The sequence below is a fragment of the Musca domestica genome, unplaced genomic scaffold (assembly GCF_030504385.1).
Source record: "Musca domestica strain aabys unplaced genomic scaffold, Musca_domestica.polishedcontigs.V.1.1 74, whole genome shotgun sequence".
NCBI classification, from domain to species: domain Eukaryota; kingdom Metazoa; phylum Arthropoda; class Insecta; order Diptera; family Muscidae; genus Musca; species Musca domestica.
This window is the reverse complement of record NW_026712391.1, coordinates 2,375,119-2,447,207: the sequence shown is the minus strand read 5'-3', so window position 1 is coordinate 2,447,207 and position 72,089 is coordinate 2,375,119. Positions and strand designations below refer to the sequence as shown.

The 72,089-nt window shown below is 36.1% G+C and overlaps 1 protein-coding gene across 1 annotated transcript; it reads left to right on the top strand.

Moving 5' to 3' along the window:
* The first annotated feature begins 15,045 nt into the window (after positions 1-15,045).
* LOC101890000 (fatty acyl-CoA reductase wat) lies at positions 15,046-47,521 on the top strand. Its single transcript, XM_059130414.1, has 11 exons — positions 15,046-15,131; positions 15,233-15,789; positions 22,015-22,143; positions 26,458-26,577; positions 26,648-26,746; positions 26,837-26,993; positions 35,891-36,080; positions 36,142-36,285; positions 42,217-42,336; positions 42,498-42,755; positions 47,056-47,521. Exons 1-11 carry the CDS (start codon positions 15,107-15,109, stop codon positions 47,165-47,167), a joined length of 1,911 nt encoding a protein of 636 aa, XP_058986397.1. The 5' UTR covers positions 15,046-15,106; the 3' UTR covers positions 47,168-47,521.
* The last annotated feature ends 24,568 nt before the right edge of the window (positions 47,522-72,089 follow it).

Sequence of the window (72,089 nt, the reverse complement as noted above, 5' to 3'; positions counted from 1 at the left end):
AATCTTAATTTATGTTCGTTAAAATAAAAAATCTCAAATGTGCTCTTAACAATTTGGTTTTGTTTTATTTCGGTCTTTACTCTACGACATTTGCTTTGAAGACAACAGACAAGATGGAAAACACAACCAGCATTGATAAAGCATTGCAGGGAGAGAGAAACACAATAATGGTCAATACAAAGAAACAAATTAAAGTTAGCCAAACAAAGATGTTTGCTTTCAAAGTAAAGATATTTTTTTTTCCTTTTTTCGAAAAATATCTGTATCTTAATTGCATGTGAATTGTTTTTTTAAACTGCGAAAGGAAATTGTGTTCTTGAGATTCAAACATATTGTTATTTTGATACATGTCGGATATGGCATTGCCGTTGAAAAAATGAATAATGATTTTTGTACGGAACTGCAAAAGGCATGTAAGTGCACCCATTTAGTTTATGTTTGTTTATTTTTGCATTCGAACCCAGTGACAACATGAAATTTTTTAATAATTACAGAAGAAATCCAGTAAATTATTAAAGTAGAGCTTATAATAGAAACTCATTTATTAACGTTTTGAAATTTTCATCGCAAAGTAGGCTTCCATCTATCGTGCCTCCGGCATAATAATACAAGTACTACTTTGGTGAAAGAAATGGTGAAGCCGGTCACCAAAGGGGCATTTTCGAACTTAAAAAAAAAAAAAAAAAAAAAAATTGAATTCTTGTGTCAATATATTATTTATTACTTATAATCTTAAGGGTGCTTCCCAAGAAGCCAGATAAACAAAGGAGCATGTTCTAATAATCCTATTTTTTTCAAAGCTTTTGTGGGCATTATGGCGATTGAGCGGTGTAACAAACTAGGCCAATTTCTCATTTTTGTATTGTATTTGATAGGATAGTTAGATATATTAAAACAAAAAAATCCAAGACAAGTTAAAAAGCAGTAAGTTCGGCCGGACTTAAATAGAATACCCTCCACCATTTGGAAGGAACTTGCATATTTTCAAAAAAAAAAAGTTAAAAAACAGTAAGTTCGGCCAGGCTGAACTTTGAATATCTTCCACCATTTGAAACTAATTTTGAAATTTTCAAAAAATAAAATCCTTAACAAATTCTGTTAAAATTTTTAAAATACCGAGTATAGCCGTTTTGGGGTCTAAACGACGTGGACCTACATAGGCATGGTTTATCATAAGCCATTACCATATTCAAATTCGAAACTTGAAATAAACGGTTAATAATGCAGCTAAAATCATCAAAATATCGTATATAAGGAGGTACCGTTATTTCGGAGCTGTGCGAAGACCTAGACCAGCATAGACAATTTTCTGTCACAGGTTGTAGCATCCATTATGAACTTCAAATACGACATCTCAAACAATTTCGGTGGGTATTGTACCTAAACTCGTCAAAATAACGGACATAGGGAGGTACTGATATATTGGGCCTATACGAGAACCTGGACCTGCATATACAATTTTCTGTCAAAGACTGTAGTATCCATTACGAACTTTAAATACCAAATATGAAACAATTCCGGTGAATAATATCGCTACAATCGTCAAACTACCAAATATAGGGAGGTACCGTTATATGGGGGCTATACGAAGACGTGGATCTACACAGAAAATTTTCTGTCCTAGGCTGTAGTATCCATTTCGAAATTCAAATACCAAATTTGAAACAATTCCGGTGAATAATGTCGCTAAAATAATCATGTTATGGTGGCCCACCCCATCACCATGGCCGGCGCTTGAGTTCTGGTGGCCAACCGAAGGTGCACATTTTCATGTGACCTCTTTGGAAAGTAAACACAATCATTTTGTTTGTTTACAAACTGCTGGATAACTCATCGGAGAAAACCAAATTCGGCAGTTCACCACTTTCGGCCAAGCGAAGCAACTCTTTAGCTCTTTTGAGTCTATTTTCTTTCTATTGTGGTGTAAGTTCTTGCACTTTTTGGAATTTCAAAGGCTTTACCCCGAGCTAATTTTTCAATTTTTGCCGAATGGAATATTGTGATATGTTCAGCTCACGAGCCATTTTTCGACCACTGCGTCGCGGGTTTCGATCAAGTCGCTTCTTTACTGTTCGAACCATTTCTGCTGATGTTGATGTTTTCTTCCGTCCACTTCCTTGACATCGGGCTAAGCTATCAGTATCACGGTAACGAGCGATGGTACGAGACACAAAAGATTAATTCACATTTAAATGCTGGAGTGCTCTAACGATAGCCACTTATGGTTTTCCAGCCAAATATAAAGAAATCACACTATCACGCTTGAATTCCATCACGAATTACTTTTTTTCTGGAAAATTCTCACGAGAATGCTTTTGTACTCTTGTAAACAATATAATAAGCTGTCATTGGAATAACTTAAACAGCTGTCGGACGAATGGCTTAGAAATGACAGCAGTCTGAAATTGGTTGCAGTTTTTTCATCCCATCCTATACACTACACTTATTGTTCAAATTTACAATTTAGCATTCCAGTAAACTTGGCTATTAGTGCTATTAAAGATAGTTGGTCTATTATAAAGGAACATACACATATACCAATGGATCTTTTTATTGACATTTTGACAACATGTATTAAGGACGCTAGATATTTCGCATATAAGGATAAGATATATGAACAACAAAAAGGCATGCCGATGGGCTCACCTATTTCACCAATCATTGCTGATATAATAATGGAGAAACTTCTTGACGAAACTATGAACAAATTGACTATCAAACCCAGATTCTTGACAAAATATGTGGACGACATATTTTGCATCGTAAAAAAGGAGGAAGTGGAAAATACACTTAAGACGCTGAATATGTACAACAAACAACTACGGTTTACGATGGAGAGTGAATTGAATAATCAGTTACCATATCTAGATAGCTTAGTACAAAGAGAAGGAAAAAAGTTGTTATTAGATTGGTACCAAAAGCCAACAGCCTCGGGTAGATTAATTAATTACCATTCAAAGCATCCGCGACGTATAATAATCAACACGGCCACAAACTTTATCCAAAGGGTCTTGAAAATAAGTGACAGAAAATTCCATGCAAAGAACAAAATCAAAATCATAAAGATTTTAAAAATGAATGACTTCCCTAGTAACATTGTTAATGAATTGATTAAACGCGCCGAGGGTAATAGAGCATACCAAAATACAAAATTAGTGGAAAAGACATATAAAAGATCTACATATATACCAGGGTTTTCGGAAAGATTTTCTTCATCAAACATGTACAACAGTGAGAAGTATCAATTGGCATTCAGAAGCAGTAACACCAACAATAATTTCTTTAGTAGAACTAAAACAAAAATTCCACACGAGGATAAATCTAACGTCGTTTATAAGATTAAATGTAATGGGGACGGGTCCAACGTATGTCAGAAGGCATATGTTGGGACAACAAAATCTAAATTAAAAACTCATATTAGCTCTCATAAATCGGACCAAAAGACAAAAACTAAACCCATAGAGCAAAAAACTGCCCTTGCTGCCCATTGCCAACAAGAAGGACATACGCCCAATTTCAAAGATGTCGACATCTTGGCACAAGAAAATAACTACAAACGTAGGTACATGTTAGAAATGCTACATATTATAAATGTACCTCCTAATAAACGAATGAACTACAAAACTGACACGGAACATTGTGCTCAAATTTATAGAAATGTCATCGAAAAGCATAAGAAAAATTAGTTGGAAAATTCGAGTAAAAAGGAAAGGATGGAAAAGCTGCATCAGAGAACTTAAAAACAGAAGAGTTAAAATCCAATGTAATTATCGTTATAGTGTTTTGTTTTATTTATTTATACTAAATGTTAATTGTTTTTTCAAGTCAAATCCCTGATGATGACTATCGAAGATAGTCGAAATATCGGACAAATAAATTAATATATAAAAAACAAATTCGTCTGTTTTTTAAATTCTGACCTCGAGCCAAACGAAAAACCAGAAGAAAATACAATTAGAACTATGAAATATTGGAAAGACCCCTCAGGTCCAAATCGATCGACTAAAATGGATTTCGTTTTTGAAATAATTCAACTCAACTCGAAAGAGAAAAATATCCACTATTCATCCATAAATGACCTTCGTTTTAATTAAAAAGCACAAATATGCTGTTCATTTTACCCTTTATATTATGCAGCCAAAATCCTAGGCTTTTTCCCTGCCCTAAGTTTTAACGTAATGCGAAAAGACTTGTCGGCGACTGTCAATTAAAGAATATATTCTGTTGTCATTAATTTCAGCATTTAAAAATGTTGCCATCATCTCCAACAACAATAGGTTACTATTCTTGGCCTAGCCCCATCTCTATTTCGTAGGAATCGGGAAAATTACGACCTGTAGCGTGAATACGTACAAACATAGTTAGATCGATTTAGTTAGACGAGATAGGAAGAAATATATATTTCATCGTGAGTCCCGGACCAACACTTCGAGGTGTTAACATTTTTTGGCCCAATAGTTTGATCCTTGAAATATTGGGGATATACTTCAATGTGGACCTATGATAACCCAATTTTGCATGGAGGTCCATTTTACAACTGAACGCATCCCATACCATAACATAGACTCCATTCCCAACCACTGGAAGTTAAAATGGCACCACTCATCCTTTTCTCCCAGCAACTCCCTACTAAGAACAGAACAAATTTATGCCACAAACTCCAAACCAGCATGATGCAACAAACTATTGTTACAAAGTTTAAGAGCGTGTTGCTTGGTTTGTTGGTTCGCCTCGCACTGTAAATAGTTTTGGATCTGCAGTCTATCATTCATTGTACGTTCGTTGGTTCGTTCACTCTCTGCAAATCTTAACCAAGCAATGTTTGTCATTTATTGCTTACGTTAGAACATTTGTATTATCTTGGATTGTATCATCATCGTCATCATCATGCACTTGAGTACTACGTTTTGGAATCGAAGCGAGTGCGATGCAGGTATAGTCAACCATATGTGGAACACACAATTACAAAACGACAAAACTACATGCTGCTGTTGTTGTCGCGTTGTTGCCTGCTGTTGGGGGTTGTGGAAATTGGATAGTGTTCAATGCAAATATTTTACTTGCCACAAATTCATTGCTCAACAGTTCACAAACAGCGGGTGTAATATCCAGATCGATGACACCAAAGTGGTTTGGAACTTTTCAAATACTCTCTGGAGGGAAATTTCGAACAAGTACCGAAAATTTTGTAAACAACTAGGGGAGGAGGAGGAGGAAGAGGGGGATGATGATGATGTTCACGTTCATGTTCATGTTGGTAGTGATGTTTGTTACCATGTGTCCATGATGACAATACGGGCTCTAGGCACCCTGGATTAAAAAAAAGAGAATTGTTTCGTTTATAAATCTAAACATGATTTCTAGACCTTTCTTCCTACATCCGATGCAGCTGGAATAATGTATAAATGTTTGTCTGACTGGGGCTATTATTCATTTGCCCAAAATACAACCGCTAAAAATGTCCTAATAGTTTTAATTATACCCTACACCACAAGGTGGTCAGGGTATTATGTCTTTGTGCATTTGTTTGTAACAGGCAGAAGGAAACGAGATAGACCCATAGTTCCTTTTGATGATCTGCATAGAATCACATTCTGAGTCGATTTATGCATGTCCGTCCGTCCGTCCGTCTGTCCATGTATTTTTGTAAACAAAGTACAGGTCGCATTTATTGCCCGATCCAGATGAAATTTTGCAAAGGTCTTTTGTTTGGCCTAAGGACGAACCCTATTGAAATTGGAGATAATCGGTCAAAATTTGGATATAGCTCCCATATATATCTTCGTCCGATTTGACTTTTATTGTGCACCAAACGTGTAATATCAGCCCGAATTGTATGGAATTTTGCACATACACCCATATTAGGCCTGAAAATATGTATGCCAAATTTGATCGAAATCGGTTCAGATATAGCTATAGCTCCCATATATATTGTTCATCCGATTTGTTATTTTTGTCCACCGCCACCGTAATATGCACTATGCAACAACAATATTTGGGGAAATATATCAAATACAGCTCAGAAATACATTTGCTAAATTTTATCGAGATCGGTTCAGATTTGGATATAGCTCCCATATATAACATCGTCCGATTTACCTTTTATTGTGCACCAAACGTCTAATATTTGTCCAAATGGGATGGAATTTGGCACTTACGACCGAATTGAGTCTAGTAGCTAGTATGTCAAATTTGGTTCAGATCGGTTCAGATATAGTTATAGCTTCCATATATATTATTCATCCGATTTGTTATATTTGGTACCCACAACCGTAATATGCACTCTGTAACAACGATATTCAGGGAAATATATTAAATACAGCTCAGAAATATCGTTGCCAAAGTTTATCGAGATCGGTTCAGATTTGGATTTAACTCCCATATATATCTTTATCCGATTTCAAATTAATTGTGCACCAAATGGGCAATACAATTCCGAATTTAGTCCTTTGAACTTTAAATTATAATTATAATCATAGCGTGTATGATTGAATTCTCCAATAGAAACTTTAATTGTTATGTGGAGCTCTACTTAATTAGCAAAGTGGTGTAGGGTATCATAAAGTCGGCGCCGCCCGACTTTAAGACTTTCTTTACTGGTCATAGATTTGTTAAGGATATTTTTAGGAGATCCTGTATGTACTATTGTCATAGATTTTTTAAAAATCCCTTGAGAGTTGAAAAGATTCCATCAGTTAGATGTCCCATCAGGATATTTAATGATATTTTGTGAGGTTTCATCAGGATTTCAAGGATATTTTAGGATATATAAAGAATTTCCATTTTCAATCAGGACTTTCAAATAATATAATAATTTTCCACCGCGATTCATTACAGCTACAAATTTATATTTTTATACCCTACACCACAAGGTGGTCAGGGTATTATGTCTTTGTGCATTTGTTTGTAACAGGCAAAAGGAAACGAGATAGACCCATAGTTCCTTTTGATGATCTGCATAGAATCACATTCTGAGTCGATTTATGCATGTCCGTCCGTCCGTCTGTCCATGTATTTTTGTAAACAAAGTACAGGTCGCATTTATTGCCCTATCCAGATGAAATTTTGCACAAGTCATTTGTTTGGCCCAAGGACGAACCCTATTGAAATTGGAGATAATCGGACAAAATTTAGATATAGCTCTCATATATATCTTCGTCCGATTTGCTTTTATTGTGCACCAAACGTGTAATATCAGTCCGAATAGTATGGAATTTTGCACGTACGATCAGATTGGACCTCAAAATAAGTATTCCAAATTTGATCGAAATCGGTTCAGATATAGCTATAGCTCCCATATATATTGTTCATCCGATTTGTTATTTTTGTCCTCTGCAGCCGTATTATGCACTCCGTAACAACAATATTTGGGGAAATATATCAAATTCAGCTCAGAAATATATTTGCTAAATTTTATCGAGATCGGTTCAGATTTGGATATAGCTCCCATATATAACTTCTTCCGATTTACTTTGGATTGTGCACCAAACGTCTATTATTTGCCAAAATTGGATGAAATTTGGCACTTACGACCGAATTGAGTCTAGAAGCTAGTATGTCAAATTTGGTGAAGATCGGTTCAGATATAGCTATAGCTCCCATAGTGCATATTACTTTTCATCCGATTTGTCATATTTGTTACCCACAGCCGTAATGTGCCGTCCGTAACCACGATATTCAGGGAAATATATCAAATACAGCTCAGAAATATCTTTGCCAAATTTTATCGAGATGGGTTCCGATTTGGATATAGCTCCCATATATATTTTTATCCGATTTCAAATTAATTGTGCACCAAATGGGCAATACAAGTCCGAATTTAAAAGGTACAAATGCTTCGGCATATTTAGTCCTTTGAACTTTAAATTATAATCATAATCATAGCGTGTATGATTGAATTCTCCCATAAAAAATTTTAATTGTTATGCGGAGCTCTCCTAAATTAGCAAAGTGGTGTAGGGTATCGTAAAGTCGGCCCCGCCTGACTTTAAGACTTTCTTTACTGGTATATATATTTTTATAAATGAATTTTTTGAGAGGTCCCACCATGATTATTAAAGGATATTTTTAGAGGTTCAACCAGGACTTAAAAATTATACTTTGTGAGGTCCGCTTAAATCTTTAAAGCTACAAAGTGGATTGTCCAATTGGGACTTTTAAATGATATTTTAAGATTTCCCACTAGAATTTTGGGAGGTCCCATTAGACCCACAAAGTGAATTGGATTTTAAAGACGGTCCCAAAATGGATTTTAAAGACGGTCCCAAATTGGATTTTAAAGGCTATTCTGAGAAGCTTCATCACAATTTTTAAAGGGTATTTTTACAGCTCACATCAGGGCTCTTTTGTGAGGTCCCTTCAGGATTTCTTAAATATAATTTGGGAGGTCCCATCACCATTGTTAATGTATATTTACAGATTTTTCTATTTTTTAAAGAATATTTTCAAAGGATATTTTGATAAGACCCTTCAAGAATTTTGAGAGGTTATCAAAGCTCCAAAGTGGATTTTTACATGCTTTTCTGTAAAGCCTTATCAGGATTTTTTTGGTATAAAAACATTTTGAGAAGTCATATTAGAACAATAAAGATTGGTTTTAAAGGATATTTTGAAAGGTCCCATCAGAGTGGATTTGTAGAGGATATTTTGAAAAGCCTCAACAGGATTTTTATATGATAATTTAAGAAGCCCCGCTATAAACTTGGATTTTTAAAGGATATTTCGAGAGATCCTATCAGGATTCTTAAAGGACATTTTGAAAGATCCCGTCAGCATTTTTTCAAAAATATTTTAAGACGATCCATCCAAATTTTTAAAGGATATTTTAAGAAGTCGACGTTATGAAGTTATTGTTTTAATTATATTTTATATTAGGATTTCAAAAGGATATCAGAGCTATAATTGTGGATTTTTGTGTTATATTTTTAGAGACCTCATTAAAATTTTTAAAGGTTATTTGGAGACATCCACACTCCGTTTGGATGGTTTTTAAAGGACATCATAATTGTTCTCAACCGCGATAAAATTAAGATACTTATAGGATATTTTGAGAGATTCCATCAGGAGTTTTAAGGGGTCTTTTAAAAGAGCTATACACATAGATTTTTGGAGGATATTTTGAGTGGCCCAATTAGTATATTTGAAGAAAATATTGGACCTTCCATCTGCGCATAAAACGTGGATATTTAAAGGATACTTTAGGAGGTCTGATTAGGATTTACAAAGGATATTTTGAGACGTCCAAGCGAGATATAAACATGGTTTTTAACCCTAGTTAGATAACGTTATTTTTTTTCAGTCAAAAGATAGCGATACGTCTGAACGACGTATGCCCGTTTAAGGACTGAAAAAGGATATTAAGTGAAAGAAAATTGAAAATTTTTTATTGATATCATTTATTTACTTCAGTTCTTTTTATATAAAAGTATCTATACATTAAAATTAATATTAGAAATAAAATAAAAAATAAAATTCAATTTGGCTTCAAAAATAGTTTAAAAATAAGCAGTCTTCTCTGAAGGACCTCTAATTCGGTTCTATAAACTAAAAAATATATATTCTTTTTATTTAAACTTGGTTTTTATATCTCCATTATGTAATGTAAACCAAAAAAAAAAAAATTCGGTAAACATTATATACAACAGTTACAAACTAAATTTTTGTGGTCTCCACATAGAGGTGTATCACATTTGCAACATATCATTTTCGACATACGTCGTATTTTTGATGGACAGAAACCACAGTATCTTCTCTTTTTTGAGACAGGCTGATCTCCACTGCTGCCGCCATCATTGTTGACTTCGTCGGACACTGCATTTTGAATATTGTTGCGCAAGGTTTTCGACAAAGTCGGAATTTCCATTCGTTTTTCCATCCATGGGTTTGTTAAAGAAGCAGAGAATACCTTCATATATTCCTTGCGACTTAAAGGCTTTTTTTAATAGAAATCAAATTGTGGGCATAAATGACGTAGGAGTTTATGAATGCTGCGTTAAGCATTCCATAAAATACTGCCATGGGCCACCTGTTGGTTTTCCTGGAGCATGACATCAACGAACACATTTGGTCGAAAGTATCGACACCACCCTTTGTTTCATTATAGTATAATATTATATCCGGCTTTCCAGTTTTGTCGTCAATCGTACCTTTTTCATTGCAGGAAGACAGCAAATAGAGCATTTTAGATGGCCTTGGTTTGTACGATAAGAGAGTTAAAGGGCCATCATAGCAAAACATGGTAGTTCCAACCTTTCGTGCACGGATGTTTTTCATTTCCTCCGGTATTTCTCGTTTATTAGATCTTATGGTTCCCACTAGAGTCAACTTGTAAGGTTCATTAAGTAGACCCTTTGCTAAAGGAATAGACGTGAACCAATTATCGCAAGTTATATTTCGATATGTGCCATGTATGGGTCGTGATAGTTCCTTTAAAAAACAAACCTAAAGTTGCTCAAAAGATAACCATACGTCTCTCAGACGTACGCTGATTCTATTTGTGTCTTTTTCTAAGAAAATATCGAACTTACCGCAAAAAAACAACCACCACCGCCAAGTTGTTGCTACCGGCTGAGATAACAGAGCATGAGAGGTTTCTCTGTTAATGATCGGCAGAGAGAGAGAGTAAAAAATTCAAAAGGCCAACGTCTCGCAGACGTACGTTATCTAACTAGGGTTAAAGGTTTTCTAGGGATGATTTGAAAGAAATTTCGATGGGTCCAATCAGGATTTTTAAGTGGAATTTTAAGAAACAGCTTTAAACATAGAATTTAAAGGATGTTTTAGGGGGCCCAATTAGAACTCTTGATGGATATTACGAGACTTCACATCAGGGAATAAAATATGGATATTTAAAGGATACTTTATGAAGTCAAATCAGGCTTTTTTGGGCTTTTTTCAAGCGATCCCATCACAGTTATAAACACGGATTTTTAAAGGACATTGTAAAAGGCCCCATCAATATTTAAAATGGAATTTTGGAGAAGTAAGATCAGGGTATAAACTTTAATTTTTAGAATATATTTTGAGAGGCACTATCAGAGCAATTAACGTGGCTTTTTTAAGCATATTTTGAGAGGTCCCACCAGAATTTTAAACAATGAAAAATTTAATCTTATAAATTAAAAAAAAAAATAAACTGTATCAGCTGTTAAAATTATTCCAGTGACAGCTCATTTAAAGGTTTATCGTGGCTACAGAATAAATGACGAATATTATCGCGAAAATATTCTGGAGGGTGTATTAAAACCAGGATGATATATAGTACAAAATAGTCGGCCCCGCCCGAATTTGATCCTTTCCATTTGGTTTTTATTCGGAATATATTCTGCAGACTTTTAGTAGATGAAGAGAATAAAACGATTTCAGCAGCCAATTTTGATTCACTGTTCAGCTTTTAATCATTTGGAATTGATTACTTCAGTACAAAATTCCGGTAAACAGTTTTCTATCTGGCAGCATAATATCATGTACATCAAATCCTGGTAGTTCAAATAAGCCCACAATGAAAATGCTGGCAATGAATGCGATGTACTTCAAAGTAAGGCTGGATTGATGCCGACACAAATGTTGTCTATCTATTTTGTACGACATTTTCCCTGTCGCCATACTAGTGGATTATTTTACACACATTCGGGCAAATAAACAGGTTGCAACAGTTATCGTAGAGTAGACATACCGAACCAAACGCTATGCATAGCTAACCCCAACATACAGGCCAGGCTAATGTTTCCCCCATCGAATATGTTCCTTGCCATTTATAAGACATAGAATGGTAATTATTGTCCTGCCCACCCACCTACAGACAAATGTTAACTGCATTTCATCATGTCAATTGGTTGGTGGTGGTTCGCTAAGGGTATGCATTTCAAAATATTTAATTTTGTAATCGATTCCTTGGACATTGTAGTGGCATGTGTGTGATGTGGTGCGGTCTGTCGGTCGGTCGATTGGTGGCGTGTGTAGTGGTGTGGCGTGGGTCACATGTTTATCACGCAACATATGACGCGACCAAAATGTCATAAAGTACCTAACATCCCCCTCTCTCTCTAGCTAAGTTGGTATGCATTGCACCATTATGTTTGCGTGTCCGGGTCCTACAAACCACAAACGGCAGACCGAACCAAGAACCAGACCACCCAATTCCACTGATGGCCATTGAATTGTGGGAACTTCTTGCAAGAATACGAACTGTTTATTTATTGATTTGTGAATTGTCCGTTTGATTGATTGATACAATGAGTGAATGGTTGAATGAATAGCATGAAATGTACACTTTTAGGTTACCATGTCAGCAAACAGTAGGAGATTTTTTAGTTTTGTTTTTATTTATTTATTTCATTTTTTTTTTTTTTTTTGTTAAAATATTCATCAATCAATTTTGAAATTTTTGAAGAAAAAATACGAGGACCGTCTGTGCCGGCCTTCATATCGTCCATAGAAGCGGTCCTTAGATTAACTTAAAAATCCACCCTTTACTTCTATAGAGACTCCGACTTCCTTTAGCTTGTCTATAGAGACTCCGACTTCCTTTAGCTTGTTGACTTCCTTCTATAAAGACTCCCTGGCCTCCAGCTCGCCTATAGATGACTCCCTGGCCTTCAGCTCGTCTATAGAGACTCAATATTATATTACAGGGACTCCCTGGAGTTCAGCTCGTCTATAGAGACTCCCTGGCGTTCAGCTCGTCTACAGAGACTCCCTGGCCCTCAGCTCGTCTACAGATAGTCCCTGGCCCTCAGCTCGTCTATAGAGACTCCCCGGCCTCCAGCTCGTCTATAGAGACTCCCCGGCCTCCAGCTCGTCTATAGAGACTCCCTGGCCTTCAGCTCGTCTATAGAGACTCCCTGGCGTTCAGCTCGTCTACAGAGACTCCCTGGCCCTCAGCTCGTCTACAGATAGTCCCTGGCCCTCAGCTCGTCTACAGAGACTCCCCGGCCTTCAGCTCGTCTTCAGAGACTCGCTGGCCTTCAGCTCGTCTATAGCGACTCGCTAGCCTTCAGCTCGTCTATAGAGACTCGCTGGCCTTCAGCTCGTCTATAGAGACTCGCTGGCCTTCAGCTCGTCTATAGAGACTCGCTGGCCTTCAGCTCGTCTATAGAGACTCGCTGGCCTTCAGCTCGTCTATAGAGACTCGCTGGCCTTCAGCTCGTCTATAGAGACTCGCTGGCCTTCAGCTCGTCTATAGAGACTCGCTGGCCTTCAGCTCGTCTATAGAGACTCGCTGGCCTTCAGCTCGTCTATAGAGACTCGCTGGCCTTCAGCTCGTCTATAGAGACTCGCTGGCGTTCAGCTCGTCTATAGAGACTCGCTGGCCTTCAGCTCGTCTATAGAGACTCCTTGGCCTTCAGCTCGTCTATAGAAACTCTCTGGCCTTCAGCTCGCCTTTAGAGACTCCCTGGCCTTCAGCTCGTCTATAGATACTCCCCGGCCTCCAGCTCGTCTATAGAGACTCCCTGGCCTTCAGCTCGTCTATAGATACTCCCTGGCCTTCAGCTCGTCTATAGAGACTGCCTGGCCTTCAGCTCGTCTATGGAGACTCGCTGGCCTTCAGCTCGTCTATAGAGACTCGCTGGCCTTCAGCTCGTCTATAGAGACTCGCTGGCCTTCAGCTCGTCTATAGAGACTCGCTGGCCTTCAGCTCGTCTATAGAGACTCGATGGCCTTCAGCTCGTCTATAGAGACTCGTTGGCCTTCAGCTCGTCTATAGAGACTCGTTGGCCTTCAGCTCGTCTATAGAGACTCGCTGGCCTTCAGCTCGTCTATAGATACTCCCTGGTCTTCAACCCGTCTACAGAGACTCCCTGGCCTTCAGCTCGTCTATAGAGACTCGCTGGCCTTCAGCTCGTCTACAGAGACTCCCTGGCCTTCAGCTCGTCTATAGAGACTCGCTGGCCTTCAGCTCGTCTACAGAGACTCGCTGGCCTTCAGCTCGTCTATAGAGACTCGCTGCCCTTCAGCTCGTCTATAGAGACTCGCTGGCCTTCAGCTCGTCTATAGAGACTCGCTGGCCTTCAGCACGTCTATAGAGACCCCCTGGCCTTCAGCTCGTCTATTGATACTCCCTGGTCTTCAACCCGTCTATAGAGACTCCCTGGCCTTCAGCTCGTCTATAGAGGCTCCCTGGCCTTCAGCTCGTCTATAGAGACTCCTTGGGCTTCAGCTCGCCAATAGAGACTCCCTGATTCACAGCTCGCCAATAGTGACTCCCTGATCCACAGCTTGCCTATAGAGTCCCTGACCTACAGCTCGCCAATAGAGGCTCCCTGGCCTTCAGCTTGTCTATAGAGACTCCCCGGCCTTCAGCTCGTCTATAGAGGCTCCCTGGCCTTCAGCTCGCCAATAGAGACTCCCTGTCCTTCAGCTCGTCTATAGAGACTCCCTGTCCTTCAGCTCGTCTATAGAGACTCCCTGGCCTTCAGCTCGTCTATAGAGACTCCCTGGCCTTCAGCTCGTCTATGGAGACTCGCTGGCCTTCAGCTCGTCTATAGAGACTCGCTGGCCTTTAGCTCGTCTATAGAGACTCCCTGGCCTTCAGCTCGTCTATAGAGACTCCCTGGTCTTCAGCTCGTCTATAGAGACTCCCTGGTCTTCAGCTCGTCTATGGAGACTCCGTGGCCTTTAGCTCATCTATAGAGACTTTAGCTCGTCTATAGGGACTCCCTGGCCTTAAGCTCGTCTATAGAGGCTACCGTTCGTATATGGAGACTCCGTGGCCTCCAGCTCGTCTCTAGAGGACTGTCTGACCTTCAGCGCGTCTCTAGAGACCCTCTGGCTTTCACCTCGTCTATAGAGACTCCCTGGGGATTCCATTGCCTTCATCTCGTCTGTAGATGATTCCCTGGCCTACAGCTCGTCTATAGAGACTCCCGGAATATTGGATACGTTCTTCGCTCCTTTTATCCACTTTCAAGTAGTTTCGGCCCCACCATTTTTTTTTTATTTTTTGTAAAATTTCTTATTTCAATTTCCCCCACTGTGTTCCGTTTGCCTTCACCTACATATATTTATAGACAAGTTCCAATTTTTCAGTCAGTTTATTAACAAACGTTTAGAGCAACGGTCAGCTAATAATTTCACAATCGATATAGCAATACAAAAAGCAACAGCAATGGATGAAGGAAATAGAGATAAAGGTATTTTTCTTTTTTGTTTTAAGCTAATCTCTTAAATTTCATAGCAAAATTTTTAAACTAAATCCATGCATTTTCTTTCCTCCCCCTCCCTTTCCATTTAGATGCCAGGAAAACCAGCATCGGTTCCTGTATGGAATGCAAATCAATTTCATCGCCTGACCGCAAGAGTCCACTGGATATGGCCAGTAACGAGAGTGCACCACGGCCAACAGTGACATTTACCACAGAAGCGATGGTGGAAGAGGCTATGAATTCGTTACATGCGTTTGGTCAGGACCAGCATAAAAATGCTACTAGAACTGGTGGCACTAGCAGTCCTGCTACTGCTGCATCTGCAACTGACAACTTATCCGCTGAATTCCAGATCAACACTGAATGTGACAGGGACAATATTACCAACAACAAAAACAGCGGCGACGGCAGCAGCACCACCAACAGCAACAAACATTTGCCAAACACTTGTGGTAACAGCGAATCACCAATCAAGGACTTTTACCGTAACGCCACCATTCTCATCACGGGCGGTACCGGTTTCGTTGGCAAGGTGTTGATACAAAAGCTATTGCGAACCTTTGAAGTGCGTCGAATTTACATGTTAATACGTTGCAAGAATAATATGACGGTGGAGCAGCGTTTGCAGGAATATTTCACCGAAACGGTAAGTTGAGCGGAGCAATGGAAATGGCAAGGGGCAATGTACAGTGATTCTTAAGAAAAAATGGATGGAAGGAAGGTTTTGGAAACCATGTAGGTGAGAAGGAAATTTTTCCAATTGAATGCGTTCTCATTGTACCTTAAAGTATTCCTATTTTGTTAAATGCCACCCCTTAGAAAACCACGTGGAAATTTTCCCATAACAAAAATTGTGTCCTATTTTTATCTATTCAATTGCTCAGGCTATCTGAGTGACATGACAAATTGGAATTTTATAAACAAGCAATGTCCTAATTAAATGTTAGGCTATAAAATACAGGCTTCAAGTTGCAAAGCGGAAAAATAAATGTGGTTGTGGTGGTATAAGAGAAATTAAGTGAAACAAATAACAGGTTGTCCACGAAATCCCAACACTGGTCGGATAGTTTTTTTAAAGGTTACAGACCCGAAATATCAAATAATGAAAATTGTTCAGTTGAAAAAAATGGTATGACCAGGACTTTCAAAATGCGAAGCAAGTTAGAAGTCAAGATATATACCCTTATTATAAGGTTTGACTTCAGTCACTTTTTGTGAAAACTTTTGGATTTTCTACGACTTCATCTATATTCAGTCGAATTGGCTTAAACAAGGATTTTAAAATATTGCATGTGGATCCATGTTGGGGCGCAGGGGAACGATAAAGCTTTTTTTTGGAAATTCGAGCCATAACTTATTTAAAGGTATGCAGGAAATTATACCCATGACTCGCACGTTATTTCGGCAGCGAAAAGACCACCCTAAAATTTTAGATTCATTCGAACAGCTCAAAATGCACAATTTGTTCAGCTCGATAAATTTTTTTTTAATCCAAACTTTATATATCATACCACATTTTTAGCCTTTTAATTTTTTATATATTATTCACGTTTTTTCCTTGCTTCGAAAAGAATAATAGGAAAATGGTTACCTTTTACGCAAAAAAGTCCTCTAAATCTTTGATTTTGAAGTTATCCGAGAAGGATATTAGGAAAATCATAGCACAATGGACCCACATCCAATTTTTCTGTCCAAAACTATTTCAACGTCAAGTAAAACCACACAAACCACAAGTAAACCCTAGAAACAAACAGGGGTCTCAATATCGAATTCCAAAATGTCAGCTCTATCCATTCTATCAAGTGCAAAATTTGGTACAATTTAGTACATTTCGAAAAATAATGGTACGCCTCCATATCAAATTTCATCTACATCCTAAAACCCGATCCCAATTTTTTTTACCGCCAAACCGCCTCTTTCTATCCACCCTAGACAAAAATAATGTCTGCAATACCAAATTCCAGAATTCCATCTCTATCCCAACACTCAACGGCATATCTTGTGGCATTTTACAGGGTGTGATAAAAAACTGCAACAAAGTCAAACGCCATAATTTTTACATTTTTTTTAATTTCATTGAATGAAAGCAAAAAATGTCGAAAATAGCATCTAATTTTAAAATAAGTTTAGATTTGTTCGAATTGGTCACCTTTGGCACGAATAATGGCCTTCAATCGGCCAATAAAACCGTCACACGCTGTCCGAATGTTGCTCTGCGGTATTTTGGCCTATTCTCGGCAAAGCGCTTGCTTGAGGTGATCGACACTTTGCTATTTTTTAGTGCCAACCTTCCTTTCCAAAATACTCCAGACACAATTGTCCAACGGATTGGTAATCGGAGATAATGGTGGCCACTGTGCGCTGGAAATGAAGCGAGGAACCTCATTTTGTAACCATTCTTGGGTGGCGCGTGCTGAGTCCTGTTGGAATGTCCAAGATCCGGAGATTTTGGTGGTCACTGTGCGCTGGAAATGAAGCGAGGAGCCGCATTTTGTAACCATTCTTGGGTGGCGCGTACTGAGTCCTGTTGGATTGTCCAAGGTCTGCGGCCAAAATGTTTGCGTGCCCAAGGCTTTAATACAACCTCCAGAATATTTTCCCAATAATATTCGGCATTTTTTCTGATGATGGTCGATTAATACGAGCGGAGAGCGACCATCGGCTGTTATGGCGGCACACACCATCACCATTGGCGGCGCTTTAGTTCTGGTGGGCAACCGAAGGTGCACATTTTCAGCTGACCTCTTTGGCAAGTAAACACGATCTTTTTGTTTGTTTACAAACTGCAGTTCACCACTTTCGGCCATGCGAAGCAACTCTTTAGCTCTTTTGAGTCCATTTTATATCCCTTGCGGTGTAAGTTATTGCACTTTTTGGAATTTCAATGGCTTTATACCGAACTAATTTTTTAATATTTGCCGAATGGAATATTGCGATATGTTCAGCGCACAAGCACAAGCCATTTTTCGGCCTCTGCGACGCGGTTTCGATCAACCGCTTACTTTTACCTTCCGTACCATTTCTGCTGATGTTGCTGTTTTCTTCTGTCCACTTCCTTGACGTCACGGTAACGAGCGATGGCATGATACACAAAGATTTATTCACATTTAGATGCTAACGCAAGCCACTTGTGGTTTTCCAGCCAAATATAAAGAAATCTCACTATTACGCTTGAATTCCATCACAAACATTTTTTTTCTGGAAAATTCTCACCAAAATGCTTGTGTACGCTTGTTAACAATACAATATGTTATCAGTAGAGTGTAAGTGGCTGACTAACTGACAGATTCAGGCTAAATAGCTGAGGCTAGAATTTTGAAATATTGTATGTCTCTTAATGTCGGGTACCATTGAGTAAGCTTCGTACACACATTCTCTATCCTAAGCCCCAAACCCAAATTTATTACCATAGTTTTCGTACCGTTATGCCTTGTCCAAAATCACCTATATCTCTCCATCCTAGACACAAATAGTGATCTCGGTAGCAAAATTTCAGAATTCTATGTTTATACTTTTCTTGCAATTATGGTACCCATTTCCAAAATCGCCTCCCAATCTCATATAAAGATACCAACAGGAATATGATTCAGGACTTCAGCTCTATTACACCCTATAACAAATTCAGTACTATTTGATACTTTTCATATAATTGTGGTACATATTTCCATCCACCATCTTCATGTCTTAACAACAGACACCAACAGTGACATCCATATTAAATTTCAGGATTCCAGCTCAATCCCATCAGCCAACACCAAATTTAGTACCACTTATTATTTTTCGCACAGAGGTGTGTCGCATTTCCAAACCACCACCAAATCTCAAACACAGATACCATCAGTAATCTAAATATCAAATTTCAGAATTTTATCTCTATCTCTTTACTCAATACCAAATATAGTACCATTCAGTAGTTTTCGTACAATTACAGTACACACTTCCGAAACCACCTTCGTATGTCCAGGATACACATGAAGAGCGTCTCTAATACCAAATTTCAGATTTCAAACACTATATGTTAAACCAAAACCAAATTGTACCAAATATTGTACAATTTAGTGCTTTGCGTGAACTTGTAGTACACATACCCAAAAACAAGCTATTTACTACAAACCTACCACCAACAGGAACCCTAATTTAAAAAATTAAAAATTCCAGCTTCATTAGCGTGACCCACACTTTTCCAAATTTATATACCTATATCTCTCCATTCTAGACACAAATAGTGATCTCGGTAGCAAAATTTCAGAATTCTATGTTTATACTTTTCTTGCAATTATGGTACCCATTTCCAAAATCGCCTCCCAATCTCATATAAAGATACCAACAGGAATATGATTCAGGACTTCAGCTCTATTACACCCTATAACAAATTCACTACTATTTGGTACTATTCGCATAATTATGGTTCATATTTCCATCCACCATCTTCATGTCTCAACAACAGACACCAACAGTTGCATCCATATTAAATTTCAGGATTCCAGCTCAATCCCTTCAGCCAACACCAAATTTAGTACCACTTATTATTTTTCGCACATAGGTATGTAGCATTTCAAAACTACCGCCAAATCTCAAACACATATACCATGAGTACCTTAAATATCAAATATAAGAATTTTATCTCTATCCCTTCATCCAATACCAAATATAGTACCATTCAGTACTTTTTATACAATTACAGTACACACTTCCGAAACCCCCTTCCCATGTCCAGGATACACATGTAGACCGTCTCTAATACTAAGTTTCAGATTTCATACACTATCTGTTAATCCAAAACCAAATTGTACCAAATATAGTACTATTTAGTGCTTTGCGTGAACTTGTAGTACACATTCCCAAAAACCACCTCTTTACTCTAATACTAAGTTTCACCTACCACCAACAGGAACCCCAATAGAAAATTTAAAAATTTCGGCTTCATCAGCGTAACCCACACTGTTCCAAATTAAGTACCACTTAGTACAAATTTTGAAAACCACCTTCATATATCATATTTATTTTCTAACTTTGATTCTCAAACCAAATTTCTATAGCTATTAGCCTTATCCGTTCACATCATGCCAAATTGTACCATTTTAGAAGTTTAGTAAAATTTTGGGACTTTTCGTAACCCTAAAGTTCGGATTTCCAAAAACCCTTTGGTACACCTATACTGCACTTCATCTGTGACTCTTATGCCAAATTTTAGAATTCTAGCTTATTCCGCTTGTCTAACAGAAATTATTAAATTTTTAGTACATTTTTTACTTATCGTACCCTTGTAGTACGAATTTCCAAAAACCCGAATTGTAAGTGTAGTCACAAATTCCGTAGTGCAAATTTTTAAAAAAAAAAAATCGAACAGTGTGGCTTGTTTGTTCGGGATACCGTAGTATTTTGTTGTTGCAAAATGGTCAGGCTTATCCCTTTATTGTTGTTTTTATAAAACAACGTTTGTTTATTAGTGGAGAACGATGGTAATGTTACCAGGGGGTAAGGCAGGGAATACCTAGGTTTCGGAAAGAGCCACCAATCCTCATCAGTTCCCTTGTTTTTGTCTGGGATATTCTCCCCAGAAGTTATTTTAAAAATAACTTCTATGACAAAAAACAACAATAAAGGGATAAGTCTGACCATTTTGCAACAACAAAAAAAAAATCTTAAGAAAAATGTAAAAAATGCAGGATTCCGGCCTCCCCGATCTATGCAAATCTACTCTTTATACGAATTTTACCTTCAGAATTTCGAATAAAGCAGCCGCATCTCACCCCAACATTTACCAATATTCGGATTTAAAAAATACTTTTTTTACCTCTTTGATAAGTATCACAGGACAGCATTTGGTTCTCTCAAGAATGTTTTTAGTTCCAATAGCCGGGCACTTAACTCGTCCTCGTCGGATTTTCAAACCACCAAAGTTTAGAAAAATGAACGCTTTTCAGTCTTCTTTTTATACCCTACACCATAAAGTGGTAAGGGTATTATGTCTTTGTGCATTTGTTTGTAACATGGAGAAGGAAGCGAGATAGACCCATAGTTTCTTTTGAGGATCTCCATAGAATCACTTTCTGAGTTAATTTATGCATGTCAGTCCGTCTGTCCGTCCGTCCGTCTGTCCATGTATTCTTGTGAACAAAATTCAGGTCGCATTTATTATCCGATTGAGATGAAATTTTGCTCAAATCATTTTTTTGGCCCAAGGACGAGCCCTATTGAAATTGGAGATAATCGGTAAAAATTTGGATATAGCTCCCATATATATCTTCGTCCGATTTGCCTTTTTTGTGCACCAAACGTGTAATATCAGCCCGAATAGTATGGAATTTTGCACATACAACCAAATTAGGCCTGAAAATAAGTATGCCAAATTTGATCGAAATCGGTTGAGATATAGCTATAGCTCCCATATATATTGTTCATCCGATTTGTTGTATTTGTTACGCACAGCCGTAATATGCACTCCGTAACAACGATATTCATGGACATACATCAAATACAGCTCAGAAATATCATTGCCAAATTTTATCGAGTCGGTTCAGATTTGGATATAGCTCCCATATATATCTTTATCTGGTTTTAAATTAATTTTGCACCAAAAAGTCCGAATTCAAAAGATACAAATGCTTCGGCATATTTAGTCCTTCGAACTTTAAATTATAATTATAATCATAGCGTGTATGATTGAATTCTCCCATTAAAACTTTTAATTGTTATGTCCGCCCGACTTTAGGACTTTCTTTACTGGTTTAAATTCTCATAAAAAGTCTCTCTCAAATCACTGTGCACCGCATACAAACATGTTCATCAAAACTTTGCTATTTACAACCATCACCACCAACAACTACACATCACACCTGAATGATGTTTACCTTTGACTCTTTTACAGATATTTGATACGATACGTGAACAGAATCCTGAACTCTTCGAGAAGGTGCATCCCATACGTGCAAATTTCAATGCAATCGATCTGGATATTACACCCACAGATCGTGAGCTGTTGAGCAATGAGGTTGCGGTAAGTAAACTGTTTTCCATCGAAAACATTTTCCAATTTCTCAACACAATATACGCCGGCTTACAACATCGGAACACACCTGCAGTTGTAGTGGTTTTCATCGTTGCTCGTGTTTTTTTTTTTTTTTTTTTTGTGTTTTTGCAATGCAATATACGAAATTAAGCCACAAGAGAAGAAGTTTTAACACAAGCCAAAACAACGACCAGCAGCAAGCAATAAACCGTTAGAAACTCCTGGCATTTAAAGTGTTAAGGGAAAAATTCCCCCAAAAAAAATATCAACAATTGCATATTATTGTCATAAAAATACCTTACATGATGGTGAGGGAGCTGACACACCCTCAAACTTTAGATTGCCTTCGAAATTTGACAAAATTAAGTCGTTCTTTTATTTTCTCATCAAAAATTGTTTTCACTAAAAACAGATTTATTCAATACTTTCTGTGCAAAACTAGTTTCGCATAAAAGTTACAACGGCATAAAACTTGTTGCAACACTGAGTAAACGTTTGAAGTTTCTACCGACAGTTTGACATGTTTGTATTTCTGATTGAAATGTAGAATGCCAACCAGCCATCCAGTCAGCCAGCCAGCCAGCATGTTGATGGATAACAAAAACAAACATTTATTCATTTGTTGAATTTGAATGTTTGCTGGAAGCCAACATATCGTAAAATACAACTAACACATAGATACTCACATGTACATGGCATTATCTAGTAGTAGTAGTAGTGGTACAGAACAAATGTAAAGATGTCTGTGGAACAGTTAAAATTGTAAATATATAATGGAATGAAGTCTTCATCAAATACCCTACCCAAATTTGAGAGGATTGCCTGAACGACTGACTGCCAAAACTTTCGATACATTTATAGGAAGTTCGAATAAAACTGTTGGTTCTCCGAAGATTTACATATATTAACGGAAAATATTTAATCTTCACCCTTTATATACCGCAGAAAACAAAAACATATTAGAAAGCTTCAATCGGTGTTTCTACGTATATATATACCTTCAGAATTTGACTACATATTCCAAAAGGGAATTATCCAAAAGGAATTAAGCCTTTCCATTTTCCAACAACAAAATAGTATGGTATCCCGAACAAACAAGCCTGTTCTATTCCAAATGTATATAATTTTTAAATGAGGAATTATTTTGAAATATGCGAAGTTTGAAGCGAAATCGGGATCTTCGATCTAATAGCGTCTAATTTGCATATATAACGTGTGAAGGAAATCTAATTTTTTCATACCCTTCACCAAAGTATGGAGGGTATATTAAGTTTGTCATTGCGTTTGTAACACCTCGATATATAAATTTTAGACCCGCAAAGAATATATATTCTTGATCAGGATAAAATTCTATGTCGATTAAGCGATGTCCGTCCGTCTATCCGTCTGTGGAAATCACTCTAGCTACCGAACAAAATTGAAGTAGATTGATAAAATTTTACTCAAATGCATATTATGTCTGTAGGATTTTTGGTATTGAAAATGGGCCATGTAGGTCCACCTCTTTGTATAGTCCCATACAACGGTAGCTCCGGATATTCGGTTCTTTGTTGATTTAAGCGACATTGTTCACCGGAATTCTTTTAAATTTGGTATTTGAAGTTCGAAATGAATACTACAGACTATGACAGAAAATTGTCTATGCAGGTCCACGTCTTCGTATAACCCCCATATAGCGGTACCTTCCGATATTCGGTATTTTGATGATTTTAGCGACGTTATTCACCGGTATTGTTTCAAATTTGGTATTTGAAGTTCGAAATGGATGCTGCAGCCGGAGACAGAAAATTGTCTGTGCAAGTCAACGACTTCGTATAGCCACTATATAACGATACCTCTCGATATTCGGTTCTTTGTTGATTTTAGCGGCATTGTTCACCCGAATTCTTTCAAATTTGGTATTTGAAGTTCGAAATGAATACTGCAGCCTAAAGCAGAAAATTGTTTGTGCAGGTCCACGTCTTCGTATAGCTCCCATATTACGGTACCTCTCGATATTCGGTATTTTGATGATTTTAGTGACATTATTCACCGGAATTGTTTCAAATTTAGTATTTGAAGTTCACAATGGATGCTACAGCATAAGACAGAAAATTGTCTGTTCTGTTCACGTCTTCGTATAACCCCCATATAACGGTACCTCCCGATATTCGGTGTTTTGATGATTTTTGCGACAATATTCATCGGAATTTTTTCAAATTTGGTATTTTTAGTTCATAAGGGATGCTTCAGCCTAAGACCGGATATTCGGTATTTTGATGATTTTAGCTACATTATTCACCATTTTTTTTTTTTTTTTGTTAATTTTCGCATTTGAATATTGTAATGGCTTCTGACAATGCCTATGCAGGTCCATGTCGTCGTATAGCCCCTAATGTTACAGCTACATTCGGTACTTTTAAGATTTTAACAGAATTTTTAAGGGATTTTATTGTTTTTAAGATTTGCCAAATTTATTCCAAATGGTGGAGGGTATTCAAAGTTCGGCCCCGCCGAACTTACAGCTTTTTTACTTGTTATTATTTATTGTGAAGAAGTAGGCCAATATATGTCATGATCGTTTCTGACCGAACGTTAATATAAATATTAATGCGAATCAAGTTTAGGCTATTCCGGGTACTCGATAACTCGAATAGAGACAAGAATATGGGAATGAGAAAAGTTAATGAAAGGCGAACATTAATTTTTCACACCGTTATTCAAAATTGTGACCTTTTATAGGGAGGTACAGGTAAGAAGTTTGAACTAAGCCAGGTACTCCCGTCGCTCAATGTAAGATTTAATTTTTTTTTGCAAAATATCTTTCTTTTGTAAGAGATGTACCAAAAAGCGTGAACCGATATTGTCCATCTCTGCACTCGATCTGAGCTTCATAAACATACAGGGAGATTTAATAAAATGCAACAAGGACAAATGCCATAATTTTTACTTTTTTAAATTTTATTGAATGAAAGCAAACAATGTCGGAAATAGCATTAGAATAAGTTTAGATTTGTTCGAATCGGTCACCTTTGGCATGAATTACGGCCTTCAAACGGCCAAAGAAACCGTCACACGCTGCCGAACAACGGTCTGCGGTATTTTGGCCCATTCCCGGCGAAGCGCTTAGTGCCAACCATGCTTTCCAAAATACTCCAGGCACAATAGTCCAACGAAGATTTTGGTGGCAATTGTGCCCTGGAAATGAAGCGATGGACTTCATTTTGTAACAATTCTTGGGTGGCGCGAGCTGAGTCCTGTTGGAATGTCCAAGGCCTGCGGCCAAAATGTTTGCTTGCCCAAGGCTTTAATACACCCTCCAGAATATTTTCGCGATAATATTCGGCATTTATTCTGATCCGACCATCGGCTGTTATAGCGGCCCACACCATCACCATGGCCTGCGCTTGAGTTCTGGTGGCCAACCGAAGGTGCACATTTTCAGCTGACCTCTTTGGCAAATAAACACGATCATTTTGTTTGTTACAAACTGCTGGATAACGAATGTTTTCTCGTCGGAGAAAACCAAATTCGGCAGTTCACAACTTTTGGCCAAGCGAAGCAACTATTTAGCTCTTTTGTGTCTATTTTCTTTCTGTTGCGGTGTAAGTTTTTGCATTTTTGGAATTTCAATGGCTTTATCCCGAGTTCATTTCCCAATATTTGCCAAATGGATTGTGGCGGTATGTTCAGCTCACGAGCCATTTTTTGGCATTTATTCACATTTAAATGCTGGAGAGCTCCAACGATAGCCACTTGTGGCTTTCCAGCCAAATATAAAGAAATCACACTATCACTCTAGAATTTCCATTTTTTTTTTTTGGAAAGTTCTCCAGTGCCGTAGAAATGACAGCAGTCTGAAAATTTTCATCTCACCCTGTATTGTTTGGTATCCAAAAATACTCTTCCCATAGTACATTACAATGTCGACTCCGTCGTTTGTTAATCTGTAAAATGATTTGCTATTGAATTTTCTGATTTGAAAACTACAGAACGAACAAAAACAACAACAACAAACAATGTAAATATTCAAATTGATGAATACAAACGCGAATGTTGACAAGTTTTCTGATATGTTCGTAATTGAAATACAAGCATTCTTTGGTAAAACTGCAGCGAACAAATAAATGAATTTCAGAGAGACATTCAGTCAATAAAAGGCATGGCATGGCGTGGATGGTATGAGTGTATGTCGATTGTAACATACATACACATACAAGTGAATACATATGTTTTACTGAAAAAAAACACAAATAAAAAAACAAAAAAAATATACATTATGTTGAGTATTGAGTTTTGTTTTTGTTTCATTTCATTTCACAGATTGTTTTCAATGTTGTCGCCTCGGTGAAGTTCAATGAAAAACTAAGCGATGCCATCGGCATCAATGTGCTGGGAACAAATAAGATTTTGGATCTGGCTATGGAAATGAAACATTTAAAGGTAAATACACGAAAAAAATATTGATAGACATGGTCGAAAATATAAAAAAACAAAACTAATTCCATTCCAGTCATTTGTTCACATTTCAACGCTCTACTGCAACTGCAACCGGAAACACATCAAAGAGAAAGTTTACGAAACGGAAATTGGCTATGAAAAAATAATGCAGGTAATGTTTGTGGAAATGAGAGGGGTCCACTAAATTGTTAACCCAACACATGGTTAAAGTGACGAAATTCAATCCTCAATCCATTTGCAGATTTCTCGCATATTTGATGATGAGACCCTGGAAAAGTTTCGTCCTTGTCTAATTGGAGAGATGCCAAATACCTACACCATGACCAAGAAATGTGCAGAGAATCTGGTTAACCACAAAGCGTTTCATTTGCCAGCCGGAATATTTCGACCACCAATTGGTAAGCTTATGTTAAAGAAAGACTGGCAAACGGTTTTTAATACTCTTAGGACCGGAGTTGGTATGTCCTTGTCTGCCTTCGTTTTAAACGAGAGATGAGGAAAAACTTTAGTTGCTATTTCCCAAAGGCAATTATACACTCTCACACACACACACAGAGATATACATACCCTCAACTTAATAGAACTTTCAAATAGTCAGTTAATGGTTTTAGTTGTGATAACAACAACAACAAAAAAAACAAGTAGAGGATAAAAAAAACGAACACGAATGTTTAAAAGCATCTCGAGTTAATAAAAAATTACCATTTTGCACATTTTTGTAACAGTTGATGTTGCCGTGGTCGTTGTTGTAGTTCTTGCTGTTGTTGTTGTTTTAGCTGTTTGTTTGTCAAATACAAAAGTGCAAAGCAGAGAACCATATAACAAGTGCATTAGTTACTAAACTGGTGTCCCAGTGGCTGATAGTAACATTTGGACAAAACTTTGAAAATTAACACTGGAAGAAAAGTAGGGGCTAGCGTAAATAATAGCACTGTGGGACAAATGTCAATGTTTTTAATAACTTCGAGGAAAGTCCGGCAGATTATGAAAGTGGAATTAACCAATTAAGATAGTATCAGGCAGTTTTGCCGACAGATGTATACCCCCTAGCCTTGAGTTATGATTATTCGAATTGTTAACCCTTAATGAGGGAGAATCCGAAGCAGTTGGCCAATATTAACCATTTCGTATCTGACTAATATTAATATTACAATTTACCAGATTTGGAATATATCGACAACTTTCTATACTTTATATGAGACATGTTAAAATTTTTGGAAAATGTTTAAATATGCGAGAGGTATGAAATATAGCGGAAGGAAGTTTTCCATTTGCATACTTCGTCTAATACAGATAAAATGGTATGTGCGAACTTTGAAGGAAATCAAATATTTAGATCCAATTTTAAGCGAAATTATAAAAGTCCGATAAGTGACAAATTCATCTCAGGTTTCACGTTGAGAAAAATTTTTTGATACAGCAAGTTATGACGGATAAAGATATTTACAAGTAAAAAAGCTGTAAGTTCGGCCGGGCCGAACTTTTAATACCCTCTACCATTTGGTACAAATTTGGCAATTTCAAAAAAAAATTCTGTTAAAATCTTAAAAATACCGAATGCTTATACGACGACCTGGGCCTGCATAGGCAACTTTTGTCATAAGTTATTACAATATTTAAATGCGAAACTTGAAGAAAAATGTGTTTATAATGTAGCTAAAATCATCAAAATACCGAATATGGGGGGTACCGATACATGGGGGCTATACGAAGACGTGGACCGGCACAGACAATTTTCTGGCATGGGCTGAAGTATCCATTACGAACTTCAAATACCAAATTTGAAACAATTCCGGCGAATAATGTCGCTAAAATCATCAAAATACCGAATATTGGGAGATACCGTTATATGGGGCTATATGATAACTTGGACCTACGTGGCCCATTTACGAACTTAGCCTGCCTACTGGCAAAATATATATGTGTGCACAATTTTAGCGTTCTATCTCAATTTGTTTGAATGCTAGCGTGATTACAACAGACAGACAGACGGACATTGCTAAATCGTCTTAGAATTTTACGCTGATCAAGAATATATGTACTTTGTTGGGTCTGACATGAGTATTTCGAGGAGTTACAAACGGAATGACGAAATTAATATACCCTCCATAGTATGGTGGAGGGTATAAAAATTGTGAACCTTTGTGGGTGAGGTACCACAAGGGGTGGACAGATATATGTCATCTTCACAACAGATTCTGCTTTAACAAAAAAATTTGGATGTGTGACATTTCAAGAGAGTTGGATGCTTATTTCGCTTTCTTTAAGAGTTTTGTTTTTCAAAATAATGAACCCTATATGGGGGAGGTACCAGAAGAAATGGACGGATCTCTACTATCTCTATAACAGATCTTGTGTAGATGGAAATATTGAGATGTACTAGGTCTGAATGAAATCGAATGTTAATTTCGCATTTTATGAGCTTCATGGGTAGTCAAAAATTTAACCCTTTGTGGGAGAGGTATCAGAAGGAGTGGATTGATAATTCCCATCTCCACAAAAATATTTTGGTAGTAGAAATAATTGGATATGCGATATGTAGAGACCGGATGCTTAGTTGGGATTTTAAAATCGTTTTGATTATTCAGAACTATGACCCTTTGTTGGTGATGTACCAGAAGGAGTTCGCAGATATATATCATCTTCACAAAAGATCTTGTGTTAGCAAATATGTTAGTATGTGCGAAATTTGAAGAGAATTTAATGCTAATTTCGCTTTCTTTGAGCGTTTTGTTTTTCAAAATCCAGAACTCAATGTTGAGGAGGTACCAGAAGAAACGGATCTCTACCATCTTTCTAACAGATGTTCGGATGATAACTTCGCTTTTCATGAGCTTCATGGATATTTAAAATTTTGACACTTTTTGGGGGAGGTACCGGAAGGAGTGGACCGACATTGCCCATTTTTGCACCTGACATAGCACTGATGCAAATATTAGGATTTGAAAAGTTAAAATCGGGATATCCCCCCCTTCTCTGGGCAGTAAAATATTTTTTGAAAATTTCGATCCTTTTTGGGGGAGATATCAGAAGGATTGGACCAATATTGGCCATCTTTGAACTCGATCTAAATTTGATAATAATATTATGAAGTACCCAGTTTGAACCAAATCGAATATTCCCTTTCAGAGTTATCGTGCGCACCAGCCAGAACGACGGACATCGCTATATCGCCTCCAAATGTCCTACGACGGATTGGATCCTAAGAGGCCCTAGGTCTAAAACCGTTATTTCGATGAGGCACGTTTTGGCCGTATCAAATGATATATACCGTCTCTAGCCACATGTCTTAGGGTATAAAAAGCAATAATTTTTGTTAATAAACTAGTAAGGACTATATGATACCCTACACCTCTATGCATATTTAGTAGAGCTCTCGTAAAAGAAAGGTTTATGTTGGACATTTCTGAGCTCTATGAGATATCTGGTACAAAATATGATTATGGTAGAGTGCATATTCCGAAAGTTGGAGATTTAAACACCAAATCGAATGAAACATATATGGAGCTAGAGCTATATCTGAACCGATTTTCACCAAGTTTTCGCTCGGAATTGCAACTTTTCACTCACTTTGGGCTGAAATTTGCCATTTGGTGGACATGAAACCTTAAATCGGACGAAGATATATAGGGGAGCTATATCCAAATCTGAACCGATCTTGATAAAATTTGAATCATATATTGCTGGGCTGAATCTAATATCTGGTACTAAATATCAGTCTTGTATGTATATGTTACGAATGTAAGGGACTAAAACAACAACATCGGATGAAAATATATATGGGAGCTATATCTAAATTTGGACCGATTTTCAAAAATTTCAATAAGGTTCGTCCTTGAGCCAAATTAATGATATTTAGAAAATTTCATCTCATGCGACCTGCATTTTTTTTTTTGCAAAAGTACAAGGACGGGCGGACAGACGGACGGACATGCATAAATCGACTCAAAATGTGATTCTATGCTGATCACCAAAAGGAACTATGGGTCTATCTCGTTTCCTCCTCCAAGTCACAAACAAATGCACAAAGACATAATACCCTTACCACTATGTGGTGTAGGGTATAATTACCACATGTGGTGTAGGGTATAAACACTTTATTTATTTCTTAAAAATTTAGATTTTTATACCCTCCACCTTGGAAAGGAGGGTATATAACTTTGTCATTCCGTTTGTAACATCCTTAAATATTCATCGTAGACCCCATAAAGTATATATATTCATAATCAGCATTAAATTCTAAGTCAATTTAACGATGTCAGTCTGTCGGTCGGTTCGTCTGTCTATCTGTTGAAATCACGATACAGCCCACATTATTTGACTTAGAGCGCCAAAATTCAGCAGAGTAATTTGTATTGTGTCTAGGATGATTGGTATTGAAAAAGAGATATATCGGTCAACGTTTTGGTAAAGCCCCTATATAACGGTACCTCCCGATATTCGGTATTTTGATGATTTATGCCACAATTTTTCACGGATTTGACTGTAAATTGGTATTTGTAGGTCATAACGGGTCCTAGTTTGTGTGGCGAGATATTGCATGTATAGGTCCACGCTTTGGTATAGCTCCCATATAAAGGTACCTCCCAATATCCGGTATTTTGATTATTTTTGCCACATTTTTTCACGGGTTTGTCTGAAAATTGGTATTTGTAGGTCATAATGGGTTCTAGCTCCTTTGGCGAAATATTGCATTTATTGATCTCCGATTTGGTATAGCACCCATACAACGGTACCTCCCGATATTCGGTATTTTAATGGTTTTTGCCACATTTCTTCGCGGATTTGTCTAGAAATTGGTATTTGTTGGTCTTAATGGGTTCTAGCTCTTCTGGCGAAAAACTGTATGTATAGGTCCACGTTTTTGTATAGCCCCATATAGCCGAATTTCCCGACATTCGGTATTTTGATGACTTTTGGCACATTTTCCCATGAATATGTCTAAAATTTGGTAAATATGCTCTAATGTTTACTTTATCCTAAGGTGGAGTGTATGAAAATTTGGCCCGGCGGAACTTAATGTTTTTTTACTTGTTTTTCTAAATCCCTACAAATTTTCTTATAATTTCACTGAACAATAGCCAGTATGGGTTGTGGAAAATGTCAAGAGTACTTGTTTTTAAATCAAAACCCCAAAGCAAGTCTGTGTTCTTTAGTCAAATTAGGTGAAGGCTCTCTTATAGTTTTCTCCATCTATAATGGTACCCTTGACATATTTTTCGCAGTATTTAGGATAGATCTTTGAAATTTGGTAGGCGGTATTTTGACGATTTCGTATTTGAAGTTCCTAATGTACTACAGTCTATGACAGAAAATTCAATATGCACGTCCATGTCGTCGTATAGCGCCCATATAAGGGTACCTCCCTATATTCGGTTTTTTGATGATTTTAGCGACATTATGTACCGCAATCCTTTCAAGTTTGAATATCGTAATGGTCTATGAAACATATTGGTCCCTATATATCCCTATATAACGGTAACTCCCTAATCGATCTATATTTTTATGACTTTATCAGTATTATTGAAAAGATTTTTTTTTTTTTTTTGAAAATCTCGCTGTCGAACTCTTGTTTATAGTCACCACATTAATAGCTTATACAACTTAAATATTTATATTTATAGAGAGCGTGGTCATTGTATTGTAAAAATCCCTCAAAATTTAGTTTTGGCTTTAGGGAATATTTCCTCAGTGTACGCACACACATATTTTTTCGGTTCAACAAATGTCTTTATACCTAAAATGTAAGTTAGTACAGCAATGGCTAAAAAAATGTGAACTTTGCTATTTAGCAGGAGTGTATAGAGCTAGAGCATGCCGAGGGAGAATCACTGCAAAAGATGTAAATAGATAAACCAAGGCAAAGTTTTTTGTGTCATTTGAATACAAAAAGGAAAAGTAACATCTCTGTTTGAAAATAGAAGAAATGAAGAGGAATATCATGGCTACCACCAATGGATGGTTCTCAACAGTGACCTCCTAAAAAACGAAACCCTGAATCTCCGCTTACAAAAAATATTGAATCCTGGAATTTAGCCCACAATCAATCAATATACCAAAAAAGAAACCCGTTACAGGTTTAATTTCGTTAGTAAATTGTAATTTTTTAAGCTTTTTCTTCAGACATATCTCTCAGTTTAAATTAACTCATATTCGGAAGGCTTAGTAGAAATGGAAATAGCCGAAAACTTTTGTTAAAAAATTATAAATAGTTATTTACAGAAATAATACATTTCAGCGTTTTAAAAGATTACATCGCAAAGTAGCATAAATGGAAGGTGCAAATTCTGCCCCATCCCATGTTTCTTGAAATTTTCGTATTAGGATTCCATGGAATCCATTGATTTTGGGCATATAGTGTTTTAAAATTCTGCAGATAAATTATTTTGTTTGTGGATTCTTTTTGTCGAAAAATGTAGACCGATCATATAACCTATTTTCTGCGTCATTGGTTATAGATGTGATTCAAAGATCTCTATCAAATTTTAAAATGCGATCCTGAATGATGCGAAATATATCTCAAACTAATGGCGTCCCTTTTGTTATGGTAGAAACTACAGGGTGAGATGAAAAAACTGCAACCAACTTCAGACTGCTGTCATTTTTAAGCCACTCGTCCGACATCTGTTAAAATGTTTCCAGTGATAGCTCATTATATTGTTTACAAGCGTACAAAGGCATTTTGATGAGAATTTTCCAGAAAAAAAGTTATTCGTGATAGAATTCAAGCGTGATAGTGCGATTTCTTTATATTTGGCTGGAAAACCACAAGTGGCTATCTTTAGAGCACTCCAGCATATAAATGTGAATAAATATTTTGTGTCTTGGACCATCGCTCGTTACCGTTACCGTGATACTGGTAACGTAGCCTGACGTCAAGGAAGTGAACGAAAGAAAACAGCAATATCAGCAGAAATGGCCGACAAATGGCTCGTGAGCTGAACATATCGCAATATTCCAATTGGCAAGTATTGAAAAATGAGCTCGGGGTAAAGCCATTGGAATTCTAAAAAGTGCAAGAACTTACACCATAAAAGAAAGAAAATAGACACAAAAGAGCTAAAGAGTTGCTTCGCTTGGTGGAAAGTCTAGAACTCTCGAATTTGGTTTTCTCCGATGAGAAAACATTCATTGTCCAGCAGTTTGTAAACAAAAAAAAATGGCGGTGTTTACTTGCCAAAGAGGTCAGCTCAAAATGTGTTCCTTCGGTTGGCCACCAGAACTCAAAAACGCCGGCCATGGTAATGGTGGGGCGGGGCATCAGAATAAATCCCGAATATTATCGCGAAAGTATTCTGGAGGGTGTATTAAAGCCTGGGTACGCAAACATTTGGGCCGCAGACCTTGGACATGTCAACAGGATTCAACACCATCGCACTCAGCACGCACCACCCACGAATGGTTACAAAATAAGGTTGCTCGCTTCATTCCCAGCGCACATTGACCACCAAAATATCCGGATACCAATCCGTTGGACTATTGTGTCTGGAGTATTTTGAAGAGCAAGGTTGGCACAAAAAAATACCAAAGTATCGATCACCTCAAGCAAACGCTTCGTCGGGAATAGGCCAAAATACTGCAGAGCAACATTCGGGCAGCGTGTGACAGTTTCATTGACCGTTTGAGTGCCATAATTCGTGCCAAAGGTGACCAATTCAAACAAATCTAAACTTATTTTAAAAGTTGGTGCTATTTCCCACATTTTTTGCTTTCATTCGACAAAATTTAAAAAAAATGTAAAAATTATGGCGTTTGACTTTGTTACAATTTTTTCTATCTCAACCTGTATATAGATCCCCGTTTCATTACCGTCCGAAATTCTATATTATGAAGATTTTAGCCATATTTTTAATGAAATTGTTTACAATTCTGGCATTTTGATTCTGGTTTAAATTTTATTTATTGATGCACATTGTGGTAACCAAACCATCTGCCAAAAAATTGTCTTATTTTCATACATCGGTACATCCCAATATTCGGTAATTTCAATGTTTTGAACATATTTAAGATTGTTAGAAAGTAAAAGTATTGTTAAATCAAGTAAGCAAAGGCTATAGTCGTGCGGGGCCGACCATGTCATTTACATCTAAATAAAATCCAATGGTCATCCAAAATGCCAGACATCTTCCCTGTCCTTAACTCTCTTCTGATTCGAAATTCCGCGTCGATTAGTTTTCAATTGTGGCCCATAGAGCGACTACAAAATTAAAAAAAAAAAAATTGTTTAGTCCATTTGCACTTCTAAATGTACATCTTAAGAACAATGGGCTTCTATTCTGACCCTAACCCTACCCCCCTGCAAAATTTCGTGAGGATCGGACGATAATTGCGATATGCATATAATGCCCTCAAAACGTGGTTTTGGGGGGTGTAAAAATTTAGAAAAGTTTCAATTCAAAATTGTAAGTCAAATTGAAAAAATTGCATGCGATAAAAAATATGACAACAATTGAAAAAATCGACAAATGATATTCACTCTTTTATTGGTATTTTTTTAGATTTTATCGTTTTGTGGCAAGAGACCATTCCGAATTGATGGGAATTGTGAAAATCGGCCCAGCGGTTCTTGATTTATAAGCAGAATAAATAAGATAAATTCTTTTACATATATATTGTACCCATTCTTCTATATATCCGATTTCTTGACTATGAGCATCACTGTAATGGTCAGAAGTGATATTTTAATGTATTTTTGATTTGGCTGGGATTGAAAATATTCGCGTTTTGGTGGACATTTTCCTATTTTCTTACATAAAAGTTTGGGTCTATTTTACGAGCTAATTTCGGCCCACTTCTAAACTCTAACTCCATATTAATTTTCGCGTCGATTGGTTCATAATTGTGGCCTACACAGCAACTGCAAAATCAGGAAATTTTTCTGTTTTTGGTCCATTTCAACCCCTAGATATCGTGCGATCAATTCCAAAAACAATAGGGTTCTATTCTGACCATAACCCCACCTCCATTTTCAATTTCGTGAGGATCGGTTCATAATTGCGACCTGTAGCTTGATTACAAATTAATATGGACAGACGGACGGACGGACATACATAGCTAGATCGACTCAGCTCGGCGAGATAGGAAGATCCATATACTTTCGTATGTGGGAAATCAATATTTCGTGGTGTTACATAATTTTTGGCCCAATCAAACTTATAATACCCCCAATACATAGTGTTGTAGGGTATAATAATTTGTAACATATATATTTGGAAATATTTTCAAATGCATTATAAGAGGTTATCTTAGTATATATTTTCCATTTTTTAAGTTCCCGTTCTTTTTCACTTTTCAGTCATGTCAACATATCAAGATCCCATACCCGGGTGGACGGATAACCTTTATGGTCCCTCTGGATTGTGCACATGGTCTGCCAGAGGTTTGGTTCGATGTATTTATGGAAATGCCAAATGTAAGGCGAATATGGTACCGGCAGATTATTGTGTCAATGCTATGATATCATGTGCCTGGGATGTTGCCAGGAGGTAGGAAGAAATAAATTGATCTTATAATTACTGAGTAAAAGAAAATATTACTCTTTTGCAGATATGAGTTGTCGAAAATTGACAAAGATCACCGGCGAGAGCTACCTGTTTACAATTACATATTTGAACGCAACAATTTGACATGGGGTCAATATATGCATTTATCACGCAAAGGTTTTCACGAACCATTCGAAAAAGTGTTGTGGTAAGTTTTGATGTTCGCATTTTCTATTCAGATAGGTATTTCTATACCCTCCACCATAGTACGGAGGGTATATTAAGTTTGTCATTCCGTTTGTAAAACCTCAAAACACATTAGACCCCACAAAGTATATACTTCTTGATCAGCATACAATTCTATGTAGATTTATCAATGTCCTTCCGTCTATTCGTATGTTCGCCTGTCCGTCTGTGGAAATCACACTACCTTCCGAACGAAATGAAGTAGATTGATAAAATTTTACTCAAATGTTTATTATGCCTGCAAGACGTTTGATATTTAAAATGGGCCATGTAGGTCCACGTCTTCGTATAGCCCCCATATAACGGTACCTCCCGATATTCGGTATTTTGATGATTTTTGCGACAATATTCACCGGAATAATAGATAATAAGTAATAGATACTACAAATTTGGTATTTGAAGTTCGAAATGGATACTACAGCCTAAGACAGAAAATTGTCTATGAAGGTCCATGTCTTCGTATAGCCCCCTATAGAACGGTACCACCCGATATTCGGTATATTGATCATTTTAGCGACATTATTCACCAGAATTGTTTCAAATTTGGTATTTGAAGATCGTAATAGATACTACAGCCTAAGACAGAAAGTTATCTGTGCAGGTCCACGTCTTCGAAAAGCCCCATATAAAGGCACCTCCCGATATCCAGTATTTTGATGATTTTAGCGACATTATTCATCGGAGTTGTTTCAAATTTGATATTTGAAGTTCGTAATGGATACTGCAATCTTAGGCAGAAACTTGTCTGTGCAGGTCCACATTTAATTATAACCCCCATATAAAAGTACCTCCCTATATTGATGGTTTTAGCTACATTATTCACCGATTTTTTTTTTTCAAGTTTCGCATTTCAATATTTTAATAGCTTATGACAAATGTTGCCTATGCAGGCCCACGTCCCTAACATTATAGCTACATTTGGTATTTTTTAATTTTTTACAGAATACGGGTTTTATTTTATTTTATTTATTTATTTTTTTATACCCTACACCACAAGGTGGTCAGGGTATTATGTCTTTGTGCATTTGTTTGTAACCCATAGTTCCTTTTGATGATCTGCATAGAATCACATTCTGAGTCGATATATGCATGTCCGTCCGTCCGTCTGTCCGTCTGTCCATGTATTTTTGTAAACAAAGTACAGGTCGCATTTATTGCCCGATCCAGATGAAATTTTGCACAGATCATTTGTTTGGCCCAAGGTCAAAATTTAGATATAGCTCCCATATATATCTTCGTCCGATTTGCCTTTTATTGTGCACCAAACGTGTAATATCAGCCCGAATTGTATGGAATTTTGCACATACAACCAAATTAGGCCTGAAAATATTTGTGCCAAATTTGATCGAAATCGGTTCAGATATAGCTATAGCTCCCATATATATTGTTCATCCGATTTGTTATTTTTGTCCACCGCCGCCGTAATATGCATTCTGCAACAACAATATTTAGGGAAATATATCAAATACAGCTCAGGAATACATTTGCAAAATTTTATCGAGATCGGTTCAGATTTGGATATAGCTCCTATATATAACTTCGTCCGATTTACCTTTTATTGTGCACCAAACGTCTAATATTTGTCCAAATGGGATGGAATTTGGCACATACAACCGAATTGAGTCTAGAAGCTAGTATGTCAAATTTGGTGAAGATCGGTTCAGATATAGCTATAGCCTCCATATATATTATTCATCCGATTTGTTATATTTGTTACCCACAACCATAATATGCACTTCGTAACAACAATATTCAGGGAAATATATCAAATAAAGCTCAGAAATATCTTTGCCAAATTTTATCGAGATCGGTTCAGATTTGGATATAGCTCCCATATATATATTTATCCGATTTCAAATTAATTGTGCACCAAATGGTCAATACAAGTCCGAATTTAAAAGATACAAATGCTTCGGCATATATATTCCTTTGAATTTTAAATTATAATTATAATCATAGCGTATATGATTGAATTCTCCTATAAAAACTTTTAATTGTTATGTGGAGCTCTACTAAATTAGCAAAGTGGTGTAGGGTATCATAAAGTCGGCCCCGCCCGACTTTAAGACTTTCTTTACTGTTTTTTTTTTTTTTGAAAATTGCCAAATTCGTTCTAAATGGTGGAGGTAATTCAAAATCCGTCCCGGCCGAACTTACAGCTTTTTTACTTGTTATTTTTTTTTTTACGCCAAATTCCGAATTATGTTTGGTGTGGTTTTAAATTCTCGAAATTTGTAGGTTTTAAAAATTAGGTTTCTTTTAATTACGTCGTTTTAAAGGACGGAGTAACTTCCAAAATTTTAACATTTTTGTCTCCAATTTTTGCAACTCCATTTTGAACAAAACAACAGCCATTTTTATGCTAAATCATCTCTAAACGCTGCCAATAATAACTAACAATGAAAATACTTGGCAAAAGTTGTTGTTCTTTTTTTTTGGCCAGTAATTTTATCTGCAATGTTATATCGATTGAATCTAAAACCGATACATCGTCATTTAGATATTCCGCAAACACTCTCAAAAATGCCAAAAATCAAGCCATAACAAATAATGGTCAGCGATAACATCACACAAACTTTAGGACACACACTCACACACCAATGTACACATGGTGTTTGTGTGTGTGTGTGTGGACCAAAATACACTTATAAACAAACAAAATCCAGAATAGATTTTCATATTTTTGTCGTTGTGAGTTTTAATATGCTATTACTGCTACTACGTGTGCAAGCTTGATCAGCTTATTTGTACCCTACAGTGTGCGAATACATTGGGTGTGAAAACTCCGATGTGCAAGTGGACTCATATTGACAATTTTTGCAAAGAGAAGTTATATATTTAGTAAGTTCGCGAACAAGTTATTTGACTGGGGAAAGCATATAAATTTCCTAAGTTACTGAAAGCGGTAGATGTCATTATATGCTCAACCATATGACTAGAGAGGGCATATATCATTTGATACGGCCAAAACGTACCTCATCAAAATAATCGTTTAAGATCCTAGGTGTCTTTGGACCATATCCGTCTTGGGACATTGGAGTTGATCTAGCGGTGTCCGTCCGTCCGACTGTCTGTCTGTATGTCTGGCTGATGCACACGATAACTCTCGAAGGGAATATCCGATTTAGTCTAAACTTGGTACATCATAATATTATTATGAAACTTAGATCGAGTTCAGAGATGGGTACATCCCCCACAAAAGGTCGAAATTTAAAAAAATACTGTTCGATTATTTAAATTGATTTTGACTTCTGTTATGATTATTCAAACTCTTGACCCTTTATGGAGTGGGTTTTGAAAGAATAATATAAATATAATCGATCGAAATATTCAATTTTCATACTTCATTTAATAAAAATAAAATTTTTGGTATGGGCATATAAAAATTCCACATTAGTCTCATGTTTCTGGTTAAGAGGGATATATTCAAATAGAAATTTGTAAAGAATCGCTGACATGCTTCGCAAGTTATGACAAATAAAATTATTGGAAATTATGCCGCTTTTGTGGGTGAGGTACCAAAAGGGGTTCGAATACATCATCTTCACAACAGATATTGTATCAGCAAAAATCTTTGTATGTGTAAAATTTGTTTTTCCACATCTTGAAACCTATGTGTTGCAGGTAGCAAAAGAAAGGGTCCGATCTTCACCATCTTTATAACATATCTTGTGTTGATGGAAATAATGAGCTAAACCAAGTCTGGAATGGAATCGGATGTTAATTTTGTTTTTATGAGCTTCATGGGGGAGGTATCAGGCTGAGTGGACCGATATATCCCATCTTCACAACAGATCTTGTGTTAGTAGAAATAATGGGCTGTGTGAAATATAAAAATACTTGATGCTTATTTCGGATTTTATAAACGTTTTGGTTAAGAGAATCGGATGTTAATTTCGCGTTTTATGAGCTTAATGGATATTTAAAATTTCGACCTTTTGTGGGGAAAGCACCAGACCTTGGGCTCATAAAACATAAAGATGTGTGAAATTTGAAGACAGTCGGACTCTTACATCACATTTTATAAGAGTTGTAATAATTAATTAATTTGACCCTTTGTGGGGGCGGTATTGTCCATTTTCGCACCTGACGTAGCATTGGCGCAAATATTAGGATTTGCAAAGTTGGAGCAAATTCGGATTGTCGTTGATCTTTCTGTGCAGAAAATATATTTTTTTGAAAATTTCGACCTTTTGTGGGGGAGGTACCAGAAGGAGTGGACCGATATTGCCCATCTCCGAACTCGATCTAAGTTTGGCAAAATCGTTTGAGTACGTAATTGGCAAAAATCCTATGTCTAATGCTGAATTTGGATTGAATTTTTTTTATAACTGTGAGCATACACAATATGGAGGGTATATTTAGTTTGTCATTCCGTTTGTAACTTATCGTTAAATATTTAATTTTAGACCAACCAAAGACGATTTAGCCCTGTCCGTCTGTTGCAATCACGCAAGACTCAAAACGAATTAAGATAGGAAGCTAAACTTTTGCACAGATCAGTCTTTTGTCTGCAGACAGGTCAAGTTTGAAGATGGGCTATATGGGTCAAAGATATCGTATAGCCCCCATGTAACGATACCTCCGATATTCGGTACATTGATGATTTTAGCCACATTTTCCAATGGAATTGTCTAAAAGTAGACACGAGGAGTTCCTTCCGAGTACTTTAACCCATGCACGTCTTCATATAGCCCTCATATAACGGTTTTCCTTTGACCAGTATTTTTCGACAAAATTTTTATGGTAAATTTTCAAAATTCTTTAAAATTGTGGAGGGTTTTAAAAGTTTGTCGTGTTGAAAATGTGTTTTTTTTTAATTTCAAAATTTGTCGAAATTAATTTTAAACGCGGTCAAAACGTAAAATTATGTATGTGGCCTAATCTACATAAGAGCCTTAAGAAACAGAAACTCATTTGGGTTTTTGGTTTCCAAATGAGTACTATCAGGTCTACTTGGACTTTCCCCAACACAGACTGAGATTTTGCAGGAAATTTAGAAAAAGTGCTAAGTTTTGCAAAAAATAACGAAAATTAATATAGGAATTTCTTTGGCTGAGAGACTTATAATAATTCTTCCTTTAACACTCTCTCCAAAAATTATTTTATAAAAGGAGATTTTGATTTGCAGTGAAAACGGGTTAAATTACCAGGGGAAAAATAAAACATTTTTACTTTGAAAGAGAATCATCAATATCGGTCCACGATACCCCTGATATTCGGTACTTTGGTGATTTCACGCAAGTTTTTCAATAGAATTGTCTAAAATCCACAATAGGAGTTCTTTGTGAGCACATTACCCCCTGGAAGAGAATTGTCTATATGGGTACACGGTACACGGTACACGGTACACGGTGTCTATATGGGTACACGGTACACGGTATAACGGTTTCTCCCAATATTCGGGTGATTTTAGCCACATTTTCAACGGAATTATCTGAAAATCCTTACAAGGAGTACTTTTTTCGCTAGAGGAGGAACACGTCTTCGTATAGTCCCCATGTAACCGTTTTCATTTGAGCGGTATTTTCCGACGATTTTTTTTTTTTAAATTGTTTAAGTTTCTTCCAAATGGTGGAGGGTATAAAATCTGGTGGAGGTTCATAATCTGCTGGATTTTTGTGTTACACAGTCTACTAGAGCATTTTGAGACTTGTTCAATTCTTATTGATCATGGACCCTCTATTACCATAACTGTGAGATTTTCTATGAATTTATTTTTTAATTCTCTGAAATACTCAACTAAAAAAGCTACGAATAGTGAACTGCATTGTCACCCATACCCACGTAATTTTGTTTTTAATTTGACATTTTTAAACTCCATTGTTTCCTCTCTCTCTCTCCCTGCTGATGTGGCTGATGATGATGCTGATGCCATTTTTTCGATGACCAGGTGTTTTTCATACATTATAATACCATGGAAGCCATTACACTATGCTGCCTCCATTGTACTGCATCATTTGCCGGCCTACATATTGGATTTAATTGCCCTAGTTACAGGTCAAAAACGCATGTAAGTTTACCAATAGAGTCTGCCATCGAGCCATCCGGCCGGCCAGCCAGTCATTCTGTCAACCATTCAAATTCACTTCAATTGTTCGGCCAGTGGCATCATTTTCTGTCACATAACCAGTTTTACTGCTAACCTATTTTTATCGTTTTCTGCTTTTTCAGATACATAAAGGCCTATGCAAAGATTACCAAAATTATTTATATGATGTCCTGGTTCGGCCTCAAGCATTGGTCATTTGCCAATCGTAATGTCACCGAGTTGGATGAACTATTGACGGGCAAAGAGAAACAATATTTGCAATTCAACATAAGCACCATCAATTGGACGGATTATTTTCGTTCGTATCTGAGCGGCATCCGGCGATATGTCTTCAAGGATAAAGAGAATAAATTGGAAAAGCGCAAAACTTTTTATCGAAGGTAAAATTGTTTTTCATTTCATTTTTTTGTTTTGGATTTGGATTTTAATTACTTTTTAATTGTTATTATTTTATTTTTTTTTTGCACAAGGAGAAAATAATTAATATATGTTGTTTTTAATATGATATGAGTTTTATGTTAAGGACATATATGAGTATACATTAAAAAGGAGATACAACAGTAGGATATTGTTGAGTATAAAATAAAAACGCAGGTTTAAAAACGTAATGAGATTTTGAAAGAGAGCCAACTAAGGCATATGATTCGCAGGTCTCGTGAGTGGGAAAATCAATTCAAAAAACTGGAAACGTTGTTGTTTTTTATTGTTGACCTGTATATTGATTCTTATTAACTTTATTTTGGCTTAAGGTCAATTGAAAAACATCAGTGTTTTATTTTTATTATTTTGATTTTTATTTTCCGATATTTCGACTGTCTTTGACAGTCATCTTCAGGGAAAAATTTTTATTGAGAAAAGCAACAGTCTTGTTTCACCGTCTATGCATATATATTTTTTTTTAATGTAAAAATGCCAATTAAGTAATTTTCCAAAAGTTTTCGGTTAGTATTGTCATGTACCAAAAATGGGAGCTACATTGTTTTTTCTAAGTATCGTAAAACATTTTATTTGAATTATCCTTAGGTGGAGCTATTCCAAAAAATGGATTCTGGATTGATTCTGGATGTGATAAAAGAGGTCTTTGTCAAATTGCAATTCTATATCGTAAATGCAAGAAAATATATCTCAAACTATAAGAGTCCTTTGTATATGGTAAAAACTATACAGGGTGAGATAAAGTCAAACGCCACCATTTTAATTTTTTTTTTTTAAATTTTATAGAGTGAAAGCAGAAAATCGTAATGTCATCAAATGTTAGAATAAGTTTAGATTTGTTGGAATTGGTAACCTTTGGTACGAATTATGCCAATAAAACCGCCACACGCTGACCGAATATTGATCTGCGGTATTTTGCCCCTTTCCCGGCGAAGCGCTTGCTTGAGGTGATCCGCACATTGGAATTTTTTAATGCCAACCTTCCTTTCCAAAATACTCCCGACACAATAGTACAACGGATTTGTATCCGGAGATTTTGGTGGCCATTGTATGCTGGAAATGAAGCGATGAACCCCATTTTGTAACCATTATTGGGTGGCGCGTGCTGAGTGCGATGCTGCTGAGTCCTGTTGGAATGTCTTAGGTCTGCGGCCAAAATGTTCGAGTGACCAAGGCTTTAATACACCCTTCAGAATATTTTCGCTGTAATATTCGGCACTTATTTTGATGCCACGGTCGACAAATACGAGCGGAAAGCGACCACCGGCTGTTATGGCAGCCCACACCATCCCCTTTAGTTCTGGTGGCCAACCGAAGGTTCACATTTCCAGCTGAACTCTTTGGCGAGTACAAACGATCATTTTGCTTGTTTACTAACTGCTGGACAACGAATGTTTTCTCATCGGAGATGGAGAAAAATAAATTCGGCAGTTCACCACTTTCAGCCAAGCGAAGCATCTCTTTAGCTCTTTTGAGTCTATTTTCTTTCTGTTGCGGTGTAAGTTCTTGCACTTTTTGGAATATCAATGGCTTTACCCCGAGCTCATTTTTCAATATTTACCGAATGGAATATTGCGATATGTTCAGCTCATGAGCCATTTTTCGGCCATTGCGACGCGGGTTTCGATCAAGTCGCTTCTTTACTTTTCGTACCATTTCTAGTGATGTTGCTGTTTTTTTCCGTCCACTTCCTTGAAGTCGGGCTACGCTACCAGTAACACGGTAACGAGCGATGGTACGAGACACAAAAAAATTATTCACATTTAAATGCAGGAGTGCTCTAACGATAGCTACTTGTGGTTTTCTAGCCAAATATTCCAGCTATCACTGGAATAATCTTAACAGCTGTCGGATGAGTGACTTAGAGATGACAGCAGTCTGAAGTTGGTTGTAGTTTTTTAATCTCACCCTGTTGTTCGCCATCAACAACCGTGAAATCGTATGAGGATAAATATGGAAGCCATATCCAAAGGATAAATATGGAAGCTATATCCAAAGCTGAACCGATCTCCACGTATTTCTGAGCTGTAAATGATACCCGGTACCAAAAATCACTGTTGTGGGGTCCATATAACGAATGCGAAGGATTTAAACACCAAATCGGATCGAACACATGTATGGGAACTATAGCTATTTTTGACCCGATTTTCAACAAATTTGAAGCACTTGCTTCTAGGCTAGATTAGGCCAGAAGTGCCAAAATTCAAGTCATTAGTCATTTTGTGCCAATAAATCGGATGATATCGGATATAGATATAGCCAAATCTGAACCGATCTCGATTAAATTTGTTCGATGTATTTCTGAGCTGTATCTAATATCCGTTACGAATGTGAGGGACTTAAACACTAAATCAAATAAAACATATATCTGGGAGCTGTAGCTATATCAAAGCCGATGTTCTCCAAATTTAAAGTACTTATTTCTAGGCTGATTTCGGCTGGATGTGCCTTTTTGGGCGAACATTACACATTTGGCGCACAATAAAATTGAAATCGGACATAGATATATATGGGAGCTATATCTAAATTTGAACCGATTCTCATCAACTTCGCTTCGTCTTTCGGCCAAATAGATATTTTTTGGAAAATTTCATCTCAATCGGATAATAATTGCGACCTGCATTTGTTCACAAAAAATTCTTAGACAGACAGAATTTGATTCAAAAGTAGCAATTTGTCTATCTGGTCTCTTCCACCATGTTCCAAACAAATGCACAAAGACATAACGCCCCGACCACAGTTTGGTGTTTTTCATACTTCAATACTTCGCTTCATTCCTCTGATACCTCCCATACATAGGTGGCAATCAAGAACTTATATATCTCATAAAAATGGTGGGAATAGCGAATATGGCCTAAATTTAAAAACTCAACATTGAAGTGGACTATTTCGGAACAATTTTCCGTATTACCTCAAAAAAGTCAAAATTTTTTATAAAAGTACCCAAATCTCCGAACATTGTGCCAAGTGATATTTCTACCAATATTTGAGCGTATGTTAAGATGGGATCTATTGATTCAAAGTCTATGGATTCTCCTTTGAAAGCAGTAATAACTTTGTAAGTTTTGGAATCCCCTGTACCTAACTCTCTTCTGATGCGAAATTCCGTGACGATTAGTTTTCAATTTTTGTCTATAGAGCGACTACAAAATTCGAACCCCTAAATGTAAATCTTAAGAACAATAGGCTTTAATTCTGACCCTAACCCTACCCCCATGCAAAATTTCGGGAGGATCGGACGATAATTGCGACATGTATATATATAATACCCTCAAAACTTAGTGTTGCAGGGTGTAAAAATTTAAAAAAAAATACAATTCAAAATTGTAAGTCAAATGGAAAATATCATGCGATAAAAAATATGACAAAAATTGAAAAAAGGAACAAAAGATATTCACTTTTTTATTTGTTCATCCTAGTCTGGCAAAAGATCTTTCCAATTGATGGGAATTTTGAAAATCGGCCCAGCGGTTTTTGACATATAAGCAGAATAAATAAGACATATTTCTTTTACGTATATATTGTTCCTATTTTGCTATATATCAGATTTCTTGGCTATCAGCATCACTTTAATGGTCAGAAGTGACCTTTTAATGTACTTGTGATTTGGCTGGGATTAAAAATATTCGCGGTTTAGTGGAAATTTTCTATTTCCTTAATAAAAGTTAGAGTCTATTTTACCCGCTAAATATTGTCCGATGGCCACCCAAATTGGTAGGCCTACTAACTCCTAATTCCATGTAAATTTTCGCGTCGATTGGTGCATAATTATGGCTTATAGAGCAACTGCAAAATCAGGAAATTTTTCAGTTTTTGGTTCAGTTCAATTTCGTGAGGATCGGGTCATAATTGCGACCTGTAACTTGATTACAAATTAACATGGGCGGACGGACATACACAGCAAGATCGACCCACCTCGGCGAGATAGGAAGATCCATATATCCATATAAGTGTGAAACAAATATTTCGAGGTGTTACATAATTTTTGGCCCAATCAAACTTATAATACCCCCAACACATAGTGTTGTAGGGTATAAAAATTTATTCACTTTTTACGGGGCAAGGCTCCCCCAATGTTAAAAAAATTTTCAATAGTTATAATTCGCACCAAATGTTTTATTTTAATTATGTGTGTTTGTGTTTCTGTTCTGTTCTGTTCTTTTTTTTTTTTTTTTTTTTTTTGATTTGCTCCAACTTTTCAAAATTTTTGATAATGAAACCCTGCTACTCTCGTTATCTTTTCAGAATACTTTTCTTACACAACCTGCTGAAGACCTCAGTTGGCATTACGCTCATTATGTATCTCGTTAAGTTATATTTCAAGATATTTAAGGTCATACCAAAAATAAAGTTTTAAATATGAGTACCTTTGCTAACTCATATCAATTTTTCAATAGCATCAACATCAGCTACTACCTTGAAAATGCCCAAAACAAACCAAAAAAAAATTCTGTCCCAACCACGAAAATATGTAAAAATTCCAAGACCAACAACGAAGCCACAAACTACATTAAGACCCCCTACACCATCTTAGGACATTCCTAATGATGATAATTATGACACTATGCTCCTGTAATGACCATCATTATTGATAGTCCTGTTGTCCTTGCCTTGCTTCTGAAAATTTCTATCTTCAACAATAAATTATTTGACTTGGTGTTCTGTAATTATGAGAAAAACAAGAATAAATGTGTTTTTAATCTTTGGTAAATTTTCTTGAGTATGCTTTATTAAGATGTACGTACGTAGACACATACATATATATTTGATAAGTATGTTTGTTGGTCTGTCCTTTAAGCATTTGACTATAATTAATGAACTTTTCTAAGTTGCAGAGAAGAAAAAAGACTAGCATGAAAATAGTTTCAATAAATTACATGGTTTATATAAATGATATGGTATGGCTTTTTGCTGGCAAGTCTAGTCGTTTATTGGTTTTACCTGATAAAGTGAGTAGGAAAGAATGACAGATAGATATGTGCTAGATGAAGGGAAAAGGATTTAATGGGATATTTTTATATTTAAGAAGAGTTATTTATGAAAACAAAATACCAAATTTAGCCTACATAGGATTTTTAGAAGGGAAGTAAACTAGGAAAGTCAAAGAAATCTTCACGAAGGTCTAAAATTTCGAATAATCGCAACGTTAATATAATTTGAAAAAGAAACGATTGAAGATGGAATAGAACATACCAATCCTTCCGGTAATTCCCCACGAACATTTTGAATACTTACAGGACCTTGCGTGAAAATGGAATATATCAAACCACTATTTCTGGTACCGATTTTAATTTTTACAAACACAAGATCAGCTTTGAAGATGGGATATATCGGTCCAATCCTCCTGGTAAGTCCCCCACCTATTTTTTAAATCACTTGCAAAAAATAGAAAAAAATATTATGCTCTACTTATTTCCATCCCTTTTTATTGTTGGTAATACAGAGTGAGATGAAAAAAAAAACTGCAACCAACTTCAGATTGCTGACATTTCTAAGCCACTCGTCCGACAGCTGTTAAAATGATTCTCGTGACAGCACATTTTGGTGAATTTTGCAGAAAATAAGTTATTCGTGATGGAATTCAAGTGCGACAGTGTGATTTCTTGATATTTGGCTAGAAAACCACAAGTGGTTATCTTTAGAGCACTCCAGCAATTAAATGCGAATAAATCTTTTGAGTCTCTTGCCATCGCTCGTTACAGTGGTACTGGTAGCATAGCCCGATGTCAAGGAAGTGGACGGAAGAAAACAGCAACATCAGCTGAAATTGTACGAAAAGTGAAGAAGCGACTTGATCGAAACCTGCGTCGCACTGGCCGAAAAATGATTCGTGAGTTGAACATATCGCAATATTCCATTCGACAAATATTGAAAATTGAGCTCGGGGTAAAGCCATTGAAATTCCAAAAAGTCCAAGAACTTGCACCGCAACAGAAAGAAACTAGACTCAAAAGAGCTAAAGAGTTGCTTCGCTTGGCCGAATGTGGTAAACTGTCGAATTTGGTTTTCTCCGATGAGAAAACATTTGTTGTCCAGCAGTTTATAAACAAACAAAATGATCGTGTTTACTTGCCAAGGAGGTCAGCTGACAATGTGCACCTTCATATGGCCAACAGAACTCAAGCGCCTGCCAAGGTGATGGCATGGGCCGTCATAACAGCCGATGGTCGCTCTTCGCTCGTATTAATCGACGTTGGCATCAGAATATATATTGAAAATATTTTGAAGGGTGCATTAAAACCTTGGGCACGCAGACATTTTGTCCGCAGATCTTGGACATTGCAACAGGACTCAACACCATCGCACTCAGCACGCCCCACCCAAGAGAGGTTACAAAATGAGCTTCCCCGATTCATTTCCAGCGCACAATTGCCTCTAAAATCTCCGGATACCAATCCGTTGGACTATTGTGCCTGAAGTATTTTGGAAAGCAAGGTTGGTACTAAAAAATACCAAAGTGTCGATCACCTCAAGCAAGCGCTTCGCCGGGAATGGGCCAAAATACCGCAGAGCAACATTCGGGCAGCGTGTTACGGTTTCATTGGCCGTTTGAAGGCCATAATTCGTGCCAAAGTTGACCAATTCGAACCAATCGAAACGTATTCTTAAATTTGATGCTATTTCCGACATTTTTTGCTTTCATTCAATAAAATTTAAAAAAAGTAAAAATTATGGCATTTGTTTCTTTTTTTACAGTTTTTTTATCTTATATTTAAAAAATACATTACTACACTTATTTCCATACCTTTTTGTAGTTGGTTATATTGTCATAATATGTTATCCCTTTTGTTTGGATAAACCATAATTTTTTTGCCATTGTGAGCTGTAAGAAAAACTTGCATTGAACATGGAAAAGGCGGAAGTACTACAATGTTTAACTGTCAAGCCATACTGTTACTGCACCCACATCTTCCTCTAAGCACATATTTACACATTTCGCATGAATTGCTGCTGACTTGCCTATTAGTTTACTCAAAAAAAGCTATTTAAAATGCCATCGTGTATGCGTGTCAGGAGGTGTGTAGATTGCCCTTGTTCAACAAATTTATTAGTCAATGGCAAAATTTTAAATGCATTGGACAATTAGGTGGACAATCACAGTGAAAAAAATTTCAGCATTGGATAATTTTGTCAAAATTTTTAAGTATATAATTTGATATATTGATACAGGGTTATAATTGCAAATATTCGAGCTTTGAATACCCTCCACCATTTGGCAATTCTCAAAAACAATAAAATCCGTTAAAAAAATCTGTAAAAATCTTAAAAATACAGAATGTAGCTGTTATATTAGGGTCTATACGACGACATGAACCTGCATAGGTAACATTTGTCATAAGCCATTACAATATTCAAATGCCAAAATTAAAAAAAATAAAGTCGATAAAATAAAAATACCGAATATCGGGAGGTACCGTTATATGGGGGCTATACGAAGACGTGGACCTGCACAAATAATTTTCTGCCTTAGGCTGTAGTATCCATTACGAACTTCAAATACCAAATTTGAAACAATTCTGACAAAATACCGAATATCGGGAGGTTCCGTTATATGGGGGCTCTACGAAGTCGTGAACCTGCATGGCTCATTTTCAATACCAAAAGTCCTGCAGACATAACATACATTTGAGTAAAATTTTATCAATCTACTGCAATTCGTTCGGAAGCTAGAGTGATTTCCACAGACGAATAGACGGACGGACATTTTATGCTGATATAGAATATATATACTTTGTGGGGTCTACCCATTACGAACTTTAAATACGAAATTTGTTACAATTACGGTGAATAATGTCGCAAAAATCAGGAAAATACCGAGTATCGGAAGGTACCGTTATATTTTCGAAAGAAAATGTGATTATGACAGACAGACGGACATCGCTAGATCATCTTAGAATTTTATGCTGATTCAGAATATATATAATTTTTATGGTCTATTATGAATATTTCGAGGAGTTACACATGGAATGACAATGCTAATATACCCTCCATTAAATGGTGCATCCTCTCCATATAGTAGATGTTAATTACTTTTACAAGGATGTGGTCAAGCACATCGATCAAAATTTTTATTTGTTATATTTCTCTTGAGTTTTTTTTTACAAAATATTCGTTTATATTACAAAAAAATTAAACAAATATTATATTTGTTTTAAATCCAGAGACTCCATTCTCCCCTCAAGAAAACGTAGCCATCATGACGTATACGTAACCCAATATCTGCAGTCACATAACGCATACGCCACACACACATATTTCATATGAAATATTCTTAGTAGCTACATATCATTGCTTCTCTTTGTCATTCGTTTTACATAAGCTAGCCATAAATTTCCTAATCAGATCTCCTTCTTGTGTGTGTGTGTGTGTGTGTGAGAGTTCCACTTTGGTGTCTGTTGGTGAAAGACGTGTAGGTGTAAATTCAAAAATGGCAAATGTACGATTGTCAAACGATTTTCTTCAAATCCAACTACACGACGTTGTTAACACCCCTCCATAAAGATAACAGACAACGACGACGACGATGCTGCTGCTGCTGCCATTTAATGTGTGAAGTGTTTAAACGTGTTAAGCCACTGCACATACACTTAGTGCGCGACGTGATTCAGCAACAGTGGTTAAATTGTCGGTGTGGTGGGGTGAAATGCAAAATGGACTATATATATTAAAAATCATATAGTCCGTTTCTGCAGGCATACAAAATACGACACTTTTTACATAAATATTTAAGAGATAGTATAAAATATAATTATTCATGGAGATCACATTTACATTGAATTTTTTAATATTTAATAGATGTTATGGGTCTTATACTAAAGATTTCCCGATATCGGTGAAAGAAGATTTAGTTCATGCTAGGAAAATAAAATTTTTTCCAAATATCTGATAACAACATTTTTTTTTTAAAATAACATTTTTTTAAATTTTATTGAATGAAATCAAAAGATGTCGGAAATAGCATCAAATTTGAGAATACGTTAAGATTTGTTCGAATTGGTCACCTTTGGCAAGAATTATAACATTTAAACGGCCAATGAAACCGTCACACGCTACCCCAATGTAGCTCTGCGGTATTTTTGGTCCATTCCCGGCGAAGTGCTTGCTTGAGGTGATCGACACTTTGGTATTTTTTAATGCCAACCTTGCATTCCAAAATACTCCAGACATAATAGTCAAACGCATTGGTATCCGGAGATTTTGGTTGCCACTGGACGCTGGAAATGAAGCGAGGAACCTAATTTTGTAACCATTCTTTGGTGGCGCGTGCTGAGTCCTGTTGGTCTGCAGACAAAATGTTTGCGTTCCCAAGGCTTTAATAAACCCTCCAGAATATTTTCGCGATAATATTCGGCATTTATTCTGATGCCAAGGTCGATTAATACGAGCGGAGAGCGACCATCGGCTTTTATGGTGGCCCACACCATCACAATGGGCGGCTCTTGAGTTGAGGTGGTCAACCGAAGGTGCACATTTTCAGCTGAACTCTTTGGCAAGTAAACACGAGCATTTTCTTTCTTTACAAACTGCTGGACAACGAATGTTTTCTCATCGGAAAAAACCAAATTCCGCAGTTCACCACTTTCGGCCAAGCGAAGCAACTCTTTAGCTCTCTTGAGTCTATTTTCTTTCTGTTGCGGTGTAAGTTCTTGCCCTTTTTTGTAATTTCAATGGCTTTGCCCCGAGCTCATTTTTCAATATTTGCCGAATGGAATATTGCGATATGTTCAGCTCACGAGCCATTTTTCGGCCACCGCGATGCGGGTTTCGATAAAGTCGCTTCTTTACATTTTGAACCATTTCTACTGATGTTGCCGATTTCTTTCTTTCACTTCCTTAGCATCGACGTCGGGCTACGCTATCAGTATCACAGTAACGAGCGACTATACGAGATTGAAGCAATTTATTCACATTTAAATGCTGGTGTGCTCTAACGGTAGCCACTTGTGGTTTTCCAGTCAAATATAAAGAAATCACACCATCACGCTTGAATTCCATCAGGAATCACTTTTTTCTGGAAAATTCTCACTAAAATGCTTTTGTACGCTTGTAAGGAATATAATGGGCTCTCACTAGAATAATTTTAATAGATATCGAACGAGTGGCTTAGAAATGATAGCAGTCTGAAGTTGGTTGCAGTTTTTTCATCTCATCCTGTATATTTTTTTTTGGGGCGATATATTTTATTTTCGCACTTGATTCAATATCGGTAAAATATAGTTTTGTGCCATAATTGAGGACATTGATTTTATGATTTTTTTTTTATTTTGGGAGGATAAGTATTACATATGTTTGCACCTGAGAGAAATCTGATACAAATATATTCATGTTCCTTTTCCATTTTTTAATGTATACCTTTAAAAACTTATATATTTTGAGCGGGTGGCACCAGATGAATCTTCCCGATATTGTCCATTTTCGAACTTGATTTGAGATAAAAATATTTTTCTGTAAAAAGTTTGGAAAGTATCAAATACACCCTTAGTAAGATTCTCGTCTGCACAATCCAGTTAGATAAAGAGAGACATACGGACATCAATATATCGACTATTAATGTTCGGAAATGGATTTTCTACAAAACATATTTTTTGAGGCACATTTCGCTATAACAAAGAATTATATCCCTTGTCGCCATTAGGCTTACAAAACAACGTGTACTTCCTCGTTGAATATATTTAAATATTTAATAGAGTTTTAAATATTTAACAGATAGTGTGCATCCCCTCTCCCCATAACTCAAAAGATTTACTAACCTTCACATCAATGCATCAATTATTTATTCCCAAACTTAGCTCATTTTGTAATTCAGCACACCACCACCCCCCCCCCCCCCCCCCCCCCCTAATGTATGTGCCGGTTTGTTTTTGTGTCGCGTGTTACACGCATTTTATTCAAAGCACAATTTTCGCAACACTCATCTGGCAACTCTTATTATATTTCCATTCCTTGGGGACTTTTGTCGTTATTTCAACAATCCAATTGACAATTCCATTGAAAAGGGCCTCCGTACGTAGTATCTGATGACAGGAAAAAGCCATCAAATCCAGAAATACACAGACAATGCCTTGGAAAAAAAAGTTTTCTTTATTTTCATTGCCAGTGAAGTGATCAGAGTTTTGTTTTGCTTGTCTGTTCTTAATTACAATACTCAGTGCTGTATAAACATAAAATAGAGGCAATCTGCATGTGAAGTGATACACAATTTTTTGATGGAATAGAAAGGACTATTTATTCTAATAACAAAAATCTGGAAATTGGGGAAGTTAAAGACTAGGTTTTTGGGAGTTTCCTTCAATTTTCCATAATCTCTTTCTAGTTGCAATTGTTTGGAATTTACAATTCTAAATACATTTTTTAATTTTCCAGTTTTTATTTTGCAGTTTTCTCCTCAATAGTATGGAGGGCATATTAAATATATATTTTAGAGACCACCAAAAAAATATATATCATTTTTTGATCGACATAAATTTATGTGTCTGTCCGTCTGTTGAAATTACTCTAGTTTCCGCACGAAACTAAGTAGGTACATAGGTATTTTGACGATTTTTACCGAAAATGCTTCAAATTTGAAATATGTGGTTGCTAATGGGTACTACATACAGAATATTTCTTATACATGAACACGTTTTCGTATAGACTCCATACAAAGGCACCTCCCTACAGGGTGAAATAAAAAAAACTGCAACAAAGTCATATTTACATTTTTCTTAAATTTTATTGAATGAAAACGAAAAATGTCGGAAATAGCATGACATTTTAGAACAAGTTTAGATTTGTTCGAATTGGTCAACTTTGGCACGAATTGTGGCCTTCAAACGGCCAAGAAAACCGTCACACGCTGCCCGAATGTTGCTCTGCGGTATTTTGGCCCATTCCCGGCGAAGCGCTTGCTTGAGGTGATCGACACTTTGGTATTTTTTAGTGCCAACCTTGCTTTCCAAAATACTCCAGACACAAAAATTAAACGGATTGGTAACCGGAGATTTTGGTGGCCATTTTGCGCTAAAAATGAAACGAGGAACCTCATTTTGTAACCATTCTTGGGTGGCGCGAGCGATGGTGCTGAGTCCTTTTGCAATGTCCAAGGTCTGCGGCCAAAATCTATGCGTGCCCAAGGCTTTAATACACCCTCCAGAATATTTTCGCGATAATATTCGGCATTTTTCTTATGCCATGGTCGATTTATGCCAGCGGAGAGCGACCATCGGCTGTTATGGCGGCCCATACCATCACCATGGTCGGCGCTTGAGTTCTGGTGGCCAACCGAACCGGGCACATTTTCAGCTGACCTCTTTGGCAAGTAAACACGATCATTTTGTTTGTTTACAAACTGCTGGACAACGAATGTTTTCTTATGGGAGAAAACCAAATTCGGCAGTTCACCACTCGGCAGTTCGGCCAAGGGTAGCAACGCTTTAGCTCTTCTGAGTCTATTTTCTATCTGTTGTGGTGTAAGTTCTTCCACTTTTTGGAAGTTCAATGGCTTCACCCCGAGCTCATTTTTCAATATTTGCCGAATAGAAAATTGCAATTTGTTCAGCTCACGAGCCATTTTTCGGCCACTACGACGCGGGTTTCGCTTCTTTGCTTTTCGAACCATTTCTGCTGATGTTGCTATTTTCTTCCATCCACGTCCTTGGCGTCGGGCTACGCTACCAGTATCACGGTAACGAGCGATGGCATAAGACACAAAAGATTTATTCACATTTAAATGCTGGAGTGCTCTAACGATAGCCACTTGTGGTTTTCCAGGCAAATATAAAGAAATCACACTATCACGCTTGAATTCCGTCACGAATAACTTTTTTCCTGGAAAATTCTCACCATAATGCTTTTGTACGTTTGTGAACAATATAATGAGCTGTCACTGGAATAATCTGAACAACTGTCGGACGAGTGGCTTAGAAACGGCAGCAGTTTTAAATCGATTGCAGTTTTTTATGTCACTCTGTATATGTAATATCCAAACAAATTGTGTAGATCTTATCATATTCAACCGATTTTTTTTCATTTGGTGAAATTCGGTCCGATATTTATATTGCTCCAATAAATATTTTTAAATATATTCCTTATCGAAGTGATATTACGCCCTATTCAGAAATGTTATACTGGCGTAGGATATCATATAGTCAGCTCCGCCCGACTTTTGGCCTTCCTTACTTGTTTTGTCTAAAATTGCGCTTCACAAATTTTGCATCTTCCGCTAACCCAGTTCCTATTTATTTCCTATGCATTCTACAATAAAAATATATTGTTGGAAATGTCCCTTAAGATTTCGAGACCGATATATATTTTATCGATTTTATGTTCACTCCCCTAAAATATATGCAAACATATGTCAATTACCACCATTGCCCGAAGTCTTCTCATCATAAAATTCCTAATGCAAAAAATATTTAAACTAAAATGGTTTGAACGAAGAAGAAAAAAAAAAATAATCAATGATACGTGTGTACACATTTACCTGCACATGAACCTTTGTGGAATCTCTCCGTGTGGTTATGTACCTTTGCTATTTTTCCGCCAAACGTGCCATTGAAGTATTTCCAAAACACATCACGTGCAACATAATTTTTCCAAGTGAGTTACGATGAATACACATTTCTCGAAACAAACGTACACAAACACACATATACAAAGAACATCTCCGTATACACTCAATGCCATGTGTCGTCCACAGCAAATAATAAAAGCATAGAATTGTAGATTTATAGAAGAAAAAAAAAAACCAAGCGAAACAAAATAATATTAAAGTTATATCCATGTGCATACAGATGGATATTTGAAATGTCAAAATAATGACGGAGCTATTAAATGCTTTAACGGTGAATGGTAACGTGATGCAATTCTCCGCAATGCGTGTAAAGACGATGGAGAACGTGACAAAAAATCATCCGTTTGTGAATGACATAAATAGGAAATATTGTTTTTTTCTCTTTTATTCAAAAATTGGTTTCAATATTGTAACCCCCAAATGAACACATGAGATGTACTTAGCTTGCCTTCATTTAAACTTCGAACCATACCACAGCAACAATTGTGTCCACGTAGCCATGGCAAACTTATCAGACAGTCTGTTGTACATTAGCAGCATAAATATGTACGTCAAACGGCTCCTTAATGTCTGACTTGCACTAACCCTTGCAGGTCTTCGGGTTATTTACACTTAATGTAAAGTTCATGGCCAGAGGCTATTCATTAAACTTTAAAATAAAATACTTAAACAGTTTAATGGTGGAAGTTTTATCCACACGGTGTGGGTTGAGTTAAAGTGTTTTGTAAACATATGAAATAAACGATAAATTTAGGATATACATGTGTTGATACTGATGCCTGTGCAAAAATATCATAAAAAAATCGGCAAGACACGATGTTTTTATATAACACCGTTTAGATTTAATATTTTGGATTAGAGTAGTTATTTTATTGGTGCAAAATGGGCAGACTTAATGAAATTTTTGCTGTTATTATAAAACCAACGTTTATTTACCAGTGGCGAAAAATATAAATTCACCAGAGGCAGATTTTTTTTTTTTTTTTTTTTTTTGGAAAAAGCCAAACATTAGTCTTCTGTTTCCTCGACTTTTTAAGGATATTAATTTAATTTATTTTTTTTTTCTGAAAAATCAGAAGGTGGCCTTATATAAGGAATGGATTAAATGCAGACCCATATTTAGTGGGTTTCCAATACCATGCCAATTAAATGGAAAATGTGAGAGAAACGTAACAAAAACTTGGAATGGTTCATCCTTATGCAGGGTGAGATGAAAAACCTGGAACCAAGTTCAGACTGCTGTCATTTCTAAGCCACTCGTCCGACAGCTGTTAAAATTATTCCTGTGTCAGTTCATTATATTGTTTACAAGCGTACACAAGCATTTTGGTGAGACTTTTCTAGAAAAAAAGTTATGCGTGATGGAATTCAAACGTGATAGTGTGATTTCTTTATATTTGGCTGGAGAACCACAAGTGGCTATCGTTAGATCACTCCTGCATTTAAACGTGAACAAATCGTTTGTGTCTCTTACCATCGCTCGTTACCGTGGTACTGGTAGCGTAGCCCGACATCAAGGAAGTGGACGGAGTAAAACAGCAACATCAGCAGAAATGGTTCGAAAAGTAAAGAAGCGACTTGATCGAAAAATGACTCGTGAGCTGAATATATCCTAATGTTCTATTCGGCAAATATTGAAAAATCGGCTCGAGTAAAGCCGTTGAAATTCCAAAAAAAAAAAATGATCGCGTTTACTTGCCAAAGAGGTCGGCTAAAAATATGCACCTTCGGTTAGCTACCAGAACTCAAGCGCCGGCCATGGTGATGGTGTGGGCCGCCATAAGAGACGATGGTTGCTCTCCGCTCGTATTAATCGACCGTGGCATAAGAATAAATGCCCAATATTATCGCGAAAATATCCTGGAGGGTGTATTAAAGCCTTGGACACGCAAATATTTTGGTCGCAGACCTTAGACATTCCAACAGGACTCAGCACCACCGCACTCAGCACACGCCACCCAAGAATGGTTACAAAATGAGGTTTCTTGCTTAATTTCCAGCGCACAATGGCCACCAAGATCTCCGGAAACCAATCCGTTGGACTATTGTGTCTGGAGTACTTTGGGAAGCAAGGATGGCACTAAAAAATACCAATGTGTCGATCGCCTCAAGCAAGCGCTTCGCCGGAAATAGGCCAAATACCACAAAGCAACATTCGAGCAGCGTGTGACGGTTTCATTGATATATTGACGGTTTCATATTTCATTGATGATATTTCTGACATTTTCGGCTTTCATTCCATAAAATTTAAAAAAGTAGTGTTGTCTTCAGTTCTGGAATTCTATGGAAGCAATAATTAGAAGTGGATATAGCGCAGTTAGAATACAATTTTAAATTTCGTATACATGTTTCAAACCGCTTTTTTGAAACTTGAATTAAATAAGTTTTCCACCCCAGGATCAGTTAAAATGTGACAAGGGCCTTCAAAATTATTGGGAGATTTGGGCTTTTACATCCAACATTTTTTCGATGATGTGTTCTATGTCCTATTGACAATATCAAATTGTAGTCCTGTCTGCAAAAAGAGTTTTTATCCTCCAAGATCAAAACGCGCCAAATTACAACTCATTTGGCCGCTAAATCATAAAATGTCATAGTTAACCTTTACTGAACTTTTTTTGCACAAGTCGATACATACTGAAAAAAAAAAAATTATAATTATATACCGATTTGCAAACTGGACTTACATGCGTAGCTGACTTGATTACAATCAAAAATATCAGCTAGTCTTTGGATCACATGCAAATATTTCGACGTGTTGCATGTAGAATAAAAAAGATGGCTGGTACAAAACTGTATATGCACAATGACTATGATTACATTGCTCCTACTTTGTGTTCCAATAAACGAATAATGGCCAAGAACAAATAAATGATAAACAAGTAAGCAAAGGCTATAGCCGTGCGGGGCTGACCATGTGATACCCTACAACACTACAATATGTTAGAAGTCCCCTTATGTCCAAATCCATTTTGGAAAATTTCGCCATTGAAATTATGTGATAGATCACTGCCCAGATATTACCCTTAGCTTCTTGACCAGGGACATTTGCCCAATATTTACGCACTCCCTCGTGCTGTTAGTTGTTGTTGAACATTTTAACGCTAAATAGAATCCAATGCTAATCTAAAATGCAAGACTTCTTCCCTGTCCTTAACTCTCTTCTCGTATAAAATTCCGTGTCGATTGGTATCAATTGTGTGATCAGGAAAATGTTTCTCTTTTTGGTATATTTGAACCCCTAAATATTTTGCTATCATCTTCAAATTCAAGAGGCCCTTCTGTATTTCCAAATTTTGACTAAACTATATGATTTGCTTGTCTACGATATTTGGCTATATTCGGCAATGAAATCAGCATAAAAATCAGAAGTCTGCCATTTTTTTATTTTGGGTATCGCCTGTAAGCTATTTTTTAAGCGTTTTGGTAGAATGGAAGCATTGGATTTTTTTCACACAAAAGTAGTGATATATTCTACTCGCTGTCCTAAACTCTAATTTCATGCGTGATGACGTGTCCTTTTGCTTCTATTTGTGACCTTTATAACGGCTGCAAAATCAGGAAAATTTTTAGTATTGGTCCATTCCAACCCTTCAATATCTAGCGGAAGTCTTTAAAAAACCCTTCTGAAAATTTTCGTGAGGATCGGACGTTAATTGCTACCTTAATATAACAACCCCAACCTGTGTTATAAGTTTAAAAAATATAATTTAAAAAAAATATGCACTTCAGTATTATACGTCAAATTAAAAAAATCTCATGCGATAAAAATATGAAAAAAAATTATTTTTATTTAACACAAATGTTATGGTCTATTTTACCCACTATTTATAAGACTCCTGCCCAGCCCTGAGCTCTACTCATATGCTAACTTCCTCGTCGAATTTCGACCTGTAGAGCAACTGCAAAATCATGACATTTTTCTGTTATTGGTCCATTTCAACCCCCAAATATTATGCGATCATCTTCAAAAGCAATTCTGACCATAACCCCACCTCCATGCAAAATTTCGTGAGGATCAGGCCATAATTGCGACCTGTAGAGTAATTACAAATTAACATGGACAGACGGATGGACATAAATAGCTATATCGACTCAGCTCGGGGGAGATAGGAAGATCCATATATACTTTCCTATGTGGGAAAACAATATTTCGAGTTGTTACATAATTTTTTGCCCACTCAAACTTATAATACCCCAAACACAAAGTGTTGTAGGTGTTAGTGTAGTGTTAAAATTCGGATTATTTATTTTCAGCTTTTTAGAAATTTGAAGACTATTAATTTCATTATTCTACATACATTGGTTAACATTTTGTTGCTACATAATCCTACTTCCATTACATTGCGAACAACAAAAACAATCAACTGAAACACAAACCTTACATTCGCTCTCGACAACAAGTCAATCAACAAAGCCTATCCTTGAGTTAGGTCAGTTATGTTAACAGCAACCAGTGATTCCCAAATATGATTATTGTATTTCAACCCTGAGTAGCGTTACATTTGACACACTCTCTCTCTCTCTCTCTCATTTTTTTTACATTTTATGAAGAGCAAAGAAGTATACATTCTCTGCTCTCATTGAATTTAACGAATGTTTCTCACACTTGCAACAACCAATAAAAAATGACACGATTTTAAACGACCATATACGACGTAGGACTTGCTGTTTTCGAATTATCCTGATGTAACCGTCTCTGATAAATATTTAGTTTGAATGAAGCGTGCGCTGGATGAGGACGTTTTTCAGGGTTGGTAATTGAGTGCTAGTGGATTTTTCAACGGAATATTCGAACCGTCCATGTTAATATATTTGTATATTTTACTATGCCAATATTTAACAATATTGAAAAAATAAAATTTAAATATTTTGGATATGGATGTTTGTAATCGAAGAGATCGACATTCGCTTATTTAATCACTGATTTATTCAGTGTAATGTGAAATGCATTGCATATTCCACGTTCAAGTAAAGTTTATGTATTTCAGATGATATTTTTTCTAGACAACACTAAAAAAATATATGATTGAACTCCCAGTTTCAGCTTCCGTTTATATGCACTGCTACAATAAAATACATACAGTGGAGGTCGATTATAAATACTAGCATTTCGAATCACGGTTTTTATGATTATTCTCTAACTAAATAAAATATTTTGCAAAATTCCGATCAAAAGTAGTCCAAGTGAATGATAGGGCAGTGTTTTTGCTAAAATTAGTTCCATTTAATTAAAAATAATAATGTTTTGCACATATTATCAAACATCTTCATTATAGCCATACTTGACTGTAATGTGCATTGGGGCATTGTCAATGATTGTGCCATTATTATGTTTGTTGTTAACCTTTGCATGCAGCTCATATTGCTTTTGGTAGTTCTCCTCCTTTTTTCCTTGTCTCCTTTGTGTGTTTATCTTTGGTGTTACTGGGGAATATTGGCTCTTGGTAAACTCATGGTTTTAACGCTAAGAAGTGCACATTACCGAGCGAGCGGCAACAATGCACGTCCACTACTACCGATGCACTATAATATTCAGTCAATGAATAGTTTATTTTTATGAGTTTCATTTTCCACGACTGCCACCATTTTCCCCACATTTTGAGAGCGCTGCATGAATTCTCTTTTTCTCCCAAAGGAAACTTCATTTTTAATTAAAATTGAAAATTGTTGAGAACAAAATGTGCAGCAGCAGTGTACATGGCAAACAATACGGTCTACGACGAGCCGGTGGATTTGCAAAAAAAAAAAAAAAAAAAAACGAAAAAACGTTATTAAAATATTCGTTATTGCAAATGCACAAGGGATTTTGTTGTGCCCTTACTGTCATTTTATGCGAAGCCTTGTCCACTCAATGAACGGTTCAATGCTAAATATTTAATAATGGATAAAAGGAAAAAATGTATTTTGACTGGCTAATAACCTTTTGTTCGAAACAAAATGAAAATGGTCTCCAGCTGGACAAGTAAAAACTAGAATAAAATCGTAAAAATAAACTCTAGTTTCTGTGAAAGTTGATATCTAAAATATTGTGGAGAGAAAGGAATAATAATTGTATTTAAAATAAGGTGGCCATAATTACATTAAAAATTTTAATATAGAAGTTGTTATTTGCCCTTAAACGGAGATATCTTATATAAGGTTAGGATTGAAGTATATTATACTTTTCGTTCCATTTTTAGTACCTCCACTTTCGAGAAAAGTTTCAAGGGTCCCATAGCGTGAAAATCGTGAACTATTTTAGGAAAATATTTCTTGAGACTTTATAATCGAAAACTTTGAATTTTTAAGAAAAAAATTAAAAGGACCTCATAATCGGCTTTTCGATTCAAAAATCCTTTTATAAAAAAAATAAAAACTTCTGCTGCCAAAAATGTGAGTTTTTTTAAAATTAGTTTTCAAAGATTTCTGAAAAATTATGGATTGAAATTTTTAATTTTAATTTTTATTAATTTTTTAAGGAATTGAGAACCCAAATTTGTATAGATTTCATCGTTATTTTTTATGAATTTTTAAGGAGTTGAGGACCCAGTATATATCTATGATTAAGACACATATTAAATCCAAAACGTGAGGGATTTTAATCATTAAGTTTTTAAAATTAAATTTTATTTTTTCTGTGAAAAATACAAGGTGAGATACAAAAACTGCAACAAAATCAAACACCATAATTTTTAATTTTTTTTTTAATTTTATTGAATTATAGCACGAATTATGGGCCTTCAGAAGGCCAATGAAACCGTCGCACCCTGCCCGGATGTTGCTCTGCGGTATTTTTTCCAAAAGTACTCCAGATACATTGTGCGCTGGAAATGATGCAAGGAACCTCATTTTATAATCATTCTTGGGTGGCGGATCCCACCCTTTCTGAATCCTGCAGAAATATTTAAGGTCTGCGTCCTAAATGTTTAAGTGCCCAAGTATTTAATAATATTTATTTTTGGCATTTATTTTGATGCCACGGTCGATTAATACGAGCGGAGAGCGACCATCGGTTGTTATGACGGCCGATGGTCGCTCAGTTTTCAAACGAACGAATGTTTTCTCATCGGAGAAAACCAAATTCGGCAGTTCACCCCATTCGGCCAAGCGAAGCAACTCTTTAGCTCCTTTGAGTCTATTTTCTTGTTGCGGTGTAAGTTCTTGCACTTTTTGGAATTTCAATGGCTTTACCCCGAGCTCATTTTTCAATATTTGCCGAATGGAAATATTGCGATATGTTCAGCTCACGAGCCATTTTTCGGCCACTGCGACGCGGTTTTCGATCAAGTCGATTCTCTACATTTCGAACCATTTCCGCTGATGCTGCTGTTTTCTTCCTTCCACTATCTGGCTACGTCGGGCTACACTACCAGTAGCACGGTAACGAGCGATGTAACGAGACAAAAAAAATTTATTCACATTTAAATTCTGGTGTGCTCTAACGATAGCCACTTCTGGGCTTCCAGCCAAATATAAAGAAATCACACTTGATTTCCATCACGAATAACATTTTTTCTGAAAAATACTCACCAAAATGCTTCTGTACGCTTGTAAACAATATAATGAGCCTTCACAGGAGTTAACAGCTGCCGGACGAGAGGCTTAGAAATTACAGGAGTCTGAATTTTGTTGCAGTTTTTTCATCTCACCCTGCATTTTTCGTCGAAATCTGTAATTCATTCAGTTAATTTTTCTTTTGGCTTACATAGTCATTGGATAATGATATACATATACCGACGGGTATGACGAGAACTTCATATCTTTATTTTAACTTTTTTGCCTGGTGCAGGGTATTATAAATTCGGCTTCTCTGAAAAACAATAGTTCTTCGCAACTTTTTACTTATTTCAGTAGATATACATATGCAGAACTATTTTCCTTTTTTATTTTTAGTAATCCTCGTCTTCTCCTCTCCAGGTTTTTTAAATAGTTGTTAATCCCAACATTTGCCAGAAAAGCACAAACATTTCGAAATAACAAAATGTGTTGCTTAAAATATCTCGTATGTTTAAATGTTTGTATGGGAATTCCCATTACTTTTGCTATATGCAATTTCCCAAGATTGCTACATATGTATGTGTGTTTATATAACTTACAAACATGCACGTATGTGCATGCAAGGTGATGCATTTGTTAATTTGGCCATTGAAGTTTGAACGAAGCACCACTCACTGCTTATTCCAAATTTTACTGCCGTCGTACTGGAGCAGATTTCATTCATTTCTGTTATCGTCTATTTCGTAGTGTGTGCGTACCTAGATTCCTTGCACAGCTATATGTGTGAATGCACATATATGTGTGTATCTGCTGTAACTCCAGTCCACTGTCAGAGAACAGATAATGTGCAACAGCATCTGAAAATCATGGCATGCAATGGCAAATGGCTTAATGCGACATTTTGCATCTGTAGTGTGACGCGCACTGACATTAATAGTGTGCTGCTTGAACAATATGCACGTATGTATGTGCGGATGTGTGGATATGTACACATTTCATTTTCAGTGTTCACTCCATTCATATGCCACATGGACTGATTGACTGACTTATGAGTTGTTATCCAGCAGCTTCGTCTCATGCAGCATATGATAAATGTTGTGTTGTTGCTGCAGTTTGAACTTATGTCACCAAATTCATTATTAAGCGGCAGGGATGTGATATTTTCGTTTCCGTATAGCAGTTGAATTTTGAGAAGATACTTTTTCGAGAAGATATTTTTTTCGGGTTCGAGGACAAATTGAAAAAAATTACAATGAGTTTCCAAAAAAAAGTAAACAAAAAACATGAACAAAATAATTGACAAAATAATTTCTAGATCGATGCCTCCTTTGGAGTATCCTTGATGTCGCGTACATGCTACGGATTTGAAGAAGAATTTTTCAATTCTTCAATATTTGATCGATATACATTTAAGCTATAAATTATAATGCGCTGAATATATTTTTCAATATAAAAATGAACCCATTACGATCTACATATACGAAACTCCGCTGAAAATGTCGCTAAAATCGTCAATATATCGAATAAAAGGAAGTAACGTTACATGGGGGCTATACGAAAACGAAGACCGACATAGTTCCTAGTTGCCTGGCTACTGGCAAAATAGGAATGAGTGAACATTAAAGCTTTCGGAAAACGGAAAGAAAAATATAATATACCATTCAGAGTATGGTGGAGGGTACAACATTTGGATCACAGACCCTATAAATGGGAAATATTTAGTATAAAATCTGAAAAATACCGACAACGTTTTGTTTATAGATATTTCTGAGATGTATTTGTTTTCTACAAACAAAAAAAAAAAATCGGGTGAAAAATGTATACGGGAGCTATCTGAACCGATTTTTGAAACAAATAACTTTTGCGAAATTTCACCTCGGTTAGTCAATATGCTTACATTGACTCAGATTGCGGTTCTACACAGGTCATCAAAAGGAACTATGAATGCGATATAGATTCGTCTTTTTGGGATATAGACTGCGTCTTCTTCTTATTAAAAATGAACGAAGGCATAATACCCTGAGCACAGTGTGATGTAGGGTATAAAAATATAATCCTCGTCATGTTTACCACCTCTTCCGAATTTCCTGTAAATATTTTTAAAATAGTAATTTGAGTGTGGGCGAAATCCCAAGTGGATTTTTTTTGTATTAGAGTACAGATTAGTACTCTTTATACATAACCCTCATCCTACATAAAGGGATCCGAATATTTTCATATATATTTAAAAAGATTTAACTTAGAGCTTTGGAATTGGAATGTGTAAAAAATTGTTTAATATCGGACCATCTTTGTACATTTGTATACCGGATGTATGAAAGTAATCCATGATTTTAAGTATATTAACGTTATAGTCATAGCTTTAAATTTATTTAATTTCGCCAAATTTTCTTAAATTGAGCTCGTAATAGTGGTTTGTAAAAATGTGTTCATATTTGTTTTGGTATAGACTTCATGTAATATCACCCCTTGATTTTAACTATTTCGAGGTTCTGACTATATGTTCACTGGATTTTGACTGACATAACGTATTTTGGAGCAAAAAAATTTCCTTAAAAAATATATATAATTTTTCAAACCTAACGATACCAAGCCAGTGAAATGTCTTGAAATTTAGTCTACAAATGTTTTTGTTGTAATAAATTCCTGAGCTCTAAGTGATTTCAACAGTGGACATAACTGTATTAATATACAATTTTACGCTGACAATCTATATCTATAAAAGAGAAAAATTTTTGTATGTTTGTTTGTTATTTATGGACTCGAAAACCGCTGCGCAGATTTTCCTGAAAATTTCCAATTATACTACAACATTGCCTGATGGTAACATAGTAACAAATTTTTGAAATTCCACTTGAAACTGAAGATATAGCATAAGAATAGGAGGTACCTCCCAAAAATTTAGATATTAGATGCACATATCTATTGATCAATTACAGATGCAGTCTCCAAATTTGGAATGCGTAAGGGAATTTGGTACAAAAATAAATTTGTCAAATTATATTCAAATTGGTTCGGATTTGGGTAGAGCTCCATTATACCTTTTCGGCCGATTTCATGTATTTGATGCACCAAATACGCTAGTATCTCTAATTTCAACGAAATTTGGAATGTGTAACGGAATTTAAAACGAACATACATTTGCCAAATTATATTGAAACCGGTTTAGATTTGGATATAGCTACCATATATATTTTCGACCGATTTCGTTTATTTGATATACCACACACGATATGTATGTCCGAGTCCAATTAAATTCGGCATGAGTGACGGCATTTGATCAGAAAATAAATTTGTCAAATTATATTGAAATCGGTTCAGAGTTGGATATAGCTCCCATATATATATATATATATATATATATATATATATATATATATATATATATATATATATATATATATATATATATATATATATATATATATATATATATATATATATATATTTTCAGCCAATTACACATATTTTATGGAACAAACGATACGTATGTCCGATTTCACTTCGGCAAGAGTGACTAAATTTGGTACCAAAAAAAAATTACAAATTATTTGAAATCGGTTGAGGTTTAGCTCTCATATATATCTTTCGATCGATTTCATGTATGTTACGCACCAAACACGATATGTAGTTCGATTCAAATGAAATTCAGAATGTGTGGCGGAATTTGGTTACAATAGTAAATTTGAGAAATTAATTAGAAATCGATTAAAAGTTGAATATAGCCCACATATATTCTCGGCCGATTTCACATACTTGATGCACTAAACACGGTATGAACCTCCAATCAATGTAATATGGAAGGTGTGACGGAATTTGGTGTAAAGTAAGTTTTGTCAAATTTTATTGGAATCGGTTCAGATTGTGATATGATTTTATTAAGAAGCATTAACACACAACACCTTTGCAATGGTATTAAGCTAACAGTAAAAAACTACACAAAAATGTAATTGAGGATACGATTATTATGGGGAAGTATGTAGCTACCTCGAATTCTCTAATTGCAACACAAATGCCACTCAACTACAAAAGATTGCATTTTCTTGTATGTTTGGTATTTGCTAGGAAATTAATAAATCCGAAGGACAAACCCTTCGTCTATGCGGACTAAATTTGGCATGGTCCTGCTTCTCTTATGGTCAGTGTTCCTGACTCGTTACGCTTGGTAGACCGAGCTATTTGTATGTTTACGCATTAAAGTATTACAATAATTACGTTTTCTAAATTTTTGAATTTGTTTGATTCGTTTTTCAAACCAAAAAATATCATATCAAATGGGTAGCGAAGCTTACAGGGTTCAGGTAGTGGATGTATAAACTGTACATACTGGTGAAACAGAACGAGAATTGAAAATACCACAATTTTTTGGTGGAGAATTAAAAAAAAATATATATATATATTTCCACTATTTTTTGCTTAAAATAACTTAAGTAATACCTAAAAAATATGCATTACTTATACGTTATGAGTGTACATATATTTGAGTTGTTAAATTCTGAATACCAAGTTTTCGGCTCTTAAGTCATTTGAATACAAAATGCCAATGATTCACTTGAAGAATTTTTTGTTTCAATTTTCACTTACATATACTCTCAAACTTAAGATACTTTAAAATACAGAACTTGCAATTTTATTTTTTTATTTTTCACTATCTGCATAAACACAATGTTTCAGTGGCATACTTTTAATGTGTGTTTTATTGTTTTTATCGCTTCAATGCCAATAAAGTTCAATTGGATTAGATAGAAAGGTAGAACGGAGTGTTTGAAAACTTTTATAACTTTTTGTAATCTTTTCACAGATTATTACGGAATACTGGTTGCTTGGACGATTTGCTTTCTGGTTGTGATACAAATCTATGCAAATAGTACGGTTGAACTTTCAAGACTTTAATCCCCAAGGAAAACGGGGGAACGTAATTTGTGTGCAAGAGGAGATGAGGCAATTCTATTTGTATTCGGTTAACTTAAGTTACTAAGAAGTGCAGGCAACAATTTTAGAATGTATTTGGTTTATTCTTGAATAAATAAACCAAATATTTAAAAAACATATATGTAGTGGTGGTTTATCAAATTTCAACCACAGAAACGAATTGAATATATGCTCTCATATTTTTATAACCTCCACCATACTATAGAAGGTATATTAAGTTTGTCATTCTTTTTGTAACTCTTCGAAATTAACCTTTCTAGAGCTCGCCTGTCCGTCTGTGTTGATAAGATGTTGTTGAGATGTATTTTAGGTCCATAGAAATTGTAGTACTGAAAATGGGCTATATAAATCCATAATTTGACAGAAGCCCCATATAACTGTTCCGTCAGATTTAAGTTGTTTTAGCAGTTTAAGTCATATTTTTCAACAAAATTTGCAAGATCCATCTTTGCAAAGAACTGAACCATATAGATCCAGGTATCGTTATTGCCTCTATATAAATGTGCCCCCTATATTCGCCTTTTTTGATTTGTGTCACAAATTTCTTTCAGAATTACATCAAATTTTGTATTTTGAGTTAATAATAGATGCCACCTTTAATTACAGATAATTTCTTATACAACGTCACATTTTCATATAACCCCTTTATTACCTTACATCCCTACATTCAGTATTTTAAGTATTATAGCTTATTTTTTAACAAAATTATCTCAAACATGGCTACAGAGGCTACACGTTATCGTAAAGCCCCATACAGGGGTACCACCTATATTTTTTCAATTTTGCAAGGTCCTTCCAAATGGGGAAAGGTAATTAAAGTTCGGCCCGACCGAACTAAGCCTCATTTTTATTTGTTCATATTTACTCTATAACCGACTTGGATACTAAAAATTTCGGAATGGATTAGTAAAGATTACCTAGAACTATATTCAACCACTTCAAAGCTATTTTTGTAAATCTGACTTCTGCCAGTTTATGACAGCCTTTGAAATGTTTCATTTGTTTACCATTTGAAATGTTCCAAATTCAAATTCCAAATCAATTTCCAAACCACTTCAATAGATTTGCCTCTACCACATACTTCAAAATAATGGTTTACAATTGCATTTTTTTTTTTTTTTTTTGCTGACCTCACCATGCATTTGACAGTTCGAATGACATGTTGAATAAATAGCATAAAGAGGCGTCTGGGTTAGTTCAATTGTGATTGACATTTCGACACTTTAAAATATTAGATATGGCTTATAGTCAAAGGGCAAGTCGAGTTTGCATTAGTCTGTAGTTGAAAGTGAAATAACTGCCAATATGACAATGTGTGAACATTTCTTTTCTTCTTACTCTAAGCTTATTGTAGTCGTAGTAGTCTTTTAGTATGACTACCTTTATTCAAAAATAAAAAAAAATTCTAAACAGTCTTCCGAGAGATATGTGTCCTTATAATATGACCGTCAATTATATAAGGTAATAACTATATACCTTTTTTATACCCTTCAACCTTTCTTATACCCTGGAAGGAAGTGTATATTAACACCTCTAAATTTATGTCGCGGGCCCCATAAAGTAGAAGTATTTCTGTGTGTCTATTGAAGTCACCATATCTCTCGATATTCGGTATTTGTTATTCGACGAAATTGTTCTAAATTCGCTGAGAATTGTCCCCTTTGCTATAGCACCCATATAACGATTTTTTCGGATATTCGATATCATGACGATTTAAACCATATTTTCTAACGATTTTTTTTAATTTGTTATATGTAGTTCATAATGGGTTCTTCAGCCGTTGTCAAAATTGGTCCACGGTTTCCAGACAACAGGTCCCGCCTATATTCGGTATTTTAATGATCCTTGCCACATATTTCCAACTAATGTTTTCAATGTACAAACTGTCTTGATATGGTGTTGGTTTTGAAAACTTAAGTTACGTTCTCCAACCGATATCACTGGTTTTGTGGTTAAAAGTAGATGTTTATTTGGTCCATATTTGGGAGTATTTGATTTAATCCAAGCTTGTAGTTTTACGATGCTTAAACCGATTTCTGAGATGGACAAAAAACGATGTATCCAAAAAGAGTCATTGATTGGTGCGGATTTTAGCACAGATGGATAATTGGCCAACTTACAGTGAACAAGGAGTGGCCTTTACCTTTAGCCATGCTGAATGAATTTTTGTTCACAAACACTGAAGAGGAGGATATTGACAACATTTATTTTCAACAGGACAGCGCTACGTTTCACACAGCCTTAGCTACACTCGATGTTTTGCGACCTGTTTTTGTTGGCCACTTCGAAGCTGCAATTTGACACCTCTGGAAATATTATAAGTTAGGTGCCGTCAAAGGTTAGTTTTACGCCGACAAGTCACAAACAATTGATGCTTTAAATGACTATTTGCATGAAGCTATTGCTGAAATACAGCTGCACACAATCGATAATGTGCCTAAAAATGGGACCGATCGTGCAGGATACTACATGGACAGCCGAAGCAGCTATTTGAATTAAGTCATTTTACGTTATTAACCAGAAGGATTTTACTTTCAAATAAGAAGAAGTAAAAAAAGCAGCAAAATTCGACCGGACTGACCCTTGAATACCCTCCAGAGTTTGAAAAGAACTTGCCAAAGTTTAAAATAAAATCGTTCAAAAATAACGTTATAATTTAAAAAAATTCCGATTATCAGGTGTTACAGTTATATGACGCTATACGAAAACCTGGACCTCCACAGCCAATTATTTGATGTAGAACTGCAAAAACTAAGTTTAACATAATTCTCATAAAAAATCATCACAATACCGAAAATTGAGAGATTCCGTTATATGGGGCCTATACGAGGGCGTGAATTTGTGAATGCAATTTTCTGTCATAGGAATTAGTACCCATTGCGAACTCCGAGCTTGAAATAATTCCTGTGAAAAGTGTAGCTATATGGTAAAAAGACCGAATATTGATAGGGATTGGTGTTAGGGGCCTATTCGATGACGTGAATTGGTATAGGAAAATGTCTGTCATAGAGGATAGTACCCTTTACATACTCCAAATTCCAAATTTGAAAGAATTCCGGTGAAAATTGAAGCACAAATCATCTAAATACCAAATATCTAAAGGTACAGTTATATGAGGCCTTCTGCATATAACCTATTACGAACCTCAAATACCAAATTCGAGATAATTCGTAGCTAAAATCCTTTAAATACGATTAATGGGAGCTACCGTTGAATGGGGGCTTTACGAAGGCTTTGATCCGTACAGGACATTTTCTGTCACAGGAGTTAGAGAAAAGTGTAACAATGTTCAAAATATCGAATATTTGAAGGAACA

Bases quoted from the DNA above. Each gene is read 5' to 3' on its own strand.
- LOC101890000 (XM_059130414.1), top strand. From the start codon at position 15,107: ATGGATGAAGGAAATAGAGATAAAG. The intron at 15,132-15,232 runs GTATTTTTCTTT...CTTTCCATTTAG, and splicing joins TGAAGGAAATAGAGATAAAG to ATGCCAGGAAAACCAGCATC. The intron at 26,747-26,836 runs GTAATGTTTGTG...ATCCATTTGCAG, and splicing joins GCTATGAAAAAATAATGCAG to ATTTCTCGCATATTTGATGA.